Here is a 72,089-nt window from a genome sequence, read left to right as displayed (position 1 = left end):
ATCCACATGACGATAAGCCACTTCATTGAGCTGTTATTTGTGATAGCCGGGTCGCGTCTGCACCATAGACTCAAAACTGCCCATAGACTCAAACACTGCCCATAGACTCAACACCGTGTTTAGATTGTTGTCCTTCCCCCGCACATCCGATTAGCACGGTTGGCTACGTACGGTGAAAATTTCAACGTACATATAAATACATTTGTAGTGAGAGTCGCAGATGTACTCTTTGGAGGCAACACATTTATTAACACCTACACATGGGGTAACTGCCCCTTAATAGGATAACAACCTATGGTGATGACCACCAGGCTAACTACATTAAATACAACGTGACTAGCTACGATGGACCGGACCACAGCTTGGGTCCAGGTCCATGTGTTGGACACTCTGTAGTGACGTAGAACGTAGGTTTCTTTAGGATGAACAACAGCAGCCTGTCCCTCTGGGGGGCCCGGCTTATATTCTCTGTGTCGTGGCCGGCTCCGCCCTTAGCCACGACCACTCCTGGCCCCCACTTGGGGGCCCTGTGTAGACTTAACTGGTCAAGTGTCCTCTGGGGTCATTAGTAACCCCATTCACATGGCCGGCACTACCGCACCCCATCCTGTAGGGGCCGGCACTGCACGCAGATCGCGGTGCCTTTCAGCGCTGTCGATCAGCGCTCACCGAGCCCCTCTAGGGCCCGGTACTGCACCCACACGTGAGTGGTGTCCGCGATGTCACTACACCGCACACTGTGCCTCTCTAAGGCCGGCATTACACAGTGACATTCCGCGATTATTTATTCAGCCACCTCGAGTAGGCAACCTTGGATTTTAGGACTGCTGGAGGCATCCCCGTGAGAGTTCTATGTTTGTAATTCAGGCAGACGGTGACATTGCTGATGAAACGGTAAGGGGGGTGATGCAGGAATACGCAGAGGAGCTAAAGGAGTGGGTCGGTGAGAACCCGACCCCTCTCCTGGAGCATCTGATCAACAACCGCACGATAACACGGGAAGTTTACAGCACGGCCAAAAGCAAGGGTGGAGAGGACTGCGTGGAGTTTCTACTTCACCACTTCCTCAACCGGGGAGGGAAGGAGTACTTCAGGCTCTGGAACGCTCTCTACGCCGTCAGAAAAAACTACCTGCAGCTGTGGAAGATGTTCAACGAAAAGGGTATGCGTGGTCCTTTAACTCTTCACCACAATAAACATCACGTCAAGTTGCTTCGAATTGTCAATTAAAATACACGGTGCTCAAATTAAATCATTTAATGTTTATTTTAATAAAAAAGAAGTATAATTACAGGCAGTCCTTTGGCTTACGAACATGATTTGTTCCAGAGACCCGTCGGAAATTTAAAACGGTTCGTAGGGGTCTGAACATACTAATGTAAATGTATTTAAATGCCCATACGGTCAGAATTTATTAAACGTATTACGGAACGAAAAAATAGGAAGCATTGTTAAACTCATAAAGAAGAAATATTCTACATTTGCATGTAATAAATACTATATGGTAAATGAAACGCAACATGAATAGGAAAAAATACTGTTATATTTTCACTTACCTTAAGTCCTGATGCTGGCATGCTTGTCGAAAGGGGGACAATGAGTCACCACAATTCAACACAGACACAACAACAACCGCCACTCGCCACTAAGTGGCGTTGACATCTCCACGGCACTTGTGCCAGGCTATGTGCATGTTAAGGCCACATCAAGTGTCGAACGTCCGCTGGCAGGAGGTCACGGGACAGACCCAGCAGGTGCCACGGGTCGACTGACTGAGACGACTGGCCGATGCACCACCTGTGCACCCTACTATTCCAACTTGCTATGTTTTAGCCGCCCAGCGCACCGCTCATTGTTGTGAGCGTCACTCCTCTGCCCTCCGTTGTTTCTGGAGAGCGACTGCCTACATCTACCCAGTAGCATCCTTCACGAGCCTCCTCCACAGAGGCCGATCTTGACACCGCTGGTACCAGTCCTTGGCAAGTCTACTCAGCTCCACATCCTCTTGTACCATATCACTCCATCTCTTCTCTAGCCAGTGCTGCACCCGTTTAGACCCCTCTATCGAGCCGAATAAAAGCTGTTTAGGGATGCGGTTGCTGGGCATGAGGGATACATGACCCAGCCAACGTAGCCTTGCCTGCCAGAGGAGCTCACTGATGGGACTTTGTCCACATCTTTCAAGGATTTGTGAGCTCCTCACGCAATCCAGCCTGGTTAAACCCAGGATGGATTGTAGGCCAGTCTAATTGTTTCTAACCAGGGAAGATGTTCCATTAGGGGGGTCCACGTTTCGCAAGCATAGAGAAGGGAGGGCATGACCGTGACCAAGAAGACCTCAAGCTTCGAGTGGAGCGACAGACCAGCTAGCTTCCACACATTGTTGCACAGCCAATCAAAAGATAATTCCACTCGACTGATTCGGAGTGAGATCTCTGCTGTCAAACCATAGCCGGTCATGAGTTTGTGAGTTCGATGTTCATGAATCGGGTGTTCGTAAGTTCGGGTGTTTGTAAGTGCAGGTGTTCGTAAGTCGGGTGTTCATAAATGCGGGTGTTCATGAGTGTGGGTGGTGTTCGTAAGTGCAGGTGGTGTTCGTAAGTGCGGGTATTCGTAAGTGCGGGTAGTGTTCGTAAGTACAGGCGTTCTTAAGTTGAGAACTGCCTGTACACTACATTTTCCGTTGTCACAGGGGAAGCAGTGTTGGCTGTTACAAAAGCCAAGCCACAGCTGAAGGCTTGGATCGGCGTGAACCCACGACACCTTCTGCTGCAGCTCATCAACCAGTCTATGATTCCAGGCGACGTCATAGCCAAAGCGAAATCGGCAAACAGCGACGAGGACCATGCCGAGATCTTGCTCGACTTCTTCATCAGACGGGGCAACGACGACTGCGATAAGCTGCTGTTTGCATTGCACATCGTGAAGAACAAGTACCCCGACGTCAAGCAGTGGCTGAGCTCCCTCAGTGAGTTTAAACGTCGTTGAACACCTTCAAACTTCCCACAGATATCATCCACGTTATGACTCCCTCCCAGTTGACGTCTGCATTAAAATGATTCTACTTTGTGTGACTCTTGTTGTCGACTGGGAATGAGCTCCATGCGGACCAGTTTTTCACTTGAAACTATTCTTTGTTGTTTCATTCAACTCATCCTTCGTGCACAATTTGCCGATACCACGAGTGGAAGCATCTACAGGATTGTCCGTCGATGTATCATCCATTATTATTATGCAATCATGCAAGCGATTGGACAAAGCAACTGAAATGTCGGCAACATATTCCGTAAATGATAAAATAAGAATAGGTTTTTCCCTTTGTGGAAATATTATTTTATTACTTCCCTTCTACGTGACTTTACCGAAAGAACCAAGAAGAAAAATAAAACAGGTGTTAAGATGTTCAAACACCAAATATATTTTTCTCATAGTTTGATACTGGTAAAAAGGTCCCATATCCCTTACATAGTTTGTAGTTTTACCGCTAGGTGCAAGACAAATACCTCCCAGCAAAATGAAACAACAAAGAATAGTTTCCAACACCCGGAGCAAAAAATACCACTTGTGTGCGCGATGGGGCAATGCTCTATCCCAAACAGATGAAAGAGATGGAGATCGGTCCACTCACAAGTGCTGGACTAGAGGTGTGCGCCACCACGTGCATCAATCGTACTTTTCATTTCTTCTCAATAATCCTCAATCGCCACTACTCACTATCTTTCAGGGTTCCTCAAGATGCTCTTGACCAAGGCCCCTTTGTTTTTGGATCAGTACAAGGACAAAGGGTTATATGGCCATATTCGCTTCAACAAGAAAGACATATCCGAAGCTATACAAGATGATCTGGAACCCCTGCTCACCTGCCTGGAAAAAAGAAACTACTTCAGCAAAACCATCGCACAGGTATTGTGTTGGCTTTGGTTTTCACAGCGGAGGCTCAAGACATTGTGAGCACTCGCTGAAACCTTGACTTTTTTAACTCGTTCATTTTTGATATCTGTTAAAGACACGTCATCATTCAGTTGATGCGGATTAAGGGGTGCTCATGCTCACGATCAAAGATAAGGCAGTCTACAGACTGTGCAAGATGGACCATTACAAGATTATTCTCAGCAGGTAAACACAGAGAGACAATAAACCACTCATCAGCGTGACCAAAGGTTGCAGTAGCATAAGATATAACATAAGATCCTTCATGGAATGGAAAGTGAGACACTTGGGTCATTTGTAGGTATTTCAGGTAAGAATGGTATGAGTGTCACGGTGATGAGATGTTAACTACCTCGCCTGGTATGCAGAAGGCAGTGGGTTCGATCCCGACCCTGACACCTGCTGTATAATTGGAGTTTGCATATCTCCCTCTCATCATCATTACAGTGATGACATGTTAACTACCTTGCCTGGTATGCAGGAGGCCGTGGGTTCGATCCCGACCCTAACACCTTCTGTATAATTGGAGTTTGCATGTCTCCCTCTCTCTCTCATCATCATCACGGTGATGATATGTTAACTATCTCACCTGGTATGCAGGAAGCTCTGGGTTCGATCCCGACCCTGATGCCTGCTATATAATTGGAGTTTGCATGTCTCTCTCATCATCACGGTGATGAGATGTTGACTACCTCGCCTGGTATGCAGGAGGCCGTGGGTTCGATCCCTACCCTGACATCTGCTGTATAATTGAAATTTGCTTGTCTCTCTCCCTGTGGTCACGTGGATTTTTTTCCAGCTCCTCCAGCTTTTCTCTCCACATTTAGAATCAACATGCATTTCAAGTTATATGGCATCTAGAAATCTCCACATGATAAGCCACTTCGTTGTGGCCAGGTCACTTATGAAAAGAGAGCTACAGTAGATCCTCGATTATCCGGTGGTCTTCGGGGGGGAAGGGGGCACCAGAATAACAAAAACGCCGAGTAATTATTACTACGTCATCATAATTTAAAATATTGTATCTTTGCACATTATTGCATGACATTATGTTTTAGGTGTTGTGTATATGTTTTTTTTATTTGTTTACTATGTGAAATTGGTCTAAATAAACATGCAAATAGACGCAAATAAATATTCAACTGTTAAAAGTTATTGTATCTACCGTACCGTATTTACCACTCTAATCTCGAAGACACTGCATGTGGAGATTTACGAGTAGTGGGTTCCATGGAGACAAACACTTGAACTTGGAGGCAACACGTTTATTCTAACACCCCAACAGGGTAACTGCATAAACGTACGGGATAACGACATAGGTGGTGACCACCAGAAGTAACTTAGACCACAACGGGGTAACTAGATAACTGGGTCAGTCAGTGATGCACTGCCTGACCCACGAAGCTGAGCGTAACGACCGAAGAGTGACAACCAAAGAAACGTAGCACGGCGGGTTGATTATAAAAGACAGCCCGGATCGGCGCTCGGGACTTCCCTTTTGTGCCCCTGAGCGTGGCCTGGCTCCGCCCTAGGCCAAACCCATCTAGATCCTAGTAGAAGGTTCTGGACCTTATGTCACTTGGCCCACCTCGCTACCCTCTCCTGGTCACGTGCCCTCTCAGGTTCACCCAGACTGTGATGTCCTGAAGTGCCCTCTTTCTGGGCATCACCAGAAGCATGCCCCCTGAGGGCCGCTTCTACGCTATACACACTCCGGTGCCAAAGAAAGACGCCAACATGCACATTACCACTCTTCTTCCAATAGCTGGCGCTAGACGCCATAGTGACTCAATATATACTTACTACGCTCTCATTTTAACACAACCGTGTGTCTGATGATCGCCGAACTGGTTTTGCCACTTTCCTCGGATCGTCCGCTGGACTGCCGTATAATGTTGGAAGCAGCCGGATAACCGTGCACCGGGATAATCGATGATCATCTCAGCTAGGCCTTACCGGGCAAAATAACAAAAGGTTTTTAGTTTAGCTTTAGAATGACGTTTACGTTTGTACACTAATGCAACGACGACGTGATGCTTTGCAGGACCTGAGAGCAATGGAGAACAAACACGGACGGGACGTGGCGGCAAAGCACGTGATAGAGCTCACGTTGGGGAAAAGCCGGGTAAAGCCCAGGCTGTTCTTGGAGGTTCTTTGGGGACTTCGAGATCAACACCCCAAGTTTAACTCCATCTTTCGTAACATGTGAGCTTTGTTAAGCCAGATTCACATTTCAGATCTTTTTTTCAATCTAATTTTGTTTTACCTTTTGTGCCAGCTCACTGTGATCCTAAGCAATTTGAGGCTGTAATTTAATCGACGTTTGTTAAATGATTTCCTTTTGCAATATACACGTTAAGATGGTCCTTTAGCATTTACACATTAAAATGGTTCTTCAGTACATATACGTCAAGGTGGTCCTTTAGTGTATACGTTAAGATGGCACTTTAGTATATAAGTTAAGATGGTCCTTTAGCACATATGTTAAGAAGCATCGGGAAGTGCAATAGAGAGTCCCACATTGTCTTAAAAAAAATTGTTTTACCTTTTGCACCAGCTCACTGTGATCCTCTGCAATTCAAGGTCGTAATTTTATTGCCGCTTGTTAAGTGATTTCCTTTAGCATATACACGTTAAGATGGCCCTTAAGCACACATGCTAAGACACATCCAGGAAGTGCAAATGAGAGTCCCACATCGTCAATTCCCTCCTCTGTCCCTTCCCACCCCTGCCCGCTCCTCTCGCCCCTTGCTTGGCCATGTAATTTAACAAATTAGGCTTGCATTTTAAAAAAGACATCGCCTCCATTAAGAACTCCTCCCAGCTCTTCTCTGCTGAAGTGACCCTCAATTTCAGAAATCCTTTGAAATAAAAATCAGAATATTATTCATACTGGAGGAGGAACCCCCTGAGCCATCAAGCTATTTTTCACAAATGTCCAGTAGGGGCACGGGGTCAGATCCACTGGCGGAGCCAGTGGGGGGGAGGGGGGGGGTTGGGTGGCATGTGCCCCCCCAATGATCCGATCGAAATCCCCAATTTCGATCGGATCATTGGGGTTTATTAGTAATAAATCGGCATTTTGCGACCCCCACTGCCACTGTGTAGCATATTATTGTGCCAGGGACTCTATGAGATAATAGGACAATAGTCTGAGTCCATCATTGGCGATAGGTAACGGCAAAGCGGTTATAAGTGACTCGCAGAATTGTGCGCAGTTGCGTATACAGAACACGACTTCCCTAAAGGCAAACACCTTCAGCGAGCACGATGCCGATCACACACGGTTCAAATTCGACCCTCGATCGATGGCTGTGCCATCGCCGCACACGCGTTGAATAAAAAGCAAGGGACAAGGCCTTACTATATAACAACTCCTATCATTTTTCATTGCTGGAGGGGTTGCCCCCCCTACCTGAAAATCCTGGCTCCGCCATTGCGTGGAGCTAATAAGAGTGCCGTTGAGAGCGCAAATCAAATATTCTTGGTTCTTTCGGTAAAGTCACGTATAGAAAAGAAAATTTTATTAAATAAAAATGAAGGCAAATTTTTTTGTATTTCATGATTTATTTATTTTTTTCTACGTGGCTTTACCGAAAGAACCAAAGGATATGAATTCCTGCAGTCACGAAAGTCTTAAGCGCAAATCAAGGCCAAGGTTGATTTCTTCGCGCTGAATCCTGGGAGGGCGGCACTACCGTTGGGTCCTGATAGGGGGGGGGGGGGAATCCCCTTTGGCTGTACGCGACCTCGGGAGCGAATTTGCACACCCCTGGGCTTCTGCTGTTTTGCCCCGTCACCCAGGAGAGGAGTGTGTGTAAGGGTTGCTCGGAACGGTCGTCGCGTCGTTCCGTATCCGTTTTGTTGCCGCGGTGTTCTGTGATTGTCGACACGCGGGTTTGGCTGAGTTAAGCTGTTGAAATACAAACTTATGTCAAAATGTGCTATTACTGTTGCCGAGCGATTCAAAGAGTCGGCTGTACTTGTATTCTTGGTTCTTTCAGATAAAGTCACGTAGATAAAGAACCAAGAATATGAATTCCTTCAGTCACGAAAAGTTTTAAGTCAAAATTTGGTTGTAGTTGGTTGTCAATAAATGATTATGCTCCACTTTGGCGTCCTTTTGCTTAGTGTATCAACAGCGCATAATGAGTCAAGGCATCGTTAATACATTCCAAATATTCATCTTCTTGGTTCTTTCGGTAAAGTCACGTAGAATGGAAACAATAAAAATAATAAAATAAAACATAATAAAGTAATATAATAAAATAATAAAATAATAAAAAATATAATATAATTTTTATTGTTTCCATTCTACGTGACTTTACCGAAAGAACCAAGAAGATGAATCGCTGCAGTCACGAAAGCTTTAAATCGAAAAATTCCAAATATTGTTAAGATTCATTGTATTCCGGATCGGGCACTTGTCCTTCTTGCTGTCGCCGCTAAAGCACGTTTCAAAATCCGCATTGGTGCCCTACACAAATGTAGTGGATTCAACTGAGTTGCAGACGTACTCTGGAGGCAACACATTTATTAATACCAACACAAGGGGTAACGGCCCCTTAACAGAATAACAACCTACGGTGGTGACCATCAGGCTAACTACACCAATTACGTGACTAGCTACGACGGACCAGGACCACAGCTCGGGTCCAGGTCCACGTGTTGGCGACTCTGTAGGACGTAGGATGTAGAGCATAGAGCGTAGAGCGTAGATTTCTTCAGGATGAACAACAGCGCCGGTCACTCTGGAGGACCCCGGCTTATATCCTCCGCGGTCGTGGCCGGCTCCGCCCTTAGCCACACCCACCTTCAAGAATCCTCCAGCAGGATCTGGACCCGGACCACGTGACCACCCCCCAGCCCTCGCTTTGTAGACTTAACCGGTGACGTGTCCTCTGGGGTCAACCAGAGTGCCACGACCCTCAGTAACCCCTTCCCTACGGCCGGCACTCTCACGCCCCGTCCTGTAAGGGCCGGCACTGCACGCCGAGCGCGGTGCCATCCAGCGCTGTCGATCAGCGCAAACCGAGCCCCTCTAGGGCCCGGTACTGCACCCACACCCAAGTGCGGCCGGGTACGGGTAGGCCGTGAGTCACTGGTGAGTAACTGTTTGTCACTCATTTCCCAACGTCTTGTCTCTTCTCACAATTCAAGTTCCTAGAATCAACCCACCCGCGCCTGCAACATGGCTTCATCCCAGCGGTGGCAATCGGGTACCCGATACCCGTACCCTACCCGATACCCGTACCCGGCCAGATATCGGGTACCCGTCCGGGTACGGGTACCCGTTTGCGACCCTGGTGCGGCCGGGTACGGGTACGGGTAGGCCGTGAGTCACTGGTGAGTAACTGTTTGTCACTCATTTCCCAACGTCTTGTCTCTTCTCACAATTCAAGTTCCTAGAATCAACCCACCCGCGCCTGCAAAATGGCTTCATCCCAGAGGTCGCAATCGGGTACCCGATACCCGTACCCTACCCAATCACCCGGCTACCCGTACCCGGCCAGGTATCGGGTACGGTTACCCGTTTGTGACCCTGGTGCGGCCGGGTACAGGTAAGGAATCAAAACCCGTTTGCGAGCTCTGGTGCACGCAGTGTCGCTACACCGCACGCCATGACTGTCTAGGGCCGGCATTACACAGTGACATCCCACGATGTCGCTACACAGGTGATAGCCCCGATTGAGAGTCATCATCTCTAGTGACCGACCTCCTTTATTTAACCCAGGTAAGACTGACCTCCTTTATTTAACCCAGGTAAGACTGACCTCCTTTATTTAACCCAGGTGTGAGACATCTTTTATTTAACCCAGGTAAGACGGACCTCCTTTATTTAACCCAGGTGTGAGACATCCTTTATTTAACCCAGGTGTGAGACATCCTTTATTTAACCCAGGTGTGAGACATCCTTTATTTAACCCAGGTGTGAGACATCCTTTATTTAACCCAGTTTAGACTGACCTCCTTTATTTAACCCAGGTGTGAGACATCCTTTATTGAACCCAGGTGTGAGACATCCTTTATTTAACCCAGGTGTGATACATCCTTTATTTAACCCAGGTAAGACTGACCTCCTTTATTTAACCCAGGTGTGAGACATCCTTTATTTCACCAAGGTAAGACTGACCTCCTTTATTTAACCCAGGTGTGACAGTCATCCTTTATTTAACCCAGGTGAGAGACATCCTTTATTTAACCCAGGTAAGACGGACCTCCTTTATTTAACCCAGGTGTGAGACATCCTTTATTTAACCCAGGTGTGAGACATCCTTTATTTAACCCAGGTGTGAGACATCCTTTATTTAACCTAGTTTAGACTGACCTCCTTTATTTAACCCAGGTGTGAGACATCCTTTATTGAACCCAGGTGTGAGACATCCTTTATTTAACCCAGGTGTGATACATCCTTTATTTAACCCAGGTAAGACTGACCTCCTTTATTTAACCCAGGTGTGAGACATCCTTTATTTCACCAAGGTAAGACTGACCTCCTTTATTTAACCCAGGTGTGAGACATCCTTTATTTCACCAAGGTAAGACTGACCTCCTTTATTTAACCCAGGTGTGACAGTCATCCTTTATTTAACCCAGGTGAGAGCCCCCATTGATATCCATCATCCCGAGTGACTGACCTCCTTTATTTAACCCGGGTGTGAGACATCCTTTATTTAACCCAGGTGAAACATCCTTTATTTAACCCAGGTAAGACTGACCTTTATTTAACCCAGGTGTGACATACATCCTTTATTTAACCCAGGTATGACTGACCTTTAACAAGGGTGTGACAGTCATCCTTTATTTAACCCAGGTGTGAAATACATCCTTTATTTAACCAAGGTAAGACTGACCTTTATTTAACCCAGGTGTAAGACATCCTTTATTTAACCCAGATGAAACATCCTTTTTTAACCCAGGTAAGACTGACCTCCTTTATTTAACCCAGGTGTAAGACATCCTTTATTTAACCCAGGTGAGAGCCCCCATTGATATCCATCATCTCTAGTGATTGACCTCTATTTAACCCGGGTGTGGTGAAGTATGGTCGAAGAAAACCGACTTAACGATACAATCCGCACTTTGAACAACATTTAAAATTTCGATTTAAAGCTTTCGTGACTGCAGGGTTTCATATTCTTGGTTCTTTCGGTAAAGTCACGTAGAAGGGAAATAATAAAATAATACAAATAAAACAATAAAAAAAAAATTAAACAATACAATTCTCACGTTTCTATTGCAACACAAGCAATCATCATCAGGTGTGAAAACCAAAAAAGAAAACTTTTTTCACATTTAATAGTTTAAATTTTATTATTTCCCTTCTACTTGACTTTACCGAAAGAACCAATAATATGTACCGTACCAGTTTAAAGGTCATCGATAACGGTGAATAGCGTGCATTTAATCTACAACACTAAAAGGCGAAAAAACAACGATGATACATTCACATAAGTGAACTTACAACTTCACATTTGCATTTTAAGGATAAATAATTAAGCGCTTACCGTTTGCCGGGGTTTATGCAACGTTCTGTGGGTCGCTATACTGCAATTCCCTTAAGAATTCTCCTCAGCGAGTATTTTAATAAAAATATATTAATCTTTATATAAATATCTTTAGCATCAGCAATAGTTTATAGCTATTATTCTCTTCATTAATCGAGTTTGTGTCGTGTTTTTTTATCGATGCAAAAAAAATTATTTGTTTGCGTGCGCTAAGGGAGATTTGAACGTTTGATTTTGGCGGGAAAACGGCGACGGGCGGTGGCGCGAGCTACGCCCCACCCCCCTAACACCAGCCCCTCCCCTCTCCCATTCAAGCCAATGGACGTGAGAGCGCCCCCCCCCCCCCACAATTTAAACCAATCAGCGCGGGACCACCCCCCCCCCACAATTCAAACCAATCAGCGCGAGACAGCCCCCTCCCTCAACAATTCAAACCAATCAGCGCGAGACCACCCCACCCCACAATTCAAACCAATCAGCGCGAGACCGCCCCCCCCCCATAATTCGAACCAATGGGCGTGAGACCTCTCCTCCCCCCACAATTCAAACCAATCAGCGCGAGACCCCCCCCACCCCCCTCACAATTCAAACCAATGGGCACAAGACCTCCCCCCCCCACAATTCAAACCAATCAGAGCGGGATCTCCCCCGCCCACAATTCGAACCAATGGGCGCGAGACCTCCTCCCTCAACAATTCAAACCAATCAGCACGAGACCGCCCCACCCCTCAATTCAAACCAATCAGCGCGAGTCCCCCCACCCCACCCACAATTTAAACCAATCAGCACGAGACCGACCCCCCCCCCCACAATTTAAACCAATGGGCGTGAGACCTCCTCCTCCACCCCCCCAATTCAAACCAATGGGCGCGAGACCCCCCCCCCCACAATTCAAACCAATCAGCGCGAGACAGCCGCCCCCCCCCCCCCACAATTCAAACCAATCAGCGCGAAATCACCCCCTCCCCACATTCAAACCAATGGGCGCGAGACCTCTCCTCCCCCCACAATTCAAACCAATCACACGAGACCCCCCCCCCCCCCACAATTCGAACCAATGGGCGTGAGACCACCCCCCCCCCCCCCCACAATTCAAACCAATCAGCGTGAGACCTCTCCTCCCCCCACAATTCAATTCGAACCAATGGGCGTGAGACCACCCCCCCCCCCCCCCACAATTCGAACCAATGGGCATGAGACCTCTCCTCCCCCCACAATTCGAACCAATCAGCGTGAGACCTCTCCCTCCCCCCACAATTCCAACCAATCAGCGAGAAATCACCCCCTCCCCCCATTCAAACCAATGGGCGCGAGACCACCACCCCCCCCCCCTCTCCATGGCGCGAGACTATCCACTGCTAGATGAACATCAAAGTGGTGGTGGTGGTGGTAATGGCGGTGTCTCTTACCCTGCGTGTCTTCTCCAATCGTCGAACTCCTCTCTCTCGTCTCTCTCTGTGTCTCTCAGCGTACTCACCACCATCACCGTGATCTTTCCACTGCTGCATGAAGGCTACGCGACTCTGTTGACTACCTCGTCTGGGAGATGTTAAAGGGCCGTTCATAAATGACGTCACGCGATTTTGGACGATTTTTTGACCCCCCCCCCCTACCCCTCGTCACGTCGTGTCACATAAAGTCAGACCCCCCCCCCCTCAAATATGACGTCACAAAGCTCTGCCCCCCCCCCTCCTCCCAAAAACAATAAAACACGCTTCAAATCGCTTTAAACTATTGTCATTGTAGTGCGTATTTAATGTGGCGCTGCACTCTGATGTTGTAGGAGAAAACATTTATTAAAAAGTCTATTTCATTAAGTAGAACGTGTTGCCTATATTTATTTAAAGTTGCGCATTTGATGTGACGTCACATTTCTCAACCCCCCCCCCCCCCCCCTCGTCACACATCGGCACAAATGTCTGACCCCCTATCCCCCTATCCCCCAAGGTGCGTGATGTCATTTATGGACGGCCCCTAACTACCTCGCCTGGTATGCAGGAGGTCGCGGGAGATGTTAACTACCTCGCCTGGTCTACAGGAGGTCGTGGGTCCTGCTGTATATTTGGAGTCTGTGTCTCTCTCCCCGTGGTGAGATGTCGACTATCTCGCCTGGTCTGCAGGAGGTCGTGGGTCCTGCTGTATATTTGGAGTCTGCGTCTCTCTCTCACCGCGGGAGATGTTGACTACCTCGCCAGGTCTACAGGAGGTCGTGCTTTCCATCTCGACCCTAACCATTTCTGCTGCTGTATATTTGGAGTTTGCGCCTCTCTTTCCCCGTGGTGAGATGTTGACTTTCTCGCCTGGTATACAGGAGGTCGTGGGTCCTGCTGTATATTTGGAGTTTGCGCCTCTCTCTCCCTGTGCTCACTTGGGCTTTTCCCTCCGGGCTCTCTGACGTCATTTATGGACGGCCCCTCTACATTTTAGAATCGAAATTTACGAATTTAGAGTATTTAGCTGCAACGATACATTTCCACGTGGTGATGATGATGATGGTGGTGGTGATATCAGCCGCTGCGTTGAATCTGATTCGCACCGTACGATTCAAGAGCCGAATGGCTCACAGGGCTAAACCTAATACATGAAATGAAACTGAAGTAGCAGCAGCACCAACATAATTCATAAAGTGTTATCATAAATCTTGACTTAAAGCTTTCGTGACTGCAGGAATTCATATTCTCAGGGTCTTTCGGTAAAGTCACGTAGATATGTTGAAAGAAAATAACAAAAAAACAACGACGTTTCGATCGTAACGCGGGCGTTCGTCTTCAGGAGGAGAAAATAGGTAAGCTGCTGAGGCAGGCTGTTTTAAAGGTTTGAAATGGGTGTAGCCCCAAGGGTCATAAACGAAGTGGGCGGGTCTAGTGATGTTAACGTGAGAAATTAGCATGCTATTGTAAGATCGGAGAGTGGCGTTTAATAGTCATCAACATCAGTATCATCAGTGCCACCAACCACCACCATCATCATCAGTAGCAACAGCACCAACATAATTCACAAAGTGTAATCATCAGCAATAGCATCACGGCAATAAACATGGCCATCATCATCGTCAGCGCCATCATCATCGTCAGCGCCATCATAAACATTGGCAACTTCTTGGTTCTTTCGGTAAAGTCACGTAGAAGGGAAATAATAAAATAATAAAAATAAAACATTATAAAATTAATTTATATAATAAAATAATACAATAATAAAAATAACAATATTTTTCTATATTATTTTATTATGTTTTATTTTTATTATTTTATTTTTTCCCTTCTACGTGACTTTACCGAAAGAACCAATAAGATGAATTCCTGCAGTCACGAAAGCTTTAAATCGAAATTTAACATTGGCAACTTTTGTTATTTTCTTTGAACCCATCTAGGTGAATTTACCGAATGACCCCAAAGAATATGAATTCCATGCAGTCAGGACAGCCTTAAGTCAAGATTAGCATGTGAATGGTCCTGGCCATAGGAAGGTGGAATGTAACACAAGAGTCTTTATTGGTTTGATCACAATCACCGATACGTGTGACGTTACCGTCGCGTTAGCGAATCATCGTCGAATCCAACGAAGCTGCTGCTCTAAGATCGATTATAGTCAAAGTTGAGCCCATCCTGACCACGCCCACCGCTCCACTGACCACGCCCACCACCCCACTCACTCTGACCCCCCCCCCTCCGATCATGCCCACTGCCCACCACCAACAACCGCCATTCGCCACTAAGTGGCGGTGACGTCACCACGACGCTTGTGCCAGGCCATGTGCACCTTGAGGCCACGTGAAGTGTCGAACGCCCGCTGGCAGGAGGTCACGGGGCAGACCCAGCAGGTGCCACGGGTCGACTGACCGAGATGACCGAGATGACTGGCTGATGCACCACCTGTGCCCCCTACTGTGCCAACTTGCTGTGCTTTAGCCACCCGGCGCTCCGCTCGTTGTTGTGAGCGTCGCTCCTCCGCCCTCCGTTGTTGCTGGAGGGCGACTGCCTCCAACTGCCCAGTAGCGTCCTTCACGAGCCTCCTCCACAGAGGCCGATCTTGACATCGCTGGTACCAGTCATCGGCAAATCCACTCAGCTCCACGTCCTCCTGTACCACATCACTCCATCTCTTCTCTGCCCACCGCCACACTGACCCCACCATTACCCCACTAACCCCGCCCACCACCTGCACTGACCCCATGTGGCCAAAATGAAATAAAAGAAAGGCGGAGCCTAATTAGGAAGGGGATGCGACGTTAGGGGGGAGGGCATAGACCAGGAAGAGACTGGGGGGGGGTGGGACTTGTGGAGTTAGGGGGCGGAGCTTAGACAGGAAGAGACTGGGGGGGTGGGGCTTGTGGAGTTAGGGGGTGGGGCTTAACCACAGGCCAACGAGTTCTCAAATCAAATTCCTCTATATAGTGAGTTCAGCATAATTTCATCATCATCATCATCAACGTCACCATCATTATTATTATTGTTCATGTGCGTGTGCGAATTGAATGAACGCGAATTGGCGTAACAGCCTTCGTCGATTTGTGTTTATCGTTGCGTATGGCACTAAGTGTGGTGCTCTAATGGATCCCTATGTGTCTCTATGTGTCTATATGTGTCTCTATATATCTCTACGTGTCTCTACATTTCTCTATGGATCTCTATGTAGCTCTATGTATTCTCTACGTGTCTCTATGTATCTCTATGTATATCTGTGTATCTCTATGTGACTATGTATCTCTATGTATCTCTGTGTATCTCTATGTGACTCTGTGTTTCTATGTATCTCTACGTGTCTCTATGCATCTCTACGTATCTCTGTGTATCTCTACGTGTTTTATGGGTCTCTATGTATATCTACGTGTATCTATGTATCTCTATGTATCTCTATGTATCTCCATGTATCTCTATGTGTCTCTATGTATCTCTATGCATCTCTACATGTCTCTATGTATCTCTATGCATCTCTACATGTCTCTATGCATCTCTATGTATCTCTACATGACTCTATGCATCTCTATCGGTGTCTACGCATCTCTTTGGGTCTCTATGTATCTCTATGTATCTCTACGTGTCTCTATTGGTCTCTATGCATCCCTACGGGTCTCTATGTATATCTATGGGTCTCTACGTATCTCTGTGTGACTTCTCTATGCATAATTCACGAGTCCATGACACACTCCGGAGTCTTGCGGATGCACGTGAAAGTGAAGTCACCGGCCGGAGGGGTGGGAAGGAAGGGGGGGGGGGATCACCCCCCTTTGTGACGTCACAACCACGCGCCCTTTGTGACGTCACGGTGGGGGGTGTGGTGGCAGGGGGTCACTTGATGTCGCAGTTGAGCCAGTACTTGGCGATGGAGCGTGGGTAGGGCGGAGAGGCACGCTCCACTCGACGGCTGGACAGGTCCACGCGGTAGTAGGAGTCTGCCCATGCATATAGGGGGGGCGGGTCACAGTTAGTAGGATACTTACCCACGCACACAGGGGGGGCGGGTCACAGTTAGTAGGATTCTTACCCACGCACATAGGGGGGCGGGTCACAGTAGGATTCTTACCCACGCACATAGGGGGGGGGCGGGTCACAGTTAGTAGGATACTTACCTACGCACACAGGGGGGGCGGGTCACAGTTAGTAGGATTCTTACCCACGCACATAGGGGGGGGCGGGTCACAGTAGGATTCTTACCCACGCACATAGGGGGGCGGGTCACAGTAGGATTCTTACCCACGCACATAGGGGGGGGCGGGTCACAGTTAGTAGGATTCTTACCCACGCACACACAGGGGGGGGGCACTGTTAGTAGGATTCTTACCCAAGCACACACAGGTGGGGGCACTGTTAGTAGGATTCTTACCCACGCACATAGGGGGGGGCGGGTCACAGTTAGTAGGATTCTTACCCACGCACACACAGGGGGGGGGCACAGTTAGTAGGATTCTTACCCACGCACATAGGGGGGGGGCGGGTCACAGTTAGTAGGATTCTTACCCACGCACACACAGGGGGGGGGGCACTGTTAGTAGGATTCTTACCCAAGCACACACAGGTGGGGGCACTGTTAGTAGGATTCTTACCCACGCACACACAGGTGGGGGCACAGTTAGTAGGATTCTTACCCACGCACACACAGGGGGGGCACTGTTAGTAGGATTCTTACCCACGCACACACAGGGGGGGGGGACAGGTTGTAGGATATTTTTGGGTCTTTCGGTAAAGTCACGTAGATAGGTTCAAAGAAAATGACAAAAATAACAAATTCGTTGTTTTAGTTATTGCCAAAAAACCCACGAATATTCTACAACCAGGGGGGCACAGTTAGTAGGATTCTTGCCCACGCATATAGGGCGGCGGGTCACATTTAGTAGGATTCTTGCCCACGCACACACACAGGGGGGGGGGGCAGTTAGTAGGATTCTTACCCATGCACACACAGGGGGGATCACAGTTAGTATGATTATTGCCGACGCACACACAGGGGGGACACAGTTAGTAGGATTATTGCCTACGCACACACAGGGGGGACACAGTTAGTAGGATTCTTTCCCACACACACACAGGGGGGGCACAGTTAGTAGGATTCTTACCCACGCACATAGGGGGGTCACAGTTAGCAGGATTCTTTCCCACACACACACAGGGGGGTCACAGTTAGTAGGATTATTGCCCACGCACATAGGGGGGGCGGGTCACAGTTAGTAGGAGTTTTTCCCACGCACATAGGGGGGGCGGGTCACAGTTAGTAGGAGTTTTGCCCACGCACACACAAGGGGGGGACAGGTTGTAGGATATTTTTGGGTCTTTCGGTAAAGTCACCTAGGTAGGTTCAAAGAAAATGACAAAAATAACAATTTTGTTTTTTTAGTTATTGCCGACAAACCCACGAATATTCTACTTTAGATCCCCCGTGTAGCCTCAACAGACTGTAGGGGCAAGTGCTGTTAGCGAGCACCTATGAAGGCCGGAACGGTACACGAGGGGGTGGGTGGCCAGCACCACGCCCGACCGCCTTTGTCTCCCCAGTGGCGATGTTTCACACCGCAGCAGGTACTCATTTGAGGCTGAGTCGACCTAGGGGAGGCCCCGGGACCGGTTCAGATAATCGTCACTGGTTTTTGCCGTGAGCGGGAATCAAACCCAGGTCGCCGGGTTCATAGGGCAGTGCGCTAACCACTACACTACCGCTCCCCACTAACACACACTGGGGGGGGGGGGGGCACTGTTAGTAGGATTCTTGCCCACGCACACACAGGAGGGTGCATGGGACGGACTACAAACTCAAGGCAACAACGGCAAGCAGTTATAATGAGATGAGTATTCAATTTGGTATAGTGGTGTAGTGTATAGTGGAGTGTATAAACACTACACTATACACTACACTATACACTACACTACTATACACTACACTACTATACACTACACTACTATACACTACACTATACACTACACTATACACTACACTATACACTACACTATACACTACACTATACCAGAGGTGTGGACTCGAGTCATGTGACTTGGACTCGAGTCAGACTCGAGTCATGAATTTGATGACTTGCGACTCGACTTGGACTTGCATAACAATGACTTTGTCCCACCTCTGCACTATACACTACTACACTATACACTACTATACACTACACACTACTATACACTACACTATACACTACACTATACACTACACTACTATACACTACACTATACACTACACTACTATACACTATACTATACACCACGCGACTGCACCTCCGCTGTAGAAGTAGACGTCCAGGCTGGCGTGGGGGTGTGCCGGGTAGGGTGACAACATGGCCGCCTCCAGACGCGTGGGAACGCCGCGCCAGCTACGTGCCGTGTCCCGCGGGTAGCACTTGTCTGGGGCAGCAGCAGCAGCGGAGACAGCAGCAGTAGTTGCAGTCGTAGCAGCAGTAGCAGCAGTAGCAGTAGTAGCAGCAGTAGTAGTAGCAGTAGTAGCAGCAGCAGTAGTAGTAGCAGCAGTAGTAGCAGCAGTCGTAGTAACAGCAGTAGTAGCAGTAGTAGCAGCAGTAGTAGTAGTAGTAGCAGCAGTCGTAGTAGTAGTAGCAGTAGCAGCAGTAGTCGCAGTAGCAGTAGCAGCAGCAGTAGTAGTAGCAGTAGTAGCAGCAGTAGTAGTAGCAGCAGCAGTAGTAGTAGGAGCAGTAGTAGCAGCAGTAGCAGTATCAGTAGTAGTAACAGTAATAGTAGCAGTAGTAGCAGTAGCAGCAGTAGGGGCAGCAATTCAATTTGTTTGGCCGCGTTGGGTGGTGGAGGGCTCCACAACAATAGTAGTCACCCAGGGCGGCCATCGCGTGGCCTCTCTCCAATAGAATCGGAACCACAGATCGCTCCGAGCACCCACATTATACACAACTATACACCCGTGTACACACACACACACACGTGTACACACACTCACACTCACTCAACAACAACAACAACAACTGCCATTCGCCACTAAGTGGCGGTGACGTCACCCCGACGCTTGTGCCAGGCCATGTGCACCTTGAGGCCACGTGAAGTGTCGAACGCCCGCTGGCAGGAGGTCACGGGGCAGACCCAGCAGGTGCCACCGGTCGACTGACTGAGATGACGTGCACACACACACACGTGTACACACACACACGTGTACACAAACGCACACGTGTATACACGCACCGTGTCTGGCCGAGAAGAAGCGGCTCATGAAGGCGTCCCAGCCGTGGGGGGCTCCGTGCAAGTGCGCCGAGTGGGGGGCTCGCGGGCGAGTGTGCCGCCGGCACTCGCGGGAGCTCGACTGCTGGCGGAACGTGTACTTGTAGTACTGCCCTCCTGTAGATATAAAGAGAGAGGTACACGGGGATATATAGAGTTCAAGTTCAAGTTCATTTATTAGGTATAGCCCTGTGAGCCATTTGGCTCTTGAATCGGGTGCAACCGCAACAAACAAAAAACAAAAACACGAACAAAAAACATATTAAAGTGACTAAGTGACTAAGTGCAAACAGAAAATCTAAGAAAAGACAGCAAAATATTGCAGAAAAAAACACCGTACACCAACGCTGTGTGCAAAAATCCCAGTGGGATGCAAGTCAAACATCAACAACAACAACAACCATAAAACAACTTAGATTAAGGCCATCAGTCTAACTCTGTACTACAACAAACAAACATGGCTAAACCAATACACTTTTCGAAATCAGAGAGAGATATACACAAAGAGAGGAACACGTGCTTGCAGTACTGGCTTCCTGGAGAGGTAGATAGAGCGAGATAGACAAAGAGGAACACGTACTGGCACGGCTCAGCTTCTAGCTAGTGGAAAAAAACAAAACCCAACCTGAACCATGACAGGGCTGGCCCTGGTATGGCTCGGTTTGTAGCCAGTGGAAAAAAACAAAACCCAACCTGAGCCATGCCAGAGCTGGCCCTGGTACGGCTCGGTTTGTAGCCAGTGGAAAAAAACAAAACCCAACCTGAGCCATGCCAGAGCTGGCCCTGGTACGGCTCGGTTTGTAGCCAGTGGAAAAAAACAAAACCCAACCTGAGCCATGCCAGAGCTGGCCCTGGTACGGCTCGGTTTGTAGCCAGTGGAAAAAAACAAAACCAAACTTGAGCCATGCCAGGGCTGGCCCTGGGATGGTGGCTAGGTGGGGGTGTGGGCTAGTGGGGTCTAGGGGGGTCTAGTGGGGGCTAGGGGGGTCTAGACGGGGTCTAGGGGGGGTCTAGGGGGGGGCCAAAACGGAGTCTAGATGGGGTCTAGGGGGGGTCTAGACGGGATCTAGGCAGGGGGTCTAGGGGGTGTCTAGGTGGGGTCTAGGGTGGTCTAGGGGGTGTCTAGGTGGGGTCTAGGGGGGTCTAGGGGGTGTCTAGGTGGGGTCTAGGGGGGTCTAGGGGGATCTCGGGGGGTCTAGGGGGTGTCTAGGTGGGGTCTAGGGGGGTCTAGGGGGTGTCTAGGTGGGGTCTAGGGGGGTCTAGGGGGATCTCGGGGGGTCTAGGGGGTGTCTAGGTGGGGTCTAGGGGGGTCTAGGGGGTGTCTAGGTGGGGTCTAGGGGGGTCTAGGGGGATCTAGGGGGGTCTAGGGGGTGTCTAGGTGGGGTCTAGGGGGGTCTAGGGGGTGTCTAGGTGGGGTCTAGGGGGGTCTAGGGGGTGTCTAGGTGGGGTCTAGGGGGGTCTAGGGGGTGTCTAGGTGGGGTCTAGGGGGGTCTAGAGGGTGTCTAGGTGGGGTCTAGGGGGGTCTAGGGGGTGTCTAGGTGGGGTCTAGGGGGGTCTAGGGGGGTCTAGGGGGTGTCTAAGGGGGTCTAGGGGGGTCTAGGGGGGTCTAGGGGGTGTCTAGGTGGGGTCTAGGGGGGTCTAGGTGGGTCTAGGGGGGTCTAGGGGGTGTCTAGGTGGGGTCTAGGGGGGTCTAGGGGGGTCTAGGGGGGTCTAGGGGGGTCTAGGGGGTGTCTAGGGGGGGTCTAGGGGGGTCTAGGGGGGTCTAGGGGGTGTCTAGGGGGGTCTAGGGGGGTCTAGGGGGGTCTAGGGGGGTCTAGGGGGATCTAGGGGGGTCTAGGGGGTGTCTAGGTGGGGTCTAGGGGGGTCTAGGGGGGTCTAGGGGGTGTCTAGGGGGGGTCTAGGGGGTGTCTAGGTGGGGTCTAGGGGGTCTGGCAGGGGGTCTAGGGGGGTCTAGGCAGGGGGTCTAGGGGGGATCTACGGGGGATCTAGACGGGGTCTAGACGGGGTCTAGACGGGGTCTAGGGGGGTCTAGGGGGGTCTAGGGGGTCTGGCAGGGGGTCTAGGGGGGTCTAGGCAGGGGGTCTAGGGGGGATCTACGGGGGGTCTAGACGGGGTCTAGACGGGGTCTAGACGTGGTCTAGGGGGGTCTAGGGGGGTCTAGGGGGTCTGGCAGGGGGTCTAGGCAGGGGGTCTAGGGGGGATCTACGGGGGGACTAGACGGGGTCTAGACGGGGTCTAGACGGGGTCTAGATGGGGTCTAGACGGGGTCTAGGGGGGTCTAGGCAGGGGGTCGAGGCCCTCGTGGGCTCACCCTTGAAGAAGTAGGCGTGCTCCTGAGCGTGCCGGGATCGCGGGACGGCGAAGGCCGCGTCCGGAGTGGACGGGACCCGCGGGAACCCCCGCGAGATGCTGCGCGGGAAGCCGCGGTCGAGCACCCCGTCCGTGAAGCGCCAGTACTTGTCTCCCTGGAGCGAGCACACGGACACACAGACAGACACACAGAGACAAAGATACACACACACAGACAGACACAGAGGCAATGATAAGCACAGACAGACAGACAGGCAGACACAGAGGCAACGACACACACACACACAGACATACAGACAGACATACAGACACACAGACAGACACACAGACAGAGATACACACACAGACAGACACACAGACAGACACAGAGGCAATGATAAGCACAGACAGACATACAGGCAGACACAGAGGCAACGACACACACACACAGACAGACATACAGACAGACACACAGACAGACACACAGAGACAAAGATACACACACACAGACAGACACACAGACAGACACAGAGGCAATGATAAGCACAGACAGACAGACAGGCAGACACAGAGGCAACGACACACACACACAGACAGACATACAGACAGACACACAGACACACAGACAGACACACAGACAGAGATACGCACACAGACAGACACACAGACAGACACAGAGGCAATGATAAGCACAGACAGACAGACAGGCAGACACAGAGGCAACGACACACACACACACAGACATAGAGACACACAGACAGACACACAGACAGAGATACACACACAGACAGACACACAGACAGACACAGAGGCAATGATAAGCACAGACAGACAGACAGGCAGACACAGAGGCAACGACACACACACACACACACAGACAGACATACAGACAGACACACAGACACACAGACAGAGACACAGAGACAAAGATACACACACAGACAGACACACAGACAAACACAGAGGCAATGATAAGCACAGACAGACAGACAGGCAGACACAGAGGCAACGACACACACACACACACACAGACAGACATACAGACAGACACACAGACAGACACACAGAGACAAAGATACACACACACAGACAGACACACAGACAGACACAGAGGCAATGATAAGCACAGACAGGCAGACAGGCAGACACAGAGGCAACGACACACACACACAGACAGACATACAGGCAGACACACAGACAGACACACAGAGACAAAGATACACACATACAGACAGACACACAGACAGACACAGAGGCAATGATAAGCACAGACAGACAGACAGGCAGACACAGAGGCAACGACACACACACACAGACAGACATACAGACAGACACACAGACAGACACACAGAGACAAAGATACACACACACAGACAGACACACAGACAGACACAGAGGCAATGATAAGCACAGACAGACAGACAGGCAGACACAGAGGCAACGACACACACACACAGACAGACATACAGACAGACACACAGACACACAGACAGACACACAGAGACAAAAATACACACACGCAGACAGACACACAGACAGACACAGAGGCAATGATAAGCACAGACAGGCAGACAGGCAGACACAGAGGCAACGACACACACACACACAGACAGACATACAGACAGACACACAGACACACAGACAGAGACACAGAGACAAAGATACACACACAGACAGACACACAGACAGACACAGAGGCAATGATAAGCACAGACAGACAGACAGGCAGACACAGAGGCAACGACACACACACACACAGACAGACATACAGACAGACATACAGACACACAGACAGACACACAGACAGAGATACACACACAGACAGACACAGAGACAACGACACACACATACAGACAGAGACAACGACACACACAGACAGACACAAAGACAACAACACACACAGATAGACACACACACAGACAAAGACACACACACACAGACAGACACAGAGATAGACACACACACATACAGACAAAGAGACAACGACACACACACAGACCAAGGTACAGAGACAGACAGACAGACACAGAGACAAAGACACACACACAGACAGACACAGAGACAACGACACACACAGACAGACACAGCGGCAATGACACAGACACCCATCACTCCATCTCTTTGTTCAGCCCGCGTCACCAACTCACCCACTCACTCACTATCACTCTGTCTCTTCTCTAGCACGTGTCACCAACTCACCCACTCACCCATCACTCCATATCTTATCTAGCCCGTGCCACTCACCCACTCACTCACCCATCACTCCATCTCGTCTCTAGGACGCGTCACCAACTCACCCACTCACTAAACCACACACTCACTCACTCACCCACTCACCCACCCACCCACCAACTCACTCACCCATCACTCCATCTCTACTCTAGCCCGTGTCACCAACTCACCCACTCGCTCATGCACTCACCCATCACTCAATCTCTTCTCTAGCCCGTGTCGTGCCCGTTTAGCCCCCTCTATGCGGCCGAACAAAAGCTGTTTAGGCATGCGGTGGCTGGGCATGCAGGCTACATGACCCAGCCAACACAGTTTGCCTGCCGGATGAGCTCACCAATGGGACTTTGTCCAGATCATTCAAGGATTTGTGAGCTCCTCACACAATCCAGCCTGCAGGTTAAACCCAGGATGGATCGTAGGCAGGCCAGCCTAAATGTTTCTAACCGGTGAAGATTCTCCATTAGGGGGGTCCACGTTTGACAAGCGTAGAGAAGGAAGGGAATGACCGTGGCCGAGAAGACCTTAATCTTCGTGCGGAGTGACAGACCAGGTAGCTTCCACACAGCAGCGTTACGCAGCCGATGATAAGATATTGCCTCTCGACTGATTCGGAGTGAGACCTCTGCTGCCAAACCAGAGCCGGTCATGAGGCACACTGCCCAGGTATGGGAAACTCTCCACTCTCTCCACAACTGCCCCATCACCAATTGGGAATTGTGGAGGTTGTGGAGTGTCCGATGGCACAAAATACCCAGGCAGGTGCTTTGTTTTGGTGGGGCTGATGGTAAGGCCCCACCCTCTTAGTGGCCAGCTCCAGTTTCAGCAGCAGCGCCTTCAACTCCTCCTCCGAGTGAGCGGCCATCACCAGATCATCGGCATACATAAAAAAGACGCTCCAAGCCTGGGGTTGTCATTCAGACTCTGTCTTCTCGACAGACCTATTCTTCACCTGAGGACGGCTGCTTGCGTTGTGGCCGAAACGTCGTGAGAATTATTTCATTATGTTTCATTTTTTATTATTTTATTACTTCCCTTCTACGTGACTTTACCGAAAGAACCAAGAAGACACATAACATGGTTGAGCAATAGGGTGCCACCCTTCGACCACACCCGGGGGGGGGGGGGTGATTGGGGGGGCATTGATCAGCCTCCAGACGCACGCGGGGAGCACGCGGGGATCACGTGGACCACCACCTTGAAGATGTAGGAGAGCGCCTGGCAGTTGATGCGCGTGAAGGCCGCATCCACGGGGGCCGGGACCCCCCACGCCTCCTCGATGAGCCGGGGAGCGCCGGGGGAGCCTCCAGAGACGGGGAAGAGCTCCCAGACATACAGCCCTGGGGGGGGGGGGGGTGGGCGGTGAGAATGGGAGGCTCTTTCGGAGATGGTAGGGGATGGGGTATAGACTCAGCACTGCTACCCATAGACTCAACACTGCACCATAGACTCAACACGGCACCATAGACTCAGCACTGCACCATAGACTCAACAATGCACCATAGACTCAACACTACCCATAGACTCAGCACTGCCCATAGACTCAACACTGCACCATAAACTCAACACTGCACCATAGACTCAACACTGCACCATAGACTCAGCACTGCACCATAGACTCAACACTGCACCACAGACTCAACAATGCACCATAGACTCAACACTACCCATAGACTCAGCACTGCCCATAGACTCAACACTGCACCATAAACTCAACACTGCACCATAGACTCAACACTGCACCATAGACTCAACATTGCACCATAGATGCAACACTGTACCATAGACTCAGCACTGCTTACCATAGACTCAGCACTGCCCATAGACTCAACACCGGGCGAGGTGGTCAACATCTCCTAGCCCACCACGCGAGGTAGTCAACGTCTCCTAGCCCACCAAGCGAGGTAGTCAACGTCTCCTAGCCCACCAAGCGAGGTAGTCAACGTCTCCTAGGCCCCCCGTACCGCGGAAGGCGAGCACGGTCCCGTTGGGGGTCGTCATGAAGGCGTCGAAGGCCTCCCCGCTGCACAGTTCGGCCTTGGGAGGCGAGCCCCGGGCCATGCCCGTGGACCCCGTGGCCTCCCCGGGGGATGCGGCGGCAAGCCCTGGGCCCTCCTCGTGGGGCCGCTGGGGCCCGGGTTGGGGTCCCAAGGGAGTCGAGGCCCCGTGGGGACGCTGGGAGCCGGGCCTCTGATCGACGGACTCTGAGGACGGGGGTCTCTGTGGAGGTCGCGGTTGTTGTGGTGGTTGCGGTGGTTGCGGTGGTTGCGGTGGTTGCGGTGGTTGCGGTCGTGGTCGTTGGTGTGGCTTTGGTGGTTCTGGTTGATGCGGTGGTGGTGTTGCAGGAACCTAGGGAGAGAGGAAGACGATTACGGTGATGGTGGTGATGATGATTGTGATGATGTTGATTGGGCTAGTGTTGATGATCGTGATCACGAACATGATGGTGGTGATGATGATCATAATATTAATAGTGACCATGATGACAATCACGACGATGATGATCGTGACGACAAAGATGATGATGATCGTCATAATGATTACGACGATGATGACGATCGTGATGACGACGGTGATAACGATCGCCACAACGACGACGACGATGATGATGATGACGACGATCGTCTCGATGATTACGACGATTACGACGATGATGACGACAATGATCGTGACGATGATTACGACGACGATGATGACGATCGTGATGACGACGACGATAACGATCACCACAACGACGACGACGACGATCGACTCGATGATTACGACGATTACGACGATGGCGATTGTGACGACGACGACGACGATGATGATCGTCACGACGATTACGGCGATGATGACGACCGCGACGATGAAGACGATGATGACGACCACGAAGACGACATCCTGCGTCATCTTTACCCTGGGCGGATAGAGGCCCTCCTCAGCGGTGTCTCCTCCCAGCACCTCCTCAAAATCATCTCCCCTACCAGCACCACCAGCACCAGCACCACCAGCACCAGCACCACCACCACCAGCACCAGCCTCCCCCTCCACGCCACCCTCCTCGTGGCTGATGTCGGCTTCAGGGTGGATGATCACGCTGGTGAGGTCCTCCTCCTCCTCCTCCACCGAGGGGTCAAAGTCATCCGGGAGGTCGCCACGAGTTACTATGGGGGGGGGGCGGGGGGGGCGGTTGTGAGAGGCGTGAGGGTTAGGGGTGAGGGGTGAGTGTTAGGGGTGAGAGTTAGGGGTGAGGGTTAGGGGTGAGGGGTGAGTGTTAGGGGTGAGAGTTAGGGGTGAGGGTTAGGGGTGAGGGGTGAGTGTTAGGGGTGAGAGTTAGGGGTGAGGGTTAGGGGTGAGGGGTGAGTGTTAGGGGTGAGAGTTAGGGGTGAGGGTTAGGGGTGAGGGGTGAGTGTTAGGGGTGAGAGTTAGGGGTGAGGGTTAGGGGTGAGGGGTGAGTGTTAGGGGTGAGAGTTAGGGGTGAGGGTTAGGGGTGAGGGGTGAGTGTTAGGGGTGAGAGTTAGGGGTGAGGGTTAGGGGTGAGGGGTGAGTGTTAGGGGTGAGAGTTAGGGGTGAGGGTTAGGGGTGAGGGGTGAGTGTTAGGGGTGAGAGTTAGGGGTGAGGGTTAGGGGTGAGGGGTGAGTGTTAGGGGTGAGAGTTAGGGGTGAGGGTTAGGGGTGAGGGGTGAGTGTTAGGGGTGAGAGTTAGGGGTGAGGGTTAGGGGTGAGGGGTGAGTGTTAGGGGTGAGAGTTAGGGGTGAGGGTTAGGGGTGAGGGGTGAGTGTTAGGGGTGAGAGTTAGGGGTGAGGGTTAGGGGTGAGGGGTGAGTGTTAGGGGTGAGAGTTAGGGGTGAGGGTTAGGGGTGAGGGGTGAGTGTTAGGGGTGAGAGTTAGGGGTGAGGGTTAGGGGTGAGGGGTGAGTGTTAGGGGTGAGAGTTAGGGGTGAGGGTTAGGGGTGAGGGGTGAGTGTTAGGGGTGAGAGTTAGGGGTGAGGGTTAGGGGTGAGGGGTGAGTGTTAGGGGTGAGAGTTAGGGGTGAGGGTTAGGGGTGAGGGGTGAGTGTTAGGGGTGAGAGTTAGGGGTGAGGGTTAGGGGTGAGGGGTGAGTGTTAGGGGTGAGAGTTAGGGGTGAGGGTTAGGGGTGAGGGGTGAGTGTTAGGGGTGAGAGTTAGGGGTGAGGGTTAGGGGTGAGGGGTGAGTGTTAGGGGTGAGAGTTAGGGGTGAGGGTTAGGGGTGAGGGGTGAGTGTTAGGGGTGAGAGTTAGGGGTGAGGGTTAGGGGTGAGGGGTGAGTGTTAGGGGTGAGAGTTAGGGGTGAGGGTTAGGGGTGAGGGGTGAGTGTTAGGGGTGAGAGTTAGGGGTGAGGGTTAGGGGTGAGGGGTGAGTGTTAGGGGTGAGAGTTAGGGGTGAGGGTTAGGGGTGAGGGGTGAGTGTTAGGGGTGAGAGTTAGGGGTGAGGGTTAGGGGTGAGGGGTGAGTGTTAGGGGTGAGGGTTAGGGGTGAGTGTTAGGGGTGAGGGTTATGGGTGAGTGTTAGGGGTGAGGGTTATGGGTGAGTGTTAGGGGTGAGGGTTAGGGGTCAGGGTTAGGGGTGAGGGTTAGGGGTGAGGGTTAGGGGTGAGGGTTATGGGTGAGTGTTAGGGGTGAGGGTTATGGGTGAGGGTTATGGGTGAGTGTTAGGGGTGAGGGTTATGGGTGAGTGTTAGGGGTGAGGGTTATGGGTGAGGGTTATGGGTGAGTGTTAGGGGTGAGGGTTATGGGTGAGTGTTAGGGGTGAGGGTTATGGGTGAGTGTTAGGGGTCAGGGTTAGGGGTGAGGGTTAGGTGTGAGGGTTAGGGGTGAGGGTTAGGGGTGAGGGTTATGGGTGAGTGTTAGGGGTGAGGGTTAGGGGTGAGGGTTAGGGGTGAGGGTTATGGGTGAGTGTTAGGGGTGAGGGTTAGGGGTCAGGGTTAGGGGTGAGGGTTAGGGGTCAGGGTTAGGGGTGAGGTTTAGGGGTGAGGGTTAGGGGTGAGTGTTAGGGGTGAGTGTTACGGGTGAGTGTTAGGGGTGAGGGTCAGGGGTGAGGGTTAGGGGTGAGTGTTGGGGGTCAGTGTTAGGGGTGAGGTTTAGGGGTGAGGGTTAGGGGTGAGTGTTAGGGGTGAGGCTTAGGGGTGAGTGTTAGGGGTGAGTGTTATGGGTGAGTGTTAGGGGTGAGGGTCAGGGGTGAGGGTTAGGGGTGAGTGTTGGGGGTCAGTGTTAGGGGTGAGTGTTAGGGGTGAGGGTAAGGGGTGAATGTTGGGGGTGAGTGTTAGGGGTGAGGGTTAGGGGTGAGTGTTAGGGGTGAGGCTTAGGGGTGAGTGTTAGGGGTGAGTGTTATGGGTGAGTGTTAGGGGTGAGGGTCAGGGGTGAGGGTTAGGGGTGAGTGTTGGGGGTCAGTGTTAGGGGTGAGTGTTAGGGGTGAGGGTAAGGGGTGAATGTTGGGGGTGAGTGTTAGGGGTGAGTGTTAGGGGTGAGTGTTAGGGGTGAGGGTTAGGGGTGAGGGTTAGGGGTGAGTGTTGGGGGTGAGTGTTAGGGGTGAGTGTTAGGGGTGAGTGTTAGGGGTGGGGGGGGGTGTGAGAGGGGTGACTGTTAGGGGTGAGGGTTATGGGTGAGTGTTAGGGGTGAGTGTTAGGGGTGAGTGTTAGAGGTGAGTGTTAGAGGTAAGAGTTTGGGGTGAGGGTTTAGGTGAGTGTTAGGGGTGAGGGCTAGGGGTGAGGGTTAGGGGTGAGGGTTATGTGCGTGTGCTCTAGTTTGTGTGTGTCAGTGTGTGTCTGTGTGTGAGTGTGTGTGTCAGTGTGTGTCTGTGTGTGAGTGTGTGTGTCAGTGTGTGTCTGTGTGTGAGTGTTTGTGTCAGTGTGTGACTGTGTGTGAGTGTGTGTGTCAGTGTGTGTCTGTGTGTGAGTGTGTGTGTCAGTGTGTGTCTGTGTGTGAGTGTGTGTGTCAGTGTGTGTCTGTGTGTGAGTGTTTGTGTCAGTATGTGTCTGTGTGTGGCAAAACAACCCCGTACCTTTTTGTTGGTGCCCGGATGGCAACGCTGTGGTGGGCAGTGCCGTGGGGGGAAGGCCATCTGAGATTGGCCTTTCCCCTCATGGCGACTGTGACCACCACAGCGGCCAAATGGGGGCTCTGAACGGGTGCGAGGGGCTGGAAACCCCTCCACCTTCAATAAATTACCAAACCACGACTGAAATATCTAACTAATAAGCTTGTGCCGGAGGCCACGGGGGGACAGGCGTCTATGATGTCTCCTGGCAAAACCCCATTTGGCGGAGCCAGGAGATTGAATTTTTACCCTCGGGGCTCCTCCAGAAACAACGAAAAACCACTATGTGTGGCCACGTGGAATGTTCGAACGCTCACTGCAGAGGAGAGGCTGGCCACTCCTCTGTCAGGAGCTGGACCGGTACCGCCTGCATCTCTCTGGTAGTCTGGAGGTCCGGTGGACCGGCTCTGGCTCCTGCCACCATGAGGGGTGGACAGTCCTCCACTCGGGGCAGGAGACTGCCAAACCACAGGGAGTGCTTTTGTTCTGAAGAAACGAATGAAGGGGGCGTGGGAGCGTGGCCCTCCAACAACAATGGAGGGCGGAGGAGCAACGCTCACAACAACGAGCGGAGCGCCGGGTTGTTAAAGCATAGCAAGTTGGCACAGTAGGGGGCACAGGTGGTGCATCAGCCAGTCATCTCCGTCATCTCGGTCATCTCAGTCATTCGACCCGTGCCACCTGATGGGTCTGTCCCGTGACCTCCTGGTGCACCTAGCCTGGCACATCAGCACTAGTCGACCCGTGGCACTTGCTGGGTCTTCCCCGTGACCTCCTGCCAGCGGGCGTTCGACACTTCACGTGGTAGCCTCAAGGTGCACCTAGCCTGGCACAAGCGTCGTGGTGACGTCACCGCCACTTGGTGGCAAATGGCGGTTGTTGTTGTTGTAGTCGTTAGAGCACTGTGTGTGAGTGAGTGAGTGGGGAGCGGTGGGTGTAGTGGTTAGCACTACGCTGCGCTACGACCCTGGTGACACGGGTTCGATTGCCGCTCACGGTCAACACCACTCAGTGACGATTATCCGAACCGGTCCTGGGCCTCCCCTAGGTCGACTCAGCCTCAAATGAGCTACCTGGTGTAAGGGTGCGTAGTAAAACATCGCCACTGGGGAGACAAAGGCGGCCGGGCGTGGTGGCGCTGGCCATCCCACACCCCCTCCGTGTGCCACAGGTGCTGCTGCTCGCTAACAGCACTTGCCCCTGCGGCCTTGTTGCAGGCTACACGGGGGAGCTTTGTCTTTGTCGCGTACTTGTGATGCAAAGGTCGTCGTAGTCCGGGCAGCAGTCCCGGCGTCCCTTGCAGTAGGGGTCACAGGCGCACTCCGATTGGCTGACGCCGGAGAACAGCGCCTCATCGCAGCGCTCCTCGCACGAGCCTGAACTCACCACCGCTCACCAGTTACTCACCAGTTACTCACCCACTCACTCAGACACTCACTCAGACAGACACTCACCCGCTCACTCAGACACTCACCCACTCACTCAGACACTCACCCACTCACACAGACACTCACTCACGCAGACACTCACACAGCCACTCACCCACTCACACAGACACTCACTCACTCACACAGACAATCACTCACACAGACACTCACTCAGACACTTACCCACTCACTCAGACACTCACCCACACACTCACACACTCACTCACACAGACACTCACTCACACATACACTCACTCAGACACTCACTCACACAGACACTCACTCAGACACTCACCCACTCAATCACACAGACACTCACACAAACACTCACTCACACAGACACTCACTCACACAGACACTCACCCACTCAGACACTTACCCACTCACTCAGACACTCACACAGACACTCACCCACTCACTCAGACACTCACTCACTCACACAGACAATCACTCACACACACACTCACTCACTCACACAGACACTCACTCAGACACCCACTCACTCACCCACTCAATCACACAGACACTCACCCACACACTCACACACTCACTCACACACACACACACACACTCACTCACTCACACAGACACTCACTCAGACACCCACTCAATCACACAGACACTCACTCACCCACTCACCCACTCACACAGACACTCACTCACACAGACACTCACACAGACACTCACTCACTCACACAGACACCCACCCACTCACACACACAGACACTCATACAGACACTCACTCACACAGATACTCAAACACACACAGACACTCACCCACCCATGTTCACTGACCTGTGCGTGAGGCTTGTGCACATCCCAGGTCGCACAACGCCATCACCGCCATCACCGCCATCACCCACTTCACCCCCATCGCCTTCACCTGCATCACCGACCGTCCTGTCCGTCCCAGCCTCTACCCGACACTCAACAACACAACATTCATGTCGTCATTACACCTCCACCACCACCACCACCTCCACCACCTCCTCCTCTACCTCCACCACCACATCCACCACCACCTTCACCACCACCTCATTACACCTCCTCCACCACCTCTACCACGACCACCTCCACCACCACCTCCACAACCTCCTCCACCACATCCACCACCACCTCCTCCACCTCCACCACCACCTCCACCACCACCTCTACCACCTCCACCCCACCTCCTCCACCTCCACCACCACCTCCTCCTCCTCCACCACCACCTCCACCACCACCACCACCTCCACCACCTCCACCACCAACACCACCTCCACCACCTCCACCACCAACACCACCTCCACCACCTCCACCACCACCTCCTCCACCTCCACCACCTCCACCACCACCTCCACCACCTCCGCCTCCACCACCTCCACCTCCTCCACCTCCACCACCCCCATCACCTCCACCACCACCACCTCCACCAAAACCCACCACCACCACAACCACCACCTCCACCACCACCACCACTTCTACCACCACCACCACCACCACAACCACCACCTCCACCACCACCTCCACCACCTTCACCTCCACCACCTCCACCACCACCACCTCCACCACCATCACCACTTCTAACACCACCACCTCCACCACCACCTCTACCACCTTCACCTCCACCACCTCCACATCCACCACCACCTCGTCACACACACACCTGTACACATACACACCTCGTCACACACACACAGACACACACACACAGACACACACCTCGTCACACACACACACACACCTGTACACACACAAACAGACACCCAGACACCTCGTCACACACAGACACACACGCACGTTCACCTCCTCTCGGAACCCGCGACCTCCTCGTGTCTCCTCTCTCACCGACTGACTTCACGCTCCGTTCCTGTATGTCAAGCTGCGCAGATTTCCTCCCCCCCCCCCCCCCACACATCCCCCCACTTGATAGGCGCTGTTTGCCTGACCGGGTGAATGATTCACCCCTGATGGTGATCGTGGTGGAGGTGGAGTCCTCTTTCTGTCTCTGTCTGTCTGTGTCTGTGTCTGTCTGTCTCTGTCTGTCTGTCTGTGTCTGTCTGTGTCTGTCTGTGTCTGTCTGTCTGTCTGTGTCTGTCTCTGTCTGTCTGTCTGTCTGTGTCTGTCTGTCTGTCTGTGTCTGTCTCTGTCTGTCTGTCTGTGTCTGTCTGTCTGTGTCTGTCTGTATCTGTCTGTGTCTGTCTGTCTGTCTGTCTCTGTCTCTGTTTGTGTCTGTCTGTGTCTGTCTGTCTGTGTCTGTCTGTCTCTGTCTGTCTGTCTGTGTCTGTGTCTGTTTGTCTGTCTGTGTCTGTCTGTCTGTGTCTGTCTCTGTCTGTCTGTCTGTGTCTGTCTGTCTGTGTCTGTCTGTCTGTGTCTGTCTGTGTCTGTGTCTGTGTCTGTCTGTGTCTGTGTCTGTGTCTGTCTGTCTCTGTCTGTCTCTGTCTGTCTCTGTCTGTCTCTGTCTGTCTCTGTCTGTCTGTGTCTCTGGTGCCGGACGGGCAACGCTGTCGTGGTCAGTGCTGTGGGGGGAGGGCCAATTCCAATTGGCCTTCCTCCTCATGGCACTTGTGACTACCACAGCGGCTACATGGGGGCTTCAATTAACTTACCGTTAAACCATGACTACAAAATTTAATAAATAAGCTTGTGACGTCTGTGACGTCTCCTGGTCAAGCCCCAATTGGCGGAGCCAGGAGACTGAATCTTTACCCTCGGTGCTTCTCCAGAAACAACACAAAACCACTACGGATGGCCACGTGGAATGTTCGATCGCTCACTGCGGAGGAGAGGCTGCCACTCCTCTGTCGGGAGCTGGACCGGTACCGCCTGGATCTTTGTGGTATTCAGGAGGTCCGGTGGACCGGTTCTGGCTCCTGCCACCATGAGGGGTGGACAGTCCTCTACTCGGGGCAGGAGACTGCCAAACAACAGGGTGTGGCTCTTCTTCTGAACAAAAGAATGAACGAGGCATGGGAGCGTGGCAGGGAGGTGTGGGAAACGGTAAGCCCCAGGCTACTTTGGGCTCGCCTTCCTATCAACCAGAGGTGAGGAGTGGTGGTCGTGGTTACTTATGCCCCCACTGAAGACGAACATCCGTGGAGGGATGCAGGCAAGGCCGATGAGTCAGATGCCTTTTATGACCTCCTGTCACAGGTGCTAGCTAAAGTGGCCCCTCGGGATAGAGTCATCTTGTTGGGTGACTTCAATGCCCGAGTTGGTCATGATGCTGGCACCTGGTCTGGAGTGATTAGAAGGCATGGGCCAGATCAGCTCAATAACAACGGCAGGAGGTTGCTAGATTTAAGTGCAGCCCATGGGCTTGTAATTGCCAACACGCTGTTCCGGCATCGGCGCATCCACACAACATCATGGATGCATGCCGGGTCCAAGCAAGAACATCTGCTGGACTACATAATGCTGAGGAAGGTGGTGTTTGTACGCAGACTGCCCTACATGACATCATACCAACAGTCTGGGCCACTGGATGGGTTCCGCAGGATTGGAAGGATGCCCTGGTGGTCCCCCTCTTTAAGAAGGGGGACCGCACACACTGTAACAACTACAGGGGCATCTCACTCCTCAGTGTGCCGGGAAAGGTCCTGGCAAGGATTATTCAACATCGCCTTGCTAGGCACGCTGAGGAGAGGCTTGCGGAGCCCCAATGCGGTTTCAGGAAAGGACGGTCCTGCACAGATGCCATATTTTCTGTCCGTCTGCTACAGCAGAGGTGTAGGGAATTACAACATGACATACATCTCTGCTTCATTGACCTGGTCAAGGCCTATGATACCATCAGTAGACCTGGGCTCTGGGTTGTTCTTCGTGCTTTCGGAGTCCCTGACCCTCTGCTCACGATCATTAAGGACCTTCATGATGGTGAGCGGGCCCGGGTAAAACTACGTGGTCTGGAGTCGGAGCCATTCGCTGTACACCATGGGGTGCGACAGGGATGTCCTCTGGCTCCCACATTATTTAATATCTATTTCGACCGCATAGTTCATGAGGCCTTCAATAGCTGTACCAGAGGAATTTCCATCTGGTACAGATACAATGGGAAGTTGATCGATGCCCGGGTGTGGTCAAGGGATGGCTCCCTATTGGTCAACCACGTTATGTATGCCGACGACATGGTAATTGCGGCTCACTCAGAGGAGGAGTTGGAGGCGCTGCTGCTGAAAAAGGAGTGTGCCACTAAGAGGTGAGGCCTTACCATCAGCCCCACCAAAACTAAGCACCTGCCTGGGTATTTTGTACCATCGGGCACTCCACCCCCACAACTCCCAAACGGTGATGGGGCAGTTGTGGAGAGAGTGGAGAGTTTCCCATACCTGGGCAGTGTGCTCATGACTGGCTCCAGTTTAACAACAGAGGTCTCACTCCGAATCAGTCGAGCGGCATTATCTTTTCATCGGTTGCGTAACGCTGTGTGGAAACTACCAGGTATTTCACTCCGCACGAAGCTTCGGGTCTTCTTAGCCACAGTCATTCCATCACTTCTCTACGCTTGCGAAACGTGGACCCCCCTAATGGAACATCTTCGCCGGTTAGAAACATTTAGGCTGGCCTGCCTACGATCAATCCTGGGTTTAACCAGACTGGATTGTGTGAGGAGCTCACAAATCCTCAAAAGATCTGGACAAAGTCCCATCGGTGAGCACCTCCGGCAGGCAAGGCTGCGTTGGCTGGGCCCTGTAGCCCGCATGCCAAATCACCGCATGCCCAAACAGCTTTTGTTCGGCCGGATCGAGGGGGCTAAACGGGCGCGGCACGGGCTAGAGAAGAGATGGAGTGACGTGGTACAGGATGATGTGGAGCTGAGTGGACTTGCCGATGACTGGTACCAGCGGTGTCAAGATCGACCTCTGTGGAGGAGGCTCGTGAAGGAAGCTACTGGGCAGTTGGAGGCAGTCGCCCTCCAACAACAACAGAGGGCGGAGGATGACGCTCACAACAACGAGCAGAGCGCCGGGTGGCTAAAGCACAGCAAGTTGGCACAGTAGGGGGCACAGGTGGTGCATCAGCCAGTCATCTTGGTCATCTCAGTCAGTTGACCCGTGGCACCTGGGTCTGCCCCGTGACCTCCTGCCAGCTAGCGTTCGACACTTCACGTGGCCTCAAGGTGCACATGGCCTGGCACAAGCGTCGTGGTGACGTCACTGCCACTTAGTGGCGAATGTCGGTTGTTGTTGAGTGAGTGTGAGTGTGTGTGAGTGTGTGTGTGATTGTGTGTGTGAGTGTGTGAGTGGGTGAGTGTGTGAGTGTGTGTGTGAGTGAGTGTGGGTGTGTGTGAGTGAGTGAGTGTGTGAGTGAGTGTGAGTTTGTGTGAGTGAGTGTGTGAGTGAGTGTGTGTGTGAGTGAGTGTGTGTGTGAGTGAGTGTGTGTGTGAGTGAGTGTGTGAGTGAGTGTGTGTGTGTGTGAGTGTGTGTGTGAGTGTGTGTGTGAGTGTGTGAGTGAGTGTGTGAGTGAGTGTGTGAGTGTGTGTGTGAGTGTGTGAGTGAGTGTGTGTGTGAGTGTGTGTGTGAGTGAGTGTGTGTGTGAGTGTGTGTGTGTGAGTGTGATTGTGTGAGTGTGTGAGTGAGTGTGTGTGTGAGTGAGTGTGTGTGCGTGAGTGAGTGTGTGAGTGAGTGTGTGTGTGATTGTGTGAGTGTGTGTGTGTGAGTGTGTGAGTGAGTGTGTGTGTGATTGTGTGTGTGATTGTGTGAGTGAGTGTGTGAGTGAGTGTGTGAGTGAGTGTGTGTGAGTGAGTGTGAGTGTGTGTGAGTGTGTGTGTGAGTGTGTGTGTGAGTGTGTGTGTGAGTGAGTGTGTGAGTGAGTGTGTGTGTGAGTGTGTGTGAGTGTGTGTGTGAGTGTGTGTGTGTGAGTGTGTGAGTGTGTGTGTGAGTGAGTGTATGTGTGTGAGTGAGTGAGTAAGTGTGAGTGTGTGTGAGTGTGTGTGTGAGTGTGTGTGTGAGTGAGTGTGTGTGTGTGTGAGTGTGAGTGTGTGTGAGTGTGTGTGTGAGTGAGTGTGTGAGTGTGTGAGTGTGTGAGTGAGTGTGTGTGTGAGTGTGAGTGTGTGTGAGTGTGTGTGTGAGTGAGTGTGTGAGTGTGTGAGTGTGTGAGTGAGTGTGTGAGTGAGTGTGAGTGAGTGTGTGTGTGAGTGTGTGTGTGAGTGAGTGTGTGAGTGTGTGTGTGTTCACTGTCTGTGTTGACTGCAGCATTCCGTGAGGTCACGAGGTTATCATTGCAGCGGACATCAAAGCCGTGGGTGGTTGTGGTGTTGGTGGTTGTGGTGGTGGTTGTGGTGGAGGTTGTTGTGGAGGTTGTGGTGGTGGTTGTAGTGGTGGTTGTGGTGGAGGTTGTGGTGGTTGTTGTGGTTGTCATGGTGGTGGTTGTGGTGGTGGTTGTTGTGGTGTAGGTTATTGTGGTTGTTGTGGTGGTGGTGGTTGTGGTGGTGGTTACATGAGTGACACCAGGCTAAAGAGACCCCACATCCTTAAAAACGGATGTATTCACAGTAACTGCTAAGAATTAACAAATCAATATATATCGACGAGGTTGTGAAAATGGTAACGAATCATCATTGTTAACTTGACCACCATCATCATTAACATCATCACTATCATCATCATCAGCAGCAGCATCACCATCATCATCACCACCATCACCACCAACATCACCATCATCATCACCATCATCATCATCACCACCATCACCACCATCAACACCACCATCATCACCACCATCACCACCATCATCACCATCATCACCATCATCACCATCATCATCACCACAATCACCACCATCACCACCATAAACACCACCATCACCACCATCACCACCATCACCACCATCACCACCATCAACACCACCGTCATCACCACCATCACCACCATCATCACCACCATCACCACCATCAACACCACCATAATCACCACCATCAACAACAACAACCGCCATTCGCCACTAAGTGGCGGTGACGTCACCACGACGCTTGTGCCAGGCCATGTGCACCTTGAGGCCACGTGAAGTGTCGAACGCCCGCTGGCAGGAGGTCACCGGGCAGACCCACGTGCCACGGGTCGACTGACTGAGATGATTGAGATGACTGGCTAATGCACCACCTGTGCCACCTACTGTGCCAACTTGCTGTGCTTTAGCCACCCGGCGCTCCTCTCGTTGTTGTGAGCGTCGCTCCTCCGCACTCTGTTGTTGTTGGAGGGCGACTGCCTCCAACTGCCTAGTAGCGGCCTTCACGAGCCTCCTCCACAGAGGCCGATCTTGACACCGCTCGTACCAGTCATCGGCAAGTCCACTCAGCTCCACGTCCTCCTGTACCACATCACTCCATCTCTTCTCTATCCCGTGCCGCGCCCGTTTAGCCCCCTCGATCCGGCCGAACAAAAGCTGTTTAGGCATGCGGTGGCTGGGCATGCGGGCTACATGACCCAGCCAACGCAGCCTTGCCTGCCGGAGGAGCTCACCGATGGGACTTTGCCCAGATCTTTCAAGGATTTGTGAGCTCCTCACACAATCCAGCCTGCAGGTTAAACCCAGGATTGATCGTAGGCAGGCCAGCCTAAATGTTTCCAACCAGCGAAGATGCTCCACTAGAGGGGGTCCACGTTTCCCAAGCGTAGAGAAGGGAGGGAATGACTGTGGCCGAGAAGACCCGAAGCTTCGTGTGGAGCGACAGACCAGGTAGCTTCCACACAGCGTTACGTCATAGACGCCTGTCCGCCCAGGGCCTCCGGCACAAGCATAATACGTTTTTTGCATCGCAGTTGAGTGGTAGTTAATTGAAGGTGGAGGGGTTACCAGCCCCTCGCACCCGTCCAGAGCCCCCATTTGGCCGCTGTGGTGGTCACAGACGCCATGAGGGGGAATGGCCAATAGGAATTGCCCCCCCCCCCCCCACGGCACTGCCCACCACAGAGTTAACGTCCGGCACCAGGAGGAGGTCGGGGGTTGTTTTTGCCGGACACACACACACACACAGGTACACACAGCAACAACAACAACAACCGCCATTCGCCACTAAGTGGCAGTGACGTCACCACGACGCTTGTGCCAGGCCATGTGCACCTTGAGGCCACGTGAAGTGTCGAACGCCCGCTGGCAGGAGGTCACGGGGCAGACCCAGCAGGTGCCACGAGTCGACTGACTGAGATGACCGAGATGACTGGCTGATGCACCACCTGTGCCCCCTACTGTGCAAACTTGCTGTGCTTTAGCGACCCGGCGCTCCGCTCGTTGTTGTGAGCGTCGCTCCTCCGCCCTCCGTTGTTGTTGGAGGGCGACTGCCTCCAACTGCCCAGTAGCGTCCTTCACGAGCCTCCTCCACCAACGCCACCACCACTACCACCACCACCAACGCCACCACCACCAACGCCACGACCGTGGTAGTCATTCTCCTGACCACTGATAAGTCCTCCAGCTGGCACGTGAGCACGTGTGTGTGTCTGTGTGTCTGTGTGTGTGTCTGTGTGTGTGTCTGTGGGGAGTGGTAGTGTAGTGGTTAGGGCTACGAAGCCGGCCACCCAAGTTCGATTCCCGCTCACGGCCAACATCAGTGACGATTATCTGAACCGGTCCCGGGCCTCCCCTAGGTCGACTCAGCCTCAAATGAGTACCTGGTGCGATGTGTGAACATCGCCATTGGGGAGACAAAGGCGGCCGGGCGGGCGTAGTCCTGGCCCACCCCACCCCCTCGTGTGTAGCCACAGTTGTCAGCTTTCATAGGTGCTGCTACTCGCAAAAAGCACTTGTCCCTTCAGCCCTGTTAGAGGCTACCTGGGGGAGCTTTGTCTGTGTGTGAATCATAGGTGGTGCTACTCGCTAATAACAGCACTTGCCTCTACAGCCCTGCTAGAGGCTACCTGGGGGAGCTTTGTATGTGTGTGAATCATAGGTGGTGCTACCTGCTACTTGCAGCACTTTCCCCTACAGCCCTACTAGAGACTACCTGGGGGAGCTTTGTGTGTCCGTCACCAAAATCCGCAATCATTTATTGTCGTGTCGCCAAAATAAAAACAACAACAACAACAAATTGGACACAAAATTGACACCGCGAAAAAACCACCCCACACAAATCACCAACGCCGTGAGTGTCACCGTCATCCGTGACGTCAGTGAGCGTCACCGCTCGTGCGTGACGTCAGTGAGCGTCACCGCTCGTGTGTGACGTCAGTGACGTCCGTGCCACAACATCCAAGATGGAAGCACAAAGAATCGAACGGAAATCGGAGATTTAACTCGAGCCACAAAACGTTTCCCTTTAAGGCAAAGAAGAAGATTTATAATATATTCTATATATACTGACATTATATATATATTATACAAAAAATAGTAAAATGGTAACTGAAAGCAAAAAATACGTTTCATTCGTGGTCATTCCTTCCTTAATTCTCTCTTCCCAAGAGCGACAGCGATAGCGGTAGCTGTAGGCCTGGTCGTAGCTATCTGACCATCTAGCCGGCTGGCTGGTTATCTAGTTGGCTGGCTATTTAGCTGTCTGGCTGGCTGTCTATCGAGCTAGGTAGCTGGCTGGCTTGCTGGATATCTGGTTAGCTGGCTGATTGGCTGACTATCTGGTTAGCTGGCTATCTGGTTAGCTGGCTGATTGGCTGGATATCTGGCTCGCTCGCTAGCTGACTGGCTATCTGGCTAGGTAGCTGGCTAGGAAGCTGGCTGGGCTGGCTGGGCTGGCTAGCTGGCCAGTTGCCTATCTGGCTAGATAGCGAACTGGTTAGCTAGCTAACTAGTTATCTATTTAGCTGGCTAGCTAACTGGCTCGCCGGCGAGTTGGCGATCTAGCTGGCTGGCTATCTGGTTGGATAGCAAACTGGCTGGGTGGCTTGCTGACTATCTGATTAACATCTAGCTGGCTGGCTAGCTGCCTGGCTATCTGGCTAGATAGTTAGCAGGCTGGCAAGCTATAGATCTATCTGGCTGGCTGGCTATCTATCAATCTATCTGGCTGGGTGGCTATCTATCAATCTAGCTGGCTGGGTGGCTTGCTAGCCGTCTATCTGGCTAGCCAGCTCATGGGCTTGCTATCTCGATATTGTAGCTGGCTGGCTTGCTATTTAGCTGACTTGCTATCTGGCTAGATAGTTAGCTGAGTGGCTCTCTGGCTAGCTGACTGACTATCTGGTTGGACAGCTTACTGGCAGGCTGGCTAGCTGGTGGGCTGGCTATCTGGCTAGATAGATAGCTAGGTAGGTATCTTCCTAGCTTGCTGTCTGGATATCTGGCTATCTGCCTGCCCGGCTGGCTAGCTGCCTAACCAGCTATCTGGCTAGCTGGCTATCTGGTTATATGGCTATCTGGCTGGGAGCAGAGCCAGAGGCGCGTCCCCGTCATCAGTAAGGGAGGTTCCCCTCGATCCAGGCGAGGGATTTCCACACGCGCCCGTAGGCGGCCGGCTGGGTGGCGTTTGCGCAGTCGGCACGGCGGCTGTCGATGCCCGTCAGGTACCACCTCCTGTCCGTGCCCAGGCAGAAGACGCCACCGCCCTGGCCCAGCTGGGGAAGGCGGAAAGGCGGATGGTGGATTGGACTTTGATGATGTTTCAAGCATCCAGGTGGGACACCCATTGTGTGTGCGTGTGTCTGTATGTATAGTGTAGTGTATAATATAGTGTAGTGTATTGTGTAGTGTAGTAGTGTATAGTGTAGTAGTGTTCAGTGTAGTAGTGTATAGTGTAGTAGTGTATAGAGTAGTGCATAGTGTAGTGTATAGTGTAATGTATAGTGTAGTGTATAGTGTAGTGTATAGTGTATTAGTGTATAGTGTAGTAGTGTAGTGTGTAGTGTAGTGTATAGTGTAGTGTAGTGTGTTGTGTAGTGTATAGTTTAGTGTATAGTGTAGTGTATAGTGTAGCGTTGCATCACCTGGCAGCTACTGGCCCAACCCTGACGCTTGGCGGCACACATCTTCGTGCGGTGCGTGAAGTTGCCCCACGCCTGCGTGCACAGCGACTCGTTCACCAGCCGGACGTTGCCCTCAGCGGCGCGGGCCGACACAGATCCTGGGGGGTGGGGCGTTGGGGGTGGGGAGTAACAATGATGTCACAGGACTACATGATGATGTCACAGGCGTAGATGATGATGTCACAGGCCTAGATGATGATGTCACAGGCGTAGATGATGATGTAATAGGCGTACAGGCCGTGACATCATCGGCATCGTCGCTAATGTTATCACACACAAACACTAAATTACGTATTCCAGTACCTTAGATATACACTATACACTACGTGTACATATTATAACGTACGAGCTATACACTACACACTACATGACGTACACTAACGTACTAGCTATACACTACACACTACATGACGTACACTAACGTACTAGCTATACACTACACACTACATGACGTACACTAACGTACTAGCTATACACTATACACTACGCACCGTCGCTGCGCCGCAAGCCCAGCGCCTGGCAGCTGCGTCCCAGCAAGGGGCTCTGCTCGTGTCGCGAGGGCAGGCACACCGCCTGCACGGACGGCCCCAACGTCGCCCGCCAGCCCAGCCGCAGCATGGCGACGTCGTGGGCGCCGGTCACCGCGGAGAACTTGGGGTCGACCAAGATGGCCGTCACGTCCAGATGCTCGCCAGAGGCCGTGGTGCAGTTCCAGCTGTAGTTGCCGGGACTGAACGGACGTACACACGCGTACACACACACACACATATACACACGTACACACACGTACACACACACACACATACACACACACACATGTACATACACACACACGTACACACGTACACACACACACGTACACACACACGTACATACACACACACACGTACACACACACACAAACACACACATACACACACAAGTACACACACACACACACGTACACACACACACGTACACACACATACAAACACACGTACATAAACACACGTATATACACACACATACATACACATACGCACACACACACACGTACACACGTACACACACGTACATACACACACACATACATACACATACACACACATGTACATGTGTGTGTAAAAACACACGTACACGAGTGCGAAAGTTGTTTGGTGGTCTGGCATGTACGCTCATGAGTAGGGAATTAGTGCGCGTATTCAGTAACTCGCGAATATGGGAAACTCGCAAAATCCAGAACACGCGCGCGCCTAGAGCGAGGGATTAATAAAAACACATTTAGTAAGTCGAGAATTCAGAAGTAGGACACTTAGCCAGGGATTCATGAACACATTTAGTAACTCGAGAAATCAGAAGTGGGATACTTAGCCAGTGATTAATGAACAAAATTAGTAACTCAAGAATTCAGAAGGGGGACACGTAGCAGGGAATGGATTCTTTGCTCCGCTGCAAGTTTCCCCCCATAGTATAACATTTATATGCTTAATACAATGTACAAAGTAATATATAGTATCGTAATTGTATAGTAAACATATAGCAGTGTGATACACATTAGGGTGGGTAGAATAATACATAGTGTTATATTAAAATGTATAAGGTATAGGGTGGTTTATAGCAATACAGTATATAATTTAAAGTTGGGTTTATCTATGGCAGTATATAGTACGGTGTATACTCATGTGATGTAAGAGAATAAAGTTTAGATGGAAGCATATTATATAATTTTTACGACGTAGAATTGTAATGTATTACTTGTTGTTAGTAACTCAGCTTATTGTAGAGTATAGTAAGTATACTGATGATGCTATGCAGTTTATACTTTAGTTTTTTATGTAGTTTATACTTTAGTTTTCTACGTGGTTGTTTAGTAACTGCAGCTACATACTATTAACATTCCTTTCCTTTGTTAATGCTACTCCCTGCACCCTCCCTTGGTGCTGCTGATCCTGCATAATGCATGGGCATAATATGACTTTGAAACCCCCCCGCCCACCTCCGACGCATTTCCCATGAATATGCTAAATTCCTCTTGATATGCACATTCTTTTTGTTAAGGCGCTCTTCTTCTTCCACCTCCAACCCAGCTTATATATAAGCTCCTAGCTTGGCAGTGTCTCATTCTTCACCTGAAGACGGCTGCTTGCGTTGTAGCCGAAACGTCGTGAGAATTATTTTATTTTATTATGTTTATTTTTATTATTATATTACTTCCCTTCTACGTGACTTTACCGAAAGAACCAAGAAGATTAATGAACGCATTTAGTAACTCGAAAATTCAGAAGTGGGACATTTAGCGAGGGATTAATGAACACATTTAGTAACTCGCGAATTCAGAAGTGGGATACTTAGCAAGGGATTAATGAACGCATTTAGTAACTCGCCAATATGGTGGGAAAACTCGCGAAATCCCGAACTCGAGGTGGCCGCTAGGTGACAACAACTATGGGGGCCGCCGTGTCGAGGCCCAGGGGCTGACCTCTCTCGCAGGCAGCTCGCCGCGGTCACCACCCACGAGTCGGACAGGAGGGAGCCGAGGCACTGCAGCTGGTCCGTCTGCCTCGTGACGGTCACCTGCCAAGGCCAGGCGCTCAGAACGGACGCGTTGGCGACGCCGCAGCCTTGCGGGAGGGTGGCGGAGACCACGTCGACAGGAAGGGTGCGGTGGGTGGGTGGGTGGGGTTGGTAGGTGGGTGGAGTATGTGAGTGGGTGTGAGTGGATGAGTGGGTAGATGGGTGGGTATGTGGGTGGGAGGGTATGTGGGTGGGTGGGTATGTGGGTGGGTGAGTGGTTGGGTGGGGTGGGTGGGTATGTGAGTGGGTGGGTTTGTGAGTAGGTGGGGTTGGTGGGTGGGTATGTGAGTGGGTGAGTGGGTGGGTTTGTGAGTGGGTGGGGTTGGTGGGTGGGTATGTGAGTGGGTGATTGGATGGGTGAGGTGGGTATGTGAGTGGGTGGGTTTGTGAGTAGGTGGGTGGGGTGGGTGGGTATGTGAGTGGGTGGGTTTGTGAGTGGGTGGGTTTGTGAGTGGGTTAGTGGGTGGGTGGGTGGGATGGGTGGGTATGTGAGTGGGTGAGTGGGTGGGTGGGTTTGTGAGTGGGTAGGTGAGTGAGTGGGTCGGTATGTGAGTGGGTGAGTAGGTGGGGTTGGTGGGTGGGGTTTGTGGATGGGTATGTGAGAGGGTGAGTGAGTGAGTGGGGTTGATGGGTGGGTGGGTGTTTTTAACGCGTGGAGCTCTGCCCACACGTTTGTTGAAACGGGAGGGTCATGATCCCGTCCGCTTTCATTATAATTTGTCCCTCTCCCGTTCTGACGAATTGCGTTATTACGTCATCGCGTCATCAAAACGATTCGGCAAAGATCGAAGTGAAATCACGTCATCGGTACGATCCCGACCCTGACGATGCCTGCTGGTGCTGTGGGTCTCTATGGGTCTCTGTGGGTCTCTGTGGGTCTCTATGGGTCTTTGTGGGTCTGTGTGGGTCTCTGTGGGTTTCTATGGGCCTTTATGTGTATGAATGTACACGCTATGGTGATGATGATATCAGCAACATTGTTCACCTTCTATCATTTGTGACGGTCAGATCTCTCTCAGAACAACAGCCACGTAGCATACCTCATTGGGGCCTGACGTGCTACAAATAAAACACAGCTGATACATTCTTCTTCGCATTATATTTCCAAGTTTACCATGTTTGTTTTTTCATTCATTTGTACCTGATGATGGTTGCTCGTGTTGCAATCGAAACGTCGTATTCTATTATTATTTTATTTTATTTCTTTCGACGTCACTTCACCGACAGAACCAAAGAGTCATTCCTGCAGTCGCGAAAGCTTCGAATCTAGTTTCATAGCTGAAACGTGTCGAGGAACGCGGCTTTGTGTTCAAGTGAGGTGCACTCGCCGCTGTTGCGCCGTACTCACTTTTCGAGACCTTCATCGGATTAATCGTTTCAAAGTTCACGACGACTCCGTCGCCTGTGTAATAAACAACAACAACAATGACAAACAAACAAGCAAAGTTAGTTAACTTCCTTTAACAAACTCGAGGTGCCAGTTTCGGGGAAGTTTTGATAGCGGTGCGAAGCGTGGGAGGGGGGGCGCTGAGTAAGATTTGTGTAAGATTTGTGATGCTGAGTAAGATGTGTTAAATTTGTGTAAGGTTTGTGATGCTCAGTAAGATTTGTGTAAGATTTGTGACTCTGGGAAGTATTTGTGTAAGTTTTGTGATGCTGAGTAAGATTTGTGTGAGATTTGTGACGCTGAGTAAGATTTGTGTGAGATTTGTGATGCTGAGTAAGATTTATGCAAGATTTGTAACACTGCGTAAGATTTGTGTGAGATTTCTGACGCTGAGTAAGATTTGTGTAAGATTTGTGACGCTGCGTAAGACATGGAGGGCGATGAGGGTGACGCGTGTCTGGTCGTCATCACAGACGTGCGACTGCCCTCATGAAGGACACGAATCAAGTCTCACAAAGCCCCTCGGCTGTTGTGGAGGTCGCCTCACTCCTCCCGAGGGACAGACGACAACCTCCCTAACGTCATTAGTGTTGTTGTTGTGATCGTTGTTGTTGTTGTCGTCTATTTAGTTGAACCTGTCTGTCCCACCCCACCACTCCCGCTCCCTCGCAGAGGAGAAGGGGAACAGGGTGGACTCCCCCCCCCCCCTTCCGTGGCCTCACCTTGAAGCCCCCGAAGAGAGTCGAGCACGAGGTGGAGTCTGTTGGAGGACGAGCGCAGGCCGGGCGGTCTCACAACGCCGCCGCAGAACGCGCCCAGCGAGTCGCCGTTGTCGTCGTAGACGGTCAACGACTCGTCCACGCAGTCGGGGTCAGAAGACAAACTGCGGCGGTGGCAGAGTGAGGGAGTGTAGTGTAGCATGTAAGAGCACGTGTAGTGTGTAGTGTAGCACGTACGAGTATGTGTAGTGTAGCATGTGCTACACTACGCATGTGTAGTGTTGCACGTATAGAAGTGCATAGTCGTGTATAGTGTAGTGTATAGCAAGGCCGTGTATAGTATATAGTACACACAGGTACACACACACACACAGGTACACACACACGTACTGTGGCGTATAGCTGCGTGTAGTGTATAATGTAGCGTAGTCGTGTACTGCATGTAGCGCCTGCCGAACTTCTAACACCGCCCTACGTGTACCGTTGACCAAAGCAAAAGAAGCCGTGGCCTCTGGAACGTGGAGCGCAAACAGCGGACTCCCCCCCCGCCCCTCCCCAATCGAGATCTCACTTGAACTGCTGGAACCTCAGCTTGACCTCGTATCTGGGGTCCACCTGGACGGTCCATCGGCACAGGGCGCTCCTCTCGCCGGCCGCGGAGAAGTTGGACGACGACAGCGATCCCTGGCTTCCGACGAGCGTCTCCCTGCACGGTGACCCCACTGGTGGTGGTGGTGGTGGAGGGTGAGATCGCGTGAATATGTAGATGCTGTATCCTTTGTGTCTTACGGTAAAGTCACATAGATAGGTTCAAAGAAAATAACCAAAAAATTACAAAAAAATTCAAAAAACTACGACGTCTCGTCATCAGGAAGAGGTGGTGGTGGTGGAGGGTTACGACGCATTCATACTTCCGTGATCCAGGTTTTATTTGTGGGGGGGGGGGGGGGGGTTAGATTGCGTGAATATATAGATGCTGTATTTTTTGTGTCTTTCGGTAAAGTCACGTAGATAGGTTCAAAGAATCTTGATTTGAAGCTTTCGTGACTGCAGGAATCCACACTCTTTGGTTCTTTCGGTAAAGTCACGTGGGTAGAAAAAGAAAATAAATCACGACGTTTCTGGTGCAACACAAGCATCCGTCATCAGGTGGGGAAGCGTGATGTGTTCATTTTATTTTATACCTACGTGACTTTACCGAAAGAACCAAAGAGTAAGGTGCAAAGAAAATAACAAAAAATAAGAAAAAACCACGACGTTTCGATTGCAACGCAAGTCATCAAGAAGAGGGGTTAGCTTCTAAAGGTAATCTGTTTATAAAGGTTTGAAATGGGCGTTGCCCAAATGTCAGCAGCCAATGTTAATGTGAGTGGTGGGCAGCGACTGCGACGGTGGTGGTTTTGCCCACCAATCAAAGGGCTGCCCAGAAAAACCAGCAAGTTAATGTAAGATCCTGAGGTGGCCATGTTCCTGTGAGAGATTAGCACGTTAATGGAGGATCACAAGGCTTTAAAACCTCGAGCTCGGTGGGAGCCTCAGCCCTTTCGCGAGTCTCGTCGGAGTCTCGCCGCCGCGTGTGAGCAATCAACGCATCAAGCGAGGGGCTCACCGCGTTATCGCAGCAAGACAAACAAACAAACAGACATTTTAGATTTGAAGCTTTCGTGACTGCAAGGATTCATACTCTTTTGTTTTTTCGGTAAAGACACACTTAAGCGGTGCGCTTTCGCTTCGTTGTCCCCGCCTGAAGAAGGACGCTTGTGTTGCGCCCGAAACGTCGTGATTTAATTGAGTTGTTTTCATTAATTGAATTAAATTTTTTACCTACGTGACTTTACCGATTAAACCAAAGAGTATAAACAAACAGACAAACAAACAGACAGACACACACACAAACCGGCAAACAGACAAAAAAACTCACCCCTGTAAAACGCGCTGAAGTTGCCGGCGATTCCCCTCGTGTCGTACGTGGCCCTTATCGACAAGGTGTTGGAGGACGAGATGATGGGAGCAGGGACGCCATCGCGGTCGTACTTGCCCAGGAGCGGCGAGTCCACGGACGGCCCGTCGTAGACGTAGACGACCTCGGCGTCTGTCTGCAGACTTCACGCACACAGACAGCAGAGAGCTGCTGCTGTGATACGCCCCAACGGTGGCATTGTCCCGGCGCTGGTCGCCTTTTGGCGTTGTCTTCTGGTCTGGCGCCGTTTGAGACTAGGCTCTAAAGAAAGATGTCTCTGGTGTTGTGGACCAATCAGTTTCAAAGACAATGCATCATCATATACTACCAAAGCATGTTTTAGTTTGCATGTTCACCACAAAGTATACGTGGCTAATGCAGTGACATGATTCCTTGCAAAAGGTTTCTGTTTGGTGTTTTAACATCTTAACGCAATTGTTATATTGCCAGAAAGGGTAAAACCTATTCTTACGTTGAGCAGAGCTCTCGTTACGGCCGCGAACGCTTCAAAACCACAAAACGTTAGTGACATTACGAATAAAAGATGGCCTCTGGAATAAAAGATGTCCACCGAAATCAAAGATGTCCGCCACCAAAAAAAGTGGAGGCCATATATATTTGTATTCTTAGGTTTTTTTTTTTCGGTAAAGTCACGTAGGTAAAAAATTCAAATTCAAATTAGATTTGCTGTATCAAGTGAAGCCTACTAGGTGTGAAACCGACGTTCGTACTTACACGCTCTAACCCCAAAAACAACCTCTAGCATGAGCACATGTGTACGTTGAACCTCCATCGCCGTTGTACGAAGGTCGTCCGTGCCCATCGGCATAGCGGACTCTAATAGCCCGAAGCGGGTCGTGACGTGGGAGTAAACCTGGAGGCCAGAGTGAGTGCACCTATCCCCCCCTCCCCCCCGCCCCCTCTTACCTGAACGTCTGGAAGCGAAGGATCACGGCCGTCCCCACGGCGCCGGTGATGGTCCAGAGGCAGTCTCCGACGTTGGGTCTCGCGAGTAAATCGGCGAACTGGATGGTGCCGCTCGCGGCGGCGAGGTTCACGCGACAGACGACGCCTAGAACATCGCGGGACACTCTTTAGTTACGGAGTTTCACTGAACGTATCGTAAAATGGCGGAGGCGTCAAAATCGCCGAGAGATTTATTGAAGCAGGCATCAGAGTCACCAAAGATTACTATATTCTTCGCTGTACACTAAACTACTATACACTACACTACTATACACTGCACTACTATACACTACACTACTATACACTACACTATTATACACTACACTACTATACGCTACACTACTATACGCTACTCAATTATACACTACTCTACTATACTATACACTACACTACTATACACTACACTACAATATACACTTCACTACTATACACTAGACTACTATACACTACACTACAATACACTACACTACAATAAACACTTCACTACCATACACTAGACTACTATACACTACTCTATACACATCTCTGCTATACACTATACACTTCACTACTTTCCACTACACTATACACTACACTACTATACACTACACTATACACTATACTACTATACGCTACACTACTATACACTATGCTAATATACACTACACTACTATACACTACACTATACACTACACTACTATACACTTCACTATTATACACTACACGCTCCACTACTATACACTATAATACTATACACTATACTACTATACGCTACACTACTATACACCACACTACTATACACCACACTACTATAGACTATACACTACACTATTATACACTATACAACTATACGCTACACTACTATACACTACACTACTATAAGCTACACTACTATACACTATGCTATTTGCTAGACTACTATACACCAAACTACTATACACTATACTGCTATACGCTACACTATTATACACTAAACTACTATACGCTACACTAATATACACTATACTACTATACTACTATACACCACACTACTATACACTACACTACTATACACTATACTACTGTAATGCGGGCGTAAATGGGAAGGCCGGATGTGACGATCCGGGAGGGAGGAGTCAGGGTCACGTGGGAGAGGGGTTATAGAGGGGAGCCTGGAAGAGATCGGGGCCAGTCGATGGAGTGAAGAGGCGGGACCACGTTGGGTGGCCGCCGCGCCATCAGCCACGTGGCTGATGGGGCTTGGCACACCGTCGGCCAGCGGTGTGGAGAGCGAGAGAAGAGTGTGCGGGGCACACGGGGCTAGTGGGGTGGCTAGCGGAGTGTGCGGGGCACACGGGGCTAGCGGAGGGGCTAGCAGGGCGTGCGTGGCACGCAAGAGGAGACGCTGGTCCCTTGTCAGGACCAGCGGGGTGAAGGACGAGTGGAGGAGTTGAGGAGGAAGCGAGTGCGCGGGGCACGTGAGAGACGACGCTGGTCCGAGGAGGAGGCCAGTGGGGTGCGGAGGAGAAGAACCCAAATAAAGGACGAACGGAGACTTACATCGCCTGACAGAGTCCTTTATTACACTACTATACACTAAACTACTATACACTAAATTACTATACACTAAACTACTATACATTATACTACCAAACACTACACTACTATACGCTACACTATACACTACACTACTATACACTAAATTACTATATGCTACACTACTATACACTACACTACTATACACTAGACTACTATACTACTATACACCACACTACTAAACACTACACTACTATACACTACACTACTATACACTACACTACTATACACTAGACTACTATACTACTATACACTATACTACTATACACCACACTACTATACACTATGCACTACGATACTACAATACACTATACTACTACACTACTATACACTACACTATACACTACACTACACTATACACTACACTATACACTACACTATACACTACACTACTATACACTACACTATACACTACACTACAGAGGGAGAGAGGGACGAGCTCTGGGTGTGGTTCGGTCGTGCGGAAGAGACGACAGGAACATCGCGTGGGTCAGAGGGTGGCGAGCGATGCAAGTTGATGGAAAGGGGATCGAGAGGAAGAAGGGCAGAAGAAGAGGTGGGGTTGGTGGGGGGTGCGATGTGGTGGATGCGATGTGGTGGTGCGATGTGGTGGTGCGATGTGGTGGGTGCGATGTGGTGGTGCGATGTGGTGGATGCGATGTGGTGGGTGCGATGTGGTGAGTGCGATGTGGTGGTGCGATGGGATTGTGGTGACCCAAGGAGCGGAAAGAGAGATGGCGCAGGAACAGGGCGGCGTGGAGAAGGTTGGCAACGAGAGCGGAGGAACGCCCCCACGTGGAGTGGGACAAACGCGTGGATGAAGAGGAAGAGGAAGGAGTCTGTGGGTCTCTGTGGAAGTCCATGGGTATTTGTACATCTATAGGTCTCGTTGTAGGTCCTGGATCTCTGTGGGAGTCTGTGGGTTTCTGTAGGAGTCTGTGGGTCTCTGTGGAAGTCCATGGGTGTCTGTACATCTGTGGGTCTCTTTGTTGGTCCGTTGGTCTCTGTGGACGTACATGGGTATCTGTACATCTCTGGGTCTCCGTGTGAGGCCAAAACGGGAGAAGCCGCTGTCAATAAAATACTCAAGCCAAGTGGACGAGTCACAGCGGGGGTCGCCTCTGCTAAATCCACAACATCAGTTGTGCACAGACTCAGCCCATCCACCAGGGGGAGGGACTGTAATGGCACAGGCGTTGTGACGTCACCACACCACGGTAAAAGGAAGCCAATCAAATGTGTTGGGGAGGGGCGTTCGCGAGGGTGGTGGTGAGGGTTGTAATGGCGTCGTGGATGTTAGTGGAATAATAACAGTAGTAGTAGTACAAGTTAGATTAGCGATGCTCTAAGTCTGGCTGATCTTGTTACAAATGCTCAGCATTTAGTTACCTCTTAGGTTGCCGTAGCTGAGGACGTAGCCAAATGAATCATAGGATGCCACCCCGTAGAGGTAGAGCCCGAACTGCTGAGTCGCGTGTTCCACCAGGAACTGCTGATTCCCAAGTCCCAGGTTCAGCTCCCCGGCCACGAACTGGAGGTCGTTTGTCCGGACCCACTGGATCTTATCGCACAGTGTCCCGTTGTTCATGACGATCCCACATTTGTCTGCATCCTTGGCGATCACGATCAACATGTTTATAAAATCTGGTTGAGTCGCAAACAGGTACTTGTTAGAGAACTTTCTGGTCGGTATGATGTTCATCTGGAATGGGTCCATGGAATACCCTAGAGTTGTAGAACCACCCTGGCATATGTACATGACCCCTACATTTACAGATGAGTTTATAGACAAAGTCTGGTTTGCATATACAGGTACGCTGATGAGACCGTAATTGGTCAACGTGTAGGTTGTTAAATTCCCAGCGACACTGACATTGACACTGACGCTCTCGCTTGTAGGCGAGGTGATTATGACGCTGTCGTCTGTTGACTTGATGGACACAGGGAAGACCAGGTAAGAGGAGCCCCACTGCGATACTGGCAAAAGCTGCTCTGTCACAAAATTGCAATAAGTGTTTACAGCGATGCACCGATCTCCACTGAACACGGCCACAGGTTGGCTCGAAAGTACCCTTGTCCCAGTTAGATTTGATCCTTGGAACTGCACGACCTGGTTCTCTTGTAGAGTGATGTTCAGTTCGTTGGAGTACCTTACACCGTTGAAAATAACATTGCTGCTCAAAATCATTTGCACCGTCACGTTGTTGTAGGAACTTACGATCGCGAATTCGTTCGTTGACGAACCAGACACAGGAGCGACTACGTAATATTCTGTTCCCAACTCCTGCTCAGGGATCATCATGAATCCATCGGTAGTTGCAGATCGTTTGGACATGCCCCACACTGAGATGTCACCGTCAGAACGAACGGACACGACCTTGTTGGTGACGATGCCGTCCTCTGCGATCTCTGCCGTTACCGGGATGGATACATTGCCGACGGAGAAGGGAGGCAGGAGGATGGCCTGCGAGAAGTTCACCGCGGGGACCGAGACGTTGACCTGAGTGCTGCTGTCGTAGCTGGCGAAGTCCACCACAAGCGCGTCGACTACCTGTACGTAGTTTTGCATAAATGCGCCGAAGAACTGACGTCCCACACTGCTCCCGGCTCCGTTCCCTGCAAGCAGTGACGACAACATCAGGACAAGCAAGAGAGGTAAACTTTTGAGAACAAGGCCACGAGATCGACAGTAAAGAAATCACCCTTCATGGTGCTTGTTAAACAGGAGGGAAAAAATAAACTCTTAAAGCGACAAACTTAAAGCATCGTTTGCTTTTAGCGGAGTTTTATTTTCTCTATGTAGGTGTTGTTAACGCTTGACGCATAAAGCGAACACATCGCCACGGTGGCCATTTCGCTGAGCCGCTTTCATTTGCGGTTGAGAATGAGGCCACGAGGGTGACCTATTAAAACAAAAAACAATCCCTCACTTTGCGCGGCAATAAGCGGGGATTAAAAAAAACCGCTTAAAGCAAAAAACACTTTGAGCGCAAATGAGCGCTTAAAGTGTGCGTGGTTAATGGAGACTTCACGCCTTGCAAAATGTATAATCTGTTTGGCGTTTGAAAATCTTAACACCTCGTGTTTTGCTATTGCCAGAAAAAATTATGAAAACCCAAACTTATTTTTCTGTAGCTTTGATACGAGCACGAACGAAAAGGTCCCATAGGTAGAGGACTTCGTGTTACACGAACGCCCTATCCACGGATAAGCCTGCACCGGCTACAGCAGCATAATCAGCAAGGCAGAGCCACCCCGTGCCAGTTTCCCAGCGACCAAATTGCGTCCGACACGGAAAGAGCGCAAGCGGCGGCGGAATTCCATGGGCGCAACGCGGTAAGCGTGGCGTTGCGATGCGGCCCCCTTGCGTCAACTCGCGTGAGTTCATGCAAAAGGGCCGGCTCACGTACACGACACCTCTCCACCCCCGCCCCCCTCCCCGGGCCGCGGAAGTTGAGGCGCGCAAAATGTGAGACCCGTCAAAGGTTCGAGCGTGCGGGGAATGAGGTTTAGTTTCACATGACAGAACGTACGAATTCGTTACTAATACAGCACTAGTGTATAGTGTAGTGTATAGTGTAGTGTATAGTGCAGTATATAGTGTCGTGTATATTGTAGCGTATAGTGCAGTGTATAGTGTAGTGTATAGTGCAATGTATAGTATAGTGTAGTGTATAGTGTAGCGTAAAGTGCAGTGTATAGTGTAGTGTATCATGTAGTATATTAGTACACCACTAACCGCTATGTCGGAGAGCAAATCCACAACGTTTACAATCGGAGTTCGATGTTTCGCCAGTAATTACAACCAGCTTCATCAGTCTGGGTATCTGTACATCTCTGGGTCTCTGTGCGAGGTCAAAATGTGAGAAGCTGCTGGCAACACATTCCAGTTTCTCAATTAAATACTCAAGCCAAGTGGACGAGTCACAGCAGACGCCGCCTCGGCCCAACCCACAACTTCAGTTGCTTTAAGACGGGGGCTTTCGCGACGAATATCATCCACAATCGAGTTTTTTTGGGTTAAATCGTATATTGTAAATGTTGTGGCTTGGCTCTCCAACACACCGGTGTGCTGTACTAGTTACGAATTGGTATATTCTGTTTCCGTGACAACCCTTACTAGTTGGCTGTGTCGGGTAGTGGTGGGTTTTAGCCAAAATAACTTCTATTAGGGAGAACTTCAGTTGTGCAAAAACTCAGCCCATCCACCAGGGGGAGAGGGGCTGTAATGTCAAAGGCGTTGTGACGTCATTCCACCGCGGTAACAGGAAGCCTATCAGATGTGGGCGAGGTCACAATTGAGGAGGGGCGTGGTGAGGGTGGTGGTGGGGGTTGTAACGGCGCCATGTATGTTAGTGAATAATAATAATCGTAGTAGTCGAAGTTAGATTTGCGATGCTACAAGTCTGGCTGATCTTGTTACAAGTTACCTCTTAGGTTGCCGTAGCTGAGGACGTAGCCAAATGAATCATAGGATGCCACCCCGTAGAGGTAGAGCCCGAACTGCTGAGTCGCGTGTTCCACCAGGAACTGCTGATTCCCAAGTCCCAGGTTCAGCTCCCCGGCCACGAACTGGAGGTCGTTTGTCCGGACCCACTGGATCTTATCGCACAGTGTCCCGTTGTTCATGACGATCCCACATTTGTCTGCATCCTTGGCGATCACGATCAACATGTTTATAAAATCTGGTTGAGTCGCAAACAAGTACTTGTTAGAGAACTTGCTGGTCGGTATGATGCTCATCTGGAATGGGTCCATGATATACCCTAGATTTGTAGACCCACCCTGGCATATGTACATGACCCCTACATTTACAGATGAGTTTATAGACAAAGTCTGGTTTGCATATACAGGTACGCTGATGAGACCGTAATTGGTCAACGTGTAGGTTGCTAAATTCCCAGCGACACTGACATTGACACTGACGCTCGCGCTTGTAGGCGAGGTGATTATGACGCTGTCGTTTGTTGACTTGATGGACACGGGGAAGACCAGGTAAGAGGAGCCCCACTGCGATACTGGCAAAAGCTGCTCTGTCACAAAATTGTAATAAGTATGTACAGCAATGTACCGATCTCCACTAAACACAGCCACAGATTGACTCGAAAGTACCCTGGTCCCAGTCAGAGAAGATCCTTGGAACTGCACGACCTGGTTCTCTTGTAGAGTGATGTTCAGATCATTAGAGTACGTCACGCCATTGAATGTAACATTTCCGCTCAAAATCATCTGCACCGTCACGTTGTTGTAGGGACTGACTATCGCAAATTCGTTCCGGGTTAAGACACCAGACACAGGAGCGACTATGTAATATTCTGTTCCCAGCTCCTGCCCAGGGATCATCATGAATCCATCGGTTGTTTGAAGTCGTTTGGACATGCCCCACACTGAGATGTCACTGTCAGAACGAACGGACACGACCTTGTTGGTGACGATGCCGTTCTCTGTGATCTCTGTCGTTACCGGGATGGATACATTGCCGACGGAGAAGGGAGGCAGGAGGACGGATTGCGAGAAGTTCTCCGCGGGGACCGAGATGGTGACCTGAGCGCTGCTGTTGTAGCTGGCGAAGTCCACCACAAGCGTGTCGACCATCCGCCTGTAGTTCGGCATAAATGCGCCGAAGAGCTGACGTCCCACACTGCTCCCGGCTCCGTTCCCTGCAAGCAGTGACGACAACATCAGGGCAAGCGAGAGAGGTCAACTTTTGAGAATAAGGCCACGCGATCGACAGTAAAACTCACCCTTCATGGTGGTCGATAAGTAGGAGGGGAAGAAACAAACTCTTGAAGCGACAAATAAAAAGCGTCGTTCGCTTTTAGAGGGGTTTTATTTTCTCGAAGTAGGCGTTGTTAATTATTGACGCATAAGGTGAACACCTCACCACAGTGGCCGCTTTGCTGAGCCGCTATCATTTGCGATTGAGAATGAGGCCATGAGGGCGACCGATAAAAAAAAAACATTCCTCGCTTTACACGGCAATTACAAAAACTAAAAAAACGATTAAAGCGAAAAAACACTTTGAGCACAAATGAGCACTTAAAGTGTGCGTGGTTAATGCAGACTTCACTCCTTGCAAAATGTATCACACCTATTGGGCATTTGAACATCTTAACACACCTCTTGTTTTGCCATGGCCAGAGAAATGTATAAAAACCCAATCTTATTTTTTCGCAGCTTTGATATTGGATGAAGGAAAACTTCCCATAGGTAGAGGACTTCGTGCTACACGCACGCCCCGTCCACATGGAAGCCTGCGCCAGCAGCTTAGCCAGAGCCACCCGTTCCAGTCTCAACTCGGAGTGGCCTCATCACAGCGAGAGAGAGAAAGACAGACGCAGACGCCAAATATACAGTGGCAGTCATCGTCAGGGTCGGGATCGGACCCCTGAAACCTCCTATATACCAGGTGAGGTAGTAAACATCTCACCGCGCCGACAGAGAGAGACACGCATACTCCAAATATACATAGCGGCAGGCATCGTCAGGGTCAAGATCGAACGCACGACCTCCTGTACACCTGGTGAGGTACTTAAAATCTCATAGCCACCGTGATGATGATGAGTGAGATAGATACGCAGACTCCAAATATACAGCAGCGGCAGGTATCGTCATGGTCGGGATTGAACCCTGTTGGATCTATTCATAACCCGACACATACAACAACCCACAACCTACTGTAGACCAGGCGAGTTAGTTAACATCTCCTAGCCACCATGATGATGATAATCAGAGAGAGAGAGAGAGAGACGCAGACTCTCCATCTCTTCTCTTGCCCGTGCCACTCACTCATTCAACAACAACCGCCATTCGCCACTTAGTGGCGGTGATGTCACCACGACGCTTGTGCCAGGCTATGTGCACTTTGAGGCCACGTTAAGTGTCGAATGCCAGCTGGCAGGAGGTGACAGGGCAGACCCAGATGCCAAAGATCGACTGACTGAGACGACTACTACTGTGCCAACTTGCTGTGCTTTAGCTACCCGGCGCTATGCTCGTTGTTGTGAGCGTCGTTCCTTCCCAATTCGTTGTTGTTGGAGGGCGACTGCCTCCAATTGCCCACTGGCATCCTTCACGAGCCTCCTCCAAAGAGGCCGATCCTGACACCGCTGGTACCAGTCATCGGCAAGTCCACTCAGCTCCACATCCTCCTGTACCACATCACTCCATCTCTTCTCTAGCCCGTGCCGCGCCCGTTTAGCTCCCTTTTTCCGGCCGAACAAAAGCTGTTTAGGCATGCGGTGGGTCGGTATGCGGGCTACATGACCCAGCCAACTCGCCAAACTACGTCTATTGTTACCAGATGAAGCCCCACTGATTTGCTGTGAGCTCTTTGTTCAGTAAGTGTGACCTGGACATCAACAAATGACAGCCAAAGAGACCCGTAGACCCACAGAGATCCATACTCATAGAGACCCATGCAGACCCACAGAGACCCATACTCATAAAGACCATACAGACCCACAGAAACCCATATTCATAGAGACCCATGCAGACCCACAGAGACCCACACTAAAACTAGACTGTGTGTGTGTAGCTGTGTGTAGCCGTGTGTGTAGCTGTGTGTGTATTGCTGTGTGTGGAGCTGTGTGTGTAGCTGTGTGTGTGTAGCTGTGTGTGTGTGTAGCTGTGTATGTAGCTGTGTGTGTGTGTAGCTCTGTGTGTAGCTGTGTGTGTATCTGTGTGTGTGTACCTCTGTGTGTGTACCTGTCTGTGTGTGTACCTCTGTGTTTGTCGCTGTCTGTGTGTGCACATGTGTGTGTGTGTGACTGTCTGTGTGTGCACATGTGTGTGTATACCTGTGTGTGTACCTCTGTGTTTGTACCTATCTGTGTACCTGTGTGTGTACCTGTGTGTGTACCTGTGTGTGTACCTGTGTGTGTACCTATTTTCCACGTTATGTATGCCGACGACCTGGTAATTGCAGCTCACTCAGAGGAGGAGTTGGAGGCTCTGCTGCTGAAACTGGAGTGTGCTGCTAAGAGGTGGGGCCTTACCATCAGCCCCACCAAAACGAAGCACCTGCCTGTGTATTTTGTACCATCGGGCAACCCACCCCCACAACTCCCAATCGGTGATGGGGCAGTTGTGGAGAGAGTGGAGAGTTTCCCATACCTGGGCAATGTGCTCATGACCGGCTCGCGTTTAACAGCAGAGGTCTCACTCCAAATCAGTCGAGCGGCAATATATTTTCATCGGTTGCGTGATGCTGTGTGGAAGCTACCTGGTCTGTCGCTCCGCACGAAGCTTCGGGTCTTCTCGGCCACAGTCATTCCCTCCCTTCTCTACACTTGCGAAACGTGGATCCCCCTAATGGAACAGCTTCGCCGGTTAGAAACATTTAGGCTGGCCTGCCTACCATCCATCCTTCGATAGATCTGGACAAAGTCCCATCGGTGAGCACCTCCGGCAGGCAAGGCTGCGTTGGCTGGGTCTTTGATGGACAGGTTGAAAATACGGGCTATAAGTTTGTATATTAGGTGACCAACAGTTAGCAGATAAAAGACGGGAATAGTATCCTCTCCAGTAGAGGAGGACCCTTTGAGGTAGCACAGTTGTTTCAGAATATTACTTTCGTGCATAGGCTGGAAACTAAATGCATGTAATGTATGGACAGGGGTGTAGGAAATTGCATGAGCAGGGGTGAATCCCAATACATTATAAAAAAGGTTACCAGCTTCAGAAAAATGAAGGTTAAAATTGTCGACTGTATTTTGGGTCTCTGAAAAATAGTCCCAATTTCAGTTAAGCTCAATGGGCAGATTATTTGTGTTCGATGCCTTTTCGATACATTTGATTGTTTTCCAGAAGATCCTGGCATTGCCATGTGATTCCAGGAGAGTGGAGGTAAAGTAAGCATTTCTTGCATGCTGTGTTTTTTTTGCCACATCTAATCCTGTATTTTAGCCAGTCTTTGATCAAATTACTTGTATGAGCACATGCCCAAGCCTTGTCCCTAGTTTTCATGAGTTTAGTAATCAAAGGATCAAACCATGGTGGGCGGTTGCATTTAATTTTAAATCTAACCAATGGAGTATGTTAATCAAGAATTTTGAGAAACGTGTGTACCTGAAGGTCTCCCAAGCCGCAGTCAGGTTGGGAATATCGCAGACCTTGTCAATATCAGAGTGAAGCACATCATTAATAAATGCCTGTATGCTGAAGTGTCTCATGGAGTGCTTATCAACCAATTTAGGGGGGGGGGGCTTTGGGTTTGGCTGACGATCTCACCCCAAATATGAAAGAGTGATCACGAAGGTTAAGCGGGAAATTGTGATGGGCATTAGTCAACAGGACGTCAAGCAGAGATGACTGTCCTGGATTTGTTTAGGTTGGGTCTTGTGGGGACATTTATTAATTGAAATAGGTGGGTTTAGCCAATTCCAATTCAGATCACCCAATCAAATTATTTCACCTTTAGCGATGCCCAAGAAGCTCCCTCAGTGCAGTCCCAGCTTCAACATCCTTACAACTAGGCGGTCTATAGCAGCACACTACCAATGTGTTGATTATTAGGGAGAGTGATTCTGAGAGCCAGATCTTCAGGCAACATTTTTTCAACAAGGAATGAGCTGGTGAACATGCGAATATAGATTGCAATTCCACCTCCTTTAGATCCTCGGTCAAGCTTAAAAAGGTAATAGTTGTAAATCGTAATCTGCAAGTCATTGACGGCAGAAGTGAGAAATGTTTCTGTAAGGCAAAAAATGTCTGGGTCCAGATTTGCCACTTCTAGTGTTAGTTGACTTCAGTTAATTACAAGCCCTCTGATGGCGACGTGTAGGACACCAAAACCTTTGCTGCCAGAAAAACCTACGTAATTACATGAGTTCTTTACATTTGGGCCAGGGTGAAGCTGAATACCTCCCAGAAATAAGAAAAGTATAATTAATAGTTGGCACAGGTATTTTCTGTGAAAGGATGAAAAGCGGCAAACCTTGGAAGAATAGCAGCAGCTCGCAGATGCGACATTTTAAAGAGCAGAATGAAGTTTGGAAGGAGTGCTGGTGAAGTTATGGGACAGAGATAGGATTTAAAGGGACACAATGATGGAGTGTAGAAGTGGTTATATGATGTTTTACTAGCAAAGGGAGCATCAAGCACAGAGACCCACATAGACCCACAGAGAATAATTGAACCACAGAGACCCATAGTGACTCATATAACCACAGAGACCCACAGAGACTCATAGACCCACAGAAACGCACAGAAACCCACGAAGACCCACAGAAACCCACAGAGACCCAGATAAACTCACAGAGACCCAGAGAAACCCACAAAGGCCCACAGAGACCCACAGAAACCCACAGAAACCCACAGAGAATAATTGAACCAGAGAAACCCATTGAACCACAGAGACCCATAGAGACTCATAGACCCACAGAGACCCACAGAAACCCACAGAGACCCACAGAAACCCACAGAGACCCAGATAAGTCCACAAAGGCCTACAGAGACCCACAGAGACCCACAGAGACCCACAAAAACCCACAGACACCCACTGAGAATAATTGAACCACAGAAACCCATAGAACCACAGAGACTCACAGAGACCCACAGAGAATAATTGAACCACAGAGACCCATAGTGACTCATATAACCACAGAGACCCACAGAGACCCATACAGACTCATAAACCCACAGAGACCCACATAAACCCACGGAGACCCACAGAAACCCACAGAGACCCACATAAACTCACAGAGACCCAGAGAAACCCACAAAGGCCAACAGAGACCCACAGAAACCCACAGAGACCCACACAGAGACTCATCCGATTGTTCCAAGAGGTCGGACCCTGAAACTCACCGATTTGCAGCGCCAACACCGCCACCAACACCACCGGCAGAGGCATTGCTCCTTTCGCTCTAAATTCGAATTGTCATCGATCTTCTTCTGAAACAAAACCAATTATTCGTATGTATATGTGTGTGTATATGTGTGTGTGTGTTGTATTATCTAATTGTTTTTGTGTGTGTGTGTGGTTTAAAGCTCCTGTGTTGTGTTTTTTTCCCTTCCTCCTTCCTCCTTGCTCCTTGCTTCGAGACCTCCGTCAACCGCACGAGCTGACGGAGGGCGTGTTCGTGCGAGGGATCCTGACGTGTGTCCATTTATATACTGACACACACAGACAATGGCAAAGATCCCCCATGTAGCCTGTAACAGAATGTTGGGGCAAGTGCTGTTAGCGAGCAGCACGCGAGGGGGTGGGTGGCTAACACCACGCCTTTGTCTCCCCAGTGCTAGCGATGTTTACTGCATACCGCTACACCAGCTACTCATTTGAGGCTGAGTCGACCTAGGGGAGGCCCGGGACCGGTTTAGATAATCTTCACCGGTGTTGGCCAGGTTCGTAGCGCAGCACAGCGCTAACCACTACACTACCGCTCCCCACATATACAAAACACAGACACACACACAGACACACACACACAGACACACAGACACACACACAGGCACTCTGTGGGTCTCTATGGTATCTGTGAGCCTCTATGGGTCTCTATGAGTATGAGTCTCTGTGGATCTATGAAGGTCTCTGAGTATGGGTCTCTATGAGTTTGGGTCTCTATGAGTTTGTGTCTCTATGAGTATGGGTCTCAGTGGGTCTACGGGTCTCTGTGTTGATGTTCAGGTCACGCTTACTGAACAAAGAGTTACACCGCAAATCAGTGGGGCTTTATCTGGTAACAATAGACATCGTTTGGCGAGTTGGCTGGGTCACATAGCCCGCATGCCGACCCACCCCATTCCTAAAAAGGTTTTGGCAGGTTGCATAGTGGGGAGCTAAACGGGCGCGGCATAGGCGAGAGTGGAGATGGAGCTGATAGGTGAGTGGGTGAGTGAGTGGGCGAGTGGGTGAGTGAGTGGCACGGACTAGAAAGGAGATGGAGTGATGGGTGAGTGTGTGAGTGTGTGGCTGAGTGGGTGAGTGTGTTGGTGAGTGGGTGAGTGTGTGAGTGGGTGGGTAAGTGTGTAGGGTGAGTGGGTGAGTGTGTTGGTGAGTGGGTGAGTGTGTGGGTGAGTGGGTGACGGTGTGGGTGAGTGGGTGAGTGTGTTCGTGAGTGGGTGAGTGTGTGGGTGAGTGGGTGAGGGTGTGGGTGAATGGGTGAGTGTGTTCGTGAGTGGGTGAGTGTGTGGGTGAGTAGGTGAGTGTGTTGGTGAGTGGGGGAGTGAGTGGATGAGTGGGTGAGTGTGTTGGTGAGTGTGTGAGTGGGTGAATGAGTGGGTGAGTGAGTGAGTGCGTGCGTGAGTGAGTGGTACGGACTAGAGAAGAGATGGAGTGATGGGTGAGTCGGTGAGTGTGGAGGTGAGTGGGTGAGTGAGTTGGTGAGTGTGTTTTTGAGTGGATGAGTGTGTGGGTGAGTGAGAGAGTGAGTGAGTTGCACGGGCTAGAGAAGAGATGGAGTGATGTGGTACAGGAGGATGTGGAGCTGAGTGGACTTGCCGATGAGTGGTACCAGCGGTGTCAAGATCGGCCTCTGTTGAGGAGGAGGCTCGTGAAGGACGATGCTGCTGCTACTGGGCTAGTGCCAGGCTAGGTGCACCCTGAAGCTACTGGGCAGTTGGAGGCAGTCGCCCTCCAACAACAACAGCGGAGGGCAGAGGAGCGACGCTCACAGAAACGAGGGAGACAAAGGCGGCCATCGTTGTCAACGCACGCAGGAATCTTCTCCAGGTGGTCCCCAGAGCCCCCAGACGTGGCACATGTCTTGTGCTATTGTTGCAAATTCTCAGAAGTGTTAAAACATTTTTTTGAAGCACCCTGTTTTTGGCGCTTGCCTCCCTCCCGCTCTTTCTCCTCGTCCTGGTCGCGTGGATTTATTTTCTCTCCGTGTCCCCCGTGAGGTTTTTCCCTCCTCATTTTATAAACATGACTCTTTAGAGTTAGTTGGCTACCGCTTTACATTTTCCAAAAGAGCGCTACACAGCATAGCTCAGTGGGGCCTTATAAATGTTCGTGTTATGATAATGATATCAGCCGATTCGTTCAGGCGCTAGCATCTGTGATGGCCTGGTCGCTTCTGAAGAAGAGCTACATAGCATAGTTCAGTGGGCCCTCACCACCTGGTCAAATAACGAAAACAAATTGTCTAGTTCATTGTTTAGTACGTGAGACATCACGACTCCCGCAAGAGACACTCCATTACTTGGGGGAGGGGGAGGAGCTAGGAGTGGAGTTGGGCGAGAGAGGGGGGCGGGGCTGCGTGACGTCATCGTGACCATGCCAATGGGCGTGACCGGAAGTTGTCACGTGACGCGGCTCGTTCGACACAACGGCGTGACGGGCCAACTTGGGGGAGCCGGGGGAGGGGCAGGCGAAACCGCTCACGGTGAAGATCTCAACAGCGGCCACCTTACGGGTGCCTCATTAACGTGCAGTGTAGATTTGAAGCTTCTCGTGACTGCAAGGATTCATACTCTTAGTTTTTTCGGTTAAAGTCACGTAGGTAAAAAAGGAAATTTAAATTAATAAAAGTAATAATAGAAAAAAAAAAAATTATTTTAACTTTTTCTATTAAATATTTATATTAAAATAATAAATTTAAATAATAAATTGAAATAATATTTCTATTAAAGATTTTTTTAAATTATTATTTTATTTCTATTATTACTTTTATTAATTTTAATTTTAGTTTTTACCTACGTGACTTTACCGAAAAAACTAAGAGCTTAATTAACGTGCAGTGTAGTACTGTGTGTGTGTGCGTCTGTCTGTGCGTGTGTGTGTGTTAGTGGGGAGTGGTGGTGTAGCGGTTAGCGCGCTGTACTACGAACCCGGTGACACTGGTTCGATTCCAGCTCACGGCCAACATCAGTGACGATTTTCTGAACCGGTCTCGGGCCCTCCCCTAGGTCGACTCAGTCTCAAATGAGTACCTGGTGCAGTGTGTAAACATCGCCACTGGGGAGACAAAGGCGGCCGAGCGTGGTGCTGGCCACCCACCCCCTCGTGTGTAGCCACAGTTGTCAGCCTTCATAGGTGCTGCTACTCGCAAAAAGCACTTGTCCTTTCAGCCCTGTTAGAGGCTACCTGGGGGAGCTTTGTCTTTGTGTGAATCATAGGTGGTGCTACTCGCTAATAACAGCACTTGCCTCTACAGCCCTGTTAGAGGCTACCTGGGGGAGCTTTGTCTGTGTGTGCATCATAGGTGGTGCTACTCGCTACTAGCAGCACTTGCCCCTACAGCCCTGTTAGAGGCTACCTGGGGGAGCTTTGTGTGTCCGTCACCAAAATCCGCAATCATTTATTGTCGTGTCGCCAAAATAAAAACAACAACAACAACAAATTGGACGCAAAATTTACACCGCGAAAAAACCACCCCACACAAATCACCAACGCCGTGTCACCGCCATCCGTGACGTCAGTGAGTGTCACCGCCATCCGTGACGTCAGTGAGCGTCACCGCTCGTGAGTGACGTCAGTGAGCGTCACCGCTCGTGTGTGACGTCAGTGACGTCCGTGCCACAACATCCAAGATGGAAGCACAAAGAATCGAACGGAAATCGGAGATTTAACTCGAGCCACAAAACTTTTCCCTTTAAGGCAAAGAAGAAGATTTATAATATATTCTATATATACTGACATGATATATATTATTAAAAAAATAGTAAAATGGTAACTGAAAGCAAAAAATACGTTTCATTCGTGGTCATTCCTTCCTTAATTCTCTCTTCCCAAGAGCGTCAGCGATAGCGGTAGCTGTAGGCCTGGTCGTAGCTATCTGACCATCTAGCCGGCTGGCTGGTTCTCTAGTTGGCTGGCTATTTAGCTGTCTGGCTGGCTGTCTATCGAGCTAGGTAGCTGGCTGGCTTGCTGGATATCTGGTTAGCTGGCTGATTGGCTGGATATCTGGATGATTGGCTACTATCTGGTTAGCTGGCTATCTGGTTAGCTGGCTGATTGGCTGGATATCTGGCTCGCTCGCTAGCTGACTGGCTATCTGGCTAGGTAGCTGGCTAGGAAGCTGGCTGGGCTGGCTGGGCTGGCTAGCTGGCCAGTTGCCTATCTGGCTAGATAGCGAACTGGTTAGCTAGCTAACTAGTTATCTATTTAGCTGGCTGGCTGACTGGCTCGCCGGCGAGTTGGCAATCTAGCTGGCTGGCTATCTGGTTGGATAGCAAACTGGCTGGGTGGCTTGCTGACTATCTGATTAACATCTAGCTGGCTGGCTAGCTGCCTGGCTATCTGGCTAGATAGTTAGCAGGCTGGCAAGCTATAGATCTATCTGGCTGGCTGGCTATCTATCAATCTATCTGGCTGGGTGGCTATCTATCAATCTAGCTGGCTGGGTGGCTTGCTAACCGTCTATCTGGCTAGCCAGCTCATGGGCTTGCTATCTCGATATTGTAGCTGGCTGGCTTGCTATTTAGCTGACTTGCTATCTGGCTAGATAGTTAGCTGGGTGGCTCTCTGGCTAGCTGACTGACTATCTGGTTGGACAGCTTACTGGCAGGCTGGCTTGCTGGTGGGCTGGCTATCTGGCTAGATAGATAGCTAGGTAGGTATCTTCCTAGCTTGCTGTCTGGATATCTGGCTATCTGCCTGCCCGGCTGGCTAGCTGCCTAACCAGCTATCTGGCTAGCTGGCTATCTGGTTATATGGCTATCTGGCTGGGAGCAGAGCCAGAGGCGCGTCCCCGTCATCAGTAAGGGAGGTTCCCCTCGATCCAGGCGAGGGATTTCCACACGCGCCCGTAGGCGGCCGGCTGGGTGGCGTTTGCGCAGTTGGCACGGCGGCTGTCGATGCCCGTCAGGTACCACCTCCTGTCCGTGCCCAGGCAGAAGACGCCACCGCCCTGGCCCAGCTGGGGAAGGCGGAAAGGCGGATTGGACTTTGATGATGTTTCAAGCATCCAGGTGGGACACCCATTGTGTGTGCGTGTGTCTGTATGTATAGTGTAGTGTATAATATAGTGTAGTGTATTGTGTAGTGTAGTAGTGTATAGTGTAGTAGTGTTTAGTGTAGTAGTGTATAGTGTAGTAGTGTATAGAGTAGTGCATAGTGTAGTGTATAGTGTAATGTATAGTGTAGTGTATAGTGTAGTGTATAGTGTATTAGTGTATAGTGTAGTAGTGTAGTGTGTAGTGTAGTGTATAGTGTAGTGTAGTGTGTTGTGTAGTGTATAGTGTAGTGTATAGTGTAGTGTATAGTGTAGCGTTGCATCACCTGGCAGCTACTGGCCCAACCCTGACGCTTGGCGGCACACATCTTCATGCCGCGGCTGAAGTTGCCCCACGCCTGCGTGCACAGCGACTCGTTCACCAGCCGCACGTTGCCCTCAGCGGTGGGGGCCGACACAGATCCTGGGGGGTGGGGCGTTGGGGGGGGGGGGGAGTAACGATGATGTCACAGGACTACATGATGATGTCACAGGCGTAGATGATGATGTCACAGGCCTAGATGATGATGTCACAGGCGTAGATGATGATGTAATAGGCGTACAGGCCGTGACATCATCGGCATCATCGCTAATGTTATCACACACAAACATTAAATTACGTATTCCAGTACCTTAGATATACACTATACACTACGTGTACATATTATAACGTACGAGCTGTACACTACACACTACATGACGTACACTAACGTACTAGCTATACACTCTTAATTTTGGAGCTTTCGTGACTGCAGGAATTATTCTTTGGTTCTTTCGGTAAAGTCACGTATAAAGATAAAATAATAATTAAATAATAGCATACGACGTTTCGATCGCAACACAAGCAATCATCATCAGGTATAATGAAATAGCGACATAAAATCTAACCAGAAAACTATAGACAGTCATATAAGCAGACAGATGGTTAGATAATTCCTGCAGTCACGAAAGCTCCAAAATTAAGATTGAACCACTTCTACGGGGAAGTTCCAAGTTTACCTTATTCTCTCTCTCTCTGTTTTTTGTTCTCTCTCTCTCTGCCTGTATATTTAGTGTAATTTTTTCTGTCTACACTCGTTTTTTGTCGGTCTTAGGTTCTGCTCTGTCTGTGTGTCTCCGTTCCTCTTGTTTTTATCTTTTGTCTTTCTTTAGGATTTTCACACTTAAATTCTAACTTAGCAATCTTTGAAATACGTAATCGACCAGGCTATGCGTTAATTGTGTGTTGACCGACTCTCTGTGTCGTTTTACATAACATTTCGATACTTTGCTAGGTTATTTAATTTTAGTGTGTTTCTTTCTCCCTCTAAGCCTGCGTACTTCTCTACGCGTCTCCTCGTACTCATTGACATGTAAATTTTGTCTCTAACCCCTCCCTCTCGCTGCCTCCGCCGCCCTCTGTCTATTTAAGGCCACCCCACAGAGACGATCACCCCTCTCTGTACCTGTGTTGCTCGCTCTATGTATCTTGGTGATCTGTCTGCTTATATGTCTGTCTATAGTTTTCTGGTTAGATTTTATGTCGCTATTTCATTATACCTGATGATGATTGCTTGTGTTGCGATCGAAACGTCGTATGCTATTTTTTAATTTATTATTTTATCTTTATACGTGACTTTACCGAAAGAACCAAAGAATAGCTATACACTATACACTACGCACCGTCGCTGCGCCGCAAGCCCAGCGCCTGGCAGCTGCGTCCCAGCGGGGGGCTCTGCTCGTGTCGCGAGGGCAGGCACACCGCCTGCACCGCCGGCCCCAAGATCGCCGGCCGGCCCAGCCGCAGCATGGCGACGTCGTGGGCGCCGGTCGCCGCGGAGAACTTGGGGTCGACCAAGATGGCCGTCACGTCCAGATGCTCGCTGGAGGCCGTGGTGCAGTTCCAGCTGTAGTTGCCGGGACTGAACGGACGTACACACGCGTACACACACACATACACACACGTACACACACGTACACACACACACACATACACACACACACACGTACACACACACACACACACACGTACACACACACACGTACATACACACACACGTACACACACATACAAACACACACATGCACACACAAGTACACACACACACACACGTACACACACACACGTACATACACACACACGCGTACATACACACGTACACACGTACACACACGTACATACACACACACATACATACACATACACACACGTACGTACATACACACACACGCGTACATAAACACACGTATATACACACACATACATACACATACGCACACACACACACGTACACACGTACACACACGTACATACACACACACATACATACACATACACACACGTACGTACATACACACACACGCGTACATACACACACATGTACATGTGTGTGTAAAAACACACGTACACGAGTGCGAAAGTTGTTTGGTGGTCTGGCATGTACGCTCATGAGTAGGGAATTAGTGCGCGTATTCAGTAACTCGCGAATATGGGAAACTCGCAAAATCCAGAACACGCGCGCGCCTAGAGCGAGGGATTAATAAAAACACATTTAGTAAGTCGAGAATTCAGAAGTAGGACACTTAGCCAGGGATTCATGAACACATTTAGTAACTCGAGAAATCAGAAGTGGGATACTTAGCCAGTGATTAATGAACAAAATTAGTAACTCAAGAATTCAGAAGGGGGACACGTAGCAGGGAATGGATTCTTTGCTCCGCTGCAAGTTTCCCCCCATAGTATAACATTTATATGCTTAATACAATGTACAAAGTAATATATAGTATCGTAATTGTATAGTAAACATATAGCAGTGTGATACACATTAGGGTGGGTAGAATAATACATAGTGTTATATTAAAATGTATAAGGTATAGGGTGGTTTATAGCAATACAGTATATAATTTAATGTTGGGTTTATCTATGGCAGTATATAGTACGGTGTATACTCATGTGATGTAAGAGAATAAAGTTTAGATGGAAGCATATTATATAATTTTTACGACGTAGAATTGTAATGTATTACTTGTTGTTAGTAACTCAGCTTATTGTAGAGTATAGTAAGTATACTGATGATGCTATGCAGTTTATACTTTAGTTTTTTATGTAGTTTATACTTTAGTTTTCTACGTGGTTGTTTAGTAACTGCAGCTACATACTATTAACATTCCTTTCCTTTGTTAATGCTACTCCCTGCACCCTCCCTTGGTGCTGCTGATCCTGCATAATGCATGGGCATAATATGACTTTGAAACCCCCCCGCCCACCTCCGACGCATTTCCCATGAATATGCTAAATTCCTCTTGATATGCACATTCTTTTTGTTAAGGCGCTCTTCTTCCACCTCCAACCCAGCTTATATATAAGCTCCTATCTTGGCAGTGTCTCATTCTTCACCTGAAGACGGCTGCTTGCGTTGTAGCCGAAACGTCGTGAGAATTATTTTATTTTATTATGTTTATTTTTATTATTATATTACTTCCCTTCTACGTGACTTTACCGAAAGAACCAAGAAGATTAATGAACGCATTTAGTAACTCGAAAATTCAGAAGTGGGACATTTAGCGAGGGATTAATGAACACATTTAGTAACTCGCGAATTCAGAAGTGGGATACTTAGCAAGGGATTAATGAACGCATTTAGTAACTCGCCAATATGGTGGGAAAACTCGCGAAATCCCGAACTCGAGGTGGCCGCTAGGTGACAACAACTCTGTGGGCCTCCGTGTTGAGGCCCAGGGGCTGACCTCTCTCGCAGGCAGCTCGCCGCGGTCACCACCCACGAGTCGGACAGGAGGGAGCCGAGGCACTGCAGCTGGTCCGTCTGCCTCGTGACGGTCACCTGCCAAGGCCAGGCGCTCAGAACGGACGCGTTGGCGACGCCGCAGCCTTGCGGGAGGGTGGCGGAGACCACGTCGACAGGAAGGGTGCGGTGGGTGGGTGGGTGGGGTTGGTAGGTGGGTGGAGTATGTGAGTGGGTGTGAGTGGATGAGTGGGTAGATGGGTGGGTATGTGGGTGGGAGGGTATGTGGGTGGGTGGGTATGTGGGTGGGTGAGTGGTTGGGTGGGGTGGGTGGGTATGTGAGTGGGTGGGTTTGTGAGTAGGTGGGGTTG

At 50.4% G+C, this 72,089-nt stretch overlaps 2 protein-coding genes across 2 annotated transcripts in view; both read right to left on the bottom strand.

The window, feature by feature from the left end:
* Positions 1-16,726: 16,726 nt before the first annotated feature.
* VTN (vitronectin) lies at positions 16,727-33,903 on the bottom strand. Its single transcript, XM_078883465.1, has 10 exons — positions 33,873-33,903; positions 32,883-33,003; positions 31,911-32,036; positions 27,527-27,774; positions 26,593-26,977; positions 25,826-25,968; positions 22,422-22,575; positions 20,075-20,227; positions 19,151-19,276; positions 16,727-16,830 (listed from the first exon to the last, which is right to left on the bottom strand). Exons 2-10 carry the CDS (start codon positions 32,974-32,976, stop codon positions 16,727-16,729), a joined length of 1,533 nt encoding a protein of 510 aa, XP_078739591.1. The 5' UTR covers positions 32,977-33,003; positions 33,873-33,903.
* Positions 33,904-67,759: 33,856 nt separating this feature from the next.
* The window catches only part of LOC144952981 (chymotrypsinogen B2-like), a 4,755-nt gene continuing 425 nt past the window's right edge, over positions 67,760-72,089 (bottom strand). The window contains exons 2-5 of the mRNA XM_078883463.1: positions 71,723-71,864; positions 69,659-69,897; positions 68,284-68,420; positions 67,760-67,921 (exon numbers count right to left, since the gene is read on the bottom strand). Of these exons, the coding sequence (XP_078739589.1) occupies positions 67,760-67,921; positions 68,284-68,420; positions 69,659-69,897; positions 71,723-71,864 (680 nt within the window). The remainder of the gene's footprint in view (positions 67,922-68,283; positions 68,421-69,658; positions 69,898-71,722; positions 71,865-72,089) is intronic.

This window comes from Lampetra fluviatilis, chromosome 71 (assembly GCF_964198595.1).
Source record: "Lampetra fluviatilis chromosome 71, kcLamFluv1.1, whole genome shotgun sequence".
Taxonomy (NCBI): domain Eukaryota; kingdom Metazoa; phylum Chordata; class Hyperoartia; order Petromyzontiformes; family Petromyzontidae; genus Lampetra; species Lampetra fluviatilis.
Note: the sequence above shows the minus strand (reverse complement) of the source record. Positions and strands in the feature narration are given on the sequence as shown.

Excerpts from the sequence above, each read along its gene's own strand:
- VTN (XM_078883465.1), bottom strand. The coding sequence starts at position 32,976 with ATGCAGGTGAAGGCGATGGGGGTGAAGTGGGTGATGGCGGTGATGGCG. Across the intron at positions 27,775-31,910 it reads CGACGACCTTTGCATCACAA|TAACTCGTGGCGACCTCCCG; the intron begins GTACGCGACAAA and ends CCCCCCCCATAG. Across the intron at positions 19,277-20,074 it reads CTTCTTCTCGGCCAGACACG|ACAAGTGCTACCCGCGGGAC; the intron begins GTGCGTGTATAC and ends CTGCTGCCCCAG.